Genomic DNA, 72,089 nt, shown 5'->3' with positions numbered 1-72,089 from the left:
AAGTAGTGGTAGGTTTGTAAACTATTGATTAATAAAGATACAGTACATGATAGTAAACAAGAGTGCTCTCATGAATAACTCATCTTCTACTCTGGCTTGTTCCAAAAATGAAATCACAATCAATTCCTGTTCAGGAATACTTGAGATCTTTTATCATTCAATTGTCAAATTGTCAGAAGAAAGGTTGAATTATGTAGAGCTTTCCTCACTATAAATAAAAATATTCACATCCAGCAATTTCAAGGAAGAAAGATTCTAGAAAACTATGCTTTTTAAATTATGATCTTTCCCCATTTTTGATGCACCTTTCTGTGGAAGTTTGTCTTTAATTAAGAGCTATTATAACATTTCAAGAAAGCCCTGTTGGAGATAAGATTATGTCCTAGAAGAAAACACGCACAAAAAAAAAGTGTGTGTGTGTGTGGGGGGGGGGGGGGGGGGGGGGGGGCTTCCTAATGCTTCTTTACCTTTTTGGTATTTTAATGTGGCTTCTTACTTGTTTTACCATTGCTAAAATATGCAGAAGAAAATGATTAATTACAACAAAGATGTATGGCGCCCTTTGGGTAAATGCATTATTGGGGCAGGAGATGTATATTGGCTTTTCCAAACAGAATTTTCCCCAAAATGCTTCAGAGCATGCATCCAGAAACACTGCAATAATTTTGTTCTATAATATTGTCTGGTTGTGGTGGAGACAACTAGGTGTTCATAGAGACTTCAGGTAATATGAAACTGATCTGACTGAGATGCCACAATAAACCTAGTCCAATATTACTAATTTTCTCATTTCCTAAGTATTTTTCCACTTTTTAAAATGATAATAACTGAACAACTAACTATCTATCTGCTCATTCATATTCAAGATTTCCATTAATTTTACTTTAACTATTGTTTTGCCTGGCTCTTATTTTGCAGCTGTAGAGACTCCTTGAATATAAAGCACCCTTTTTATTTTGTCCACCCAGTGAATTAAATGAAGTAAATTATGGCAAAATGTAATTTTCAGTGTGAGAAAAGGTGTCACAACTAGGCCAAAGACTTAGATCATCTTTTCATCTCCCTATCTCAGAAACCTCTATGCCCTCCCATCACCATAGTATTTGGATGCCTTACTATCTTTATTGTATTTATTTCTATAGCTTTTCTGGGAAGTAGAAAATTATATTATCCTGATTTTTACATATAGGAAACCAAAGTGCAGAGAAACTAAAGGCTAGATCCATAAAAGGACCAATGCATTGTAACGCTGAGCACTGTAGCTGTGCCTGGCCTCTTATTAGAATCTGCCATTTTGAGCTGCCATTGAAGAATGGGATTTACAGAAATCAAGCCTACCTAATAGGAAGACATCTAAGCTGTCCAATAGGAAATTCTTGGCATGTCTACACATGTGCTTTACGGTGCACTAGACAGATTTGCTGCTCAGTAAAGTGTCACTGTCTACATGTGTGCAGCAATTAAGCTGGCGTAGATTAATTTAGTGTGTTATTGGATAGTCCCATCAGACACACGTACTATCTGATGACGGAGTATATTACTGCCCTTAAACACATGTATAGACAGTGATGTCCAGATTAGTTTACTACAGCTCAAATTATGATGATTTATTCAGTTGCATTAATTACACATGTAGACGTTCCTCCTGAGGAGACAAGTGTGTCTTAATGGCCACTTCTACATGAGGTGCTGACTGTGCAGTAGCTCATTACTACCGTACTACAACACCCTCCTGCAGTTAAGCAAATTTGTCAGTGCTTTCTCACAAAACACGAAAGACAGAGGGACCCTCCACACACACGCACACAAATTGTTATTCAATAGTTATTAGAATATTCACTTGGAATGTGTTTGACCTGAAGTAAATCTCTTCTCCTTTCTGAGTGGATTCAAACCTGGTGAGCATGTTATACATGTGCTCTGGGAGTGTGTGTATTGCAGGGTGGGGGGCTATAGAGTGGCTTCAAGAGCAGTTCTAATTAAAGTGCCTGGAGCATCATATGTCTCAGTGTTCCCGCACTGAAAAATGGCAGTGGGGGCGCTTCAACCAAAGCTCATTGAATGAGCTTTAGCCAAAGTGCCCCCGCCGCCACCCCTCAGTGCGGGGACCCTGGTACACCTGACACTGGAGTCTGCTGGAGTATGATAATTACCATGCTCCAGGAAACTCAATTAATCAAGTCTGCTCCAGTGCGCTATAATTCCAGTGCATTGAAGCAACCTTGCTGCACATGTATAGGGGCCCAATGTTCCTACCTCCTAGGGAACCAAAACTGGATCACTCATAAATGACTGCAGTAATGAGTAAACTACTGGATAATGACCGATACATATCTCAGTACCTTCTGTGTTTAGTGCAAGGTATAGTTCATGTCCACTGAGAAGGCTAACTTAATCAGGCTTTCAGACAACATAGGATAACTCGTAGTCTATGTATGTTTAGGTAATAATGCTGTTCCATATTATTAGTGCTTAGACAGTTCTGGGCATACTGTGAAGCAGACATTTATGCATCTAAATATTTCAATGTAAGGGAATAAATGTTCCTGTGGACTTCAGGCAAAAACTGAGTGCAGGTTTTTAAGATCTAAATTTTGGATGTAAATGCATATAGAAGCATTTTGGTAGGATTTAGGGACCCATATGTTTATGTGTGGGTGTGTGTATGTGTTTGCGTGTAGCCTTAAATGATTTGCACAAGGTTATGTGTAAAATCTGTGGCAGAATCTTGATATCCCAAGTTCTAGGCTAGTAGTCAAAACATTAAATTTAAAGGAAAACAAAATTCCTCAGTTACATCACAGGCAGGTTGCAGTCCTTTAGGTAAAATATTTATGTTTTCTTAATAATTACCTTGGACACCTTATGCATTATTTAGAATCTTCAAGATAAAGGAAAAGCTACTGGAAGGTCAGCACTTTTGTTTGTCTTTGGAAGAAAAACATTTTTGATGAACAAAAATATGAAATATGATGGGCAGGTTATAAATGAGAAGTAAAATGGTTGATAAAACCTCAACAAATATTATCTTACATTAGCTAAGTCCATATTCATATTTTGAAGTAAGTACTTCCCCAAATATTGAATAGAATTAAAACTAAACTTCATTGAAGCTATATTGTAAAATACTGTGTATTGTGAAAAATGAAACTGTTGGTTCTCCACTTGATTTTCATACATACTCATCCACTGGAGAGGAATTCTGAGGTTAGTTGACTACTGACTGTCAAAAGGGTTACTTCCATATTGCAGGTGCAAAGAGTTCATTCAAAAACTCATAATGGCCCTCTCCAGACCTCTTCAGAGCTACAGAAAACTCATGTTGCTAACAGCTCCCCTGCTGATCCCTACCCTGGAATTCTTCCACGTGAAGGATGATGAATAAGTTTAGTTTCAGAGTTAGTTCTGACTTGCATAGGCTGCTTGGTAGGATACTAACATCACTGAGCAACATCTGCCTGGTCCTATCATGTTCATTCACAGATTTCTCCATCAGAAACTGGAGCACATGTAGAATGTCTAATTCATGATAGCAAAAATGGTATTGTGGAGACCTCTTATACAGGGTAGAATCATAGGGTTTTGCTCCACTCTTCTGTGAAAAGTAACAGGTAAAATAGATCCCTAAAGTATTTTCTCCAATGTTGCATATAATGAAATACATTGGTAGTTCCTCAATATGATGATAACAGTCTTTCAGCAAATGGGGAATCATCAGTGAGTCCACAGATGATTGAGGAGGCTGTTCTGAGATCCCCGTGTTCAACTGCAGATGTGACAAATAGTTCCAGGTTGAAGAAACAGATCCTAGTGATGACACTAGCACAACTATTTCCCTTTGTCTCCCTGATCTATCTGCCTTTATAGTTAGGCAAGTTTACTTGAAATGATAAATGCCTTGTATATCACACTGCCATAGGGATGATTTAGTGCTTGAGTCTCAAAGGTATTGATGTTAATATTACATTTCTTCAGATTGACCTTCTGAGTGTCTGAAACTCTTCTTTTGCCCATCTCAGTGTCAAAATTAAACAAGCCAGTGAAATTTCAGTGAAACCCCAAATTAAACAAGCCAGTGAAATTTGTGAAATTTCACAAGCTAGTGAATTTCTCAGCATCAAAATTAAACAGCCAGTGAAATTTCACACAGCCCTAGTGGCTACCCAGATAGGGGAAATGGCTTCATGTTCTTCAGGAATTGCCCACGAATTGTAATATGTGAAGGAACATCTGGTTTGTTTGGGGTGGTTTAGTAAACTATCTTACTTTTCATGATGTTGACAGAGAGTCCAAGTATGTCATATGTTCCACAGAAGCAATCAAGAGTGACCTGGGATTCTTCAACTGAGTGCATCGGTGCATCAGTAATGGAGGTGTTGATTATCTTTGGTTTAGAAGGTAAGAAGTTGATGTTAAAGAGATTCTCGTTGATGTGACAATGGGTGCTGACTCCAGAAAGAAGTCTATCAGCAATGAGGCATAACTGCTGCTATATAAATGGACAAGAATCTTGATGCAAACACACATCTTTGCTCTACTCCAATTCTAATAGTGAAGGGGTCTGTTTCTGAGCCATTATTTGGACAGTTGCTGTCATGTTGTCTTGAAGAAGTCTGATAATGGTAACAAATTTTGATGGCATGGAAATCTCATCAGGATTTCCCATAGGGCCCCACTGTTGCTTGAAGTCAGGCCAATGAAGGAACTCAGTAAAGATCTTGGTGTTACTTGTAGCACTTCTCCTGCAACTGTCTAGCAAAACAGTTCATATTGTATTCCTGAGTGAAGTGAAACCACATTGAGACTTAGGTTTCTTTCCTCACTAAGAAAATTCTACCCATCAGGAGTACAAAACTCCAGATGGCATCACTCCTGAGGTCACTGCTAGCACAAAACCTCCCTACCACATCAATTATGGGTGATGGAGCAACTGGGCTTTATTATATTGCAGAAACATGCATTTGTTATATTGATACATTTTTAATGCTAACTATTTACTCAATAGTTGCCATTTACTTTTTCAAATGATTTCCTACCATTATAGGGAATGAACCTCATTAGACTGCACATCTTGAAGTGTATATGTAGGCAATGAGAGTTAAACCTCTTGAGCCAAACAGCCTTCAAATGGCATGGTATATGATTAATGCTATAAAGATTCTGCACTCCAGAACAATTCAAGGAAGACTTCCATGAGTTAGTGTAGCCCCAGAGACACCAGTTTCTTAGGCTTCCTGTGCTATGCTTCATGGTACCAGGCCATGTGGATGGATTTTATCACAAACTTGGCATCACATTAGCCCTATGATTTCTGCACAGTAATGTAACTAAAGGAAGGTGACTGGAACAGCATCCCTGAGCACCACCTCTGCAGGGGGACATAAAAATAGCTAAGGCTGCTGCAGCAGCTGATCACATTGCTGAAATTTGCACAGCAGCAGCCTGCATTGTGTGTGTGTTGGCAGCTGCCCTAAGCACATAACTGCCCTGCTACGTCTCTGCTTCTTCATCAGAAGGATCTGGTGCTTCATTTTTAAGCTGATACCCATTTCTAGAGTACCTGAAGACCTGAGGTAAATTGCATTTCACAGTGGTATATACTTTTCCTTAATGCGGTGTGGCCTGCCATCTGAATGTGCAGGAAATTATGCACATAAATCTGCACACATTTGGAAGAAAATAGACCCCCTCTATTAGCAATTCACTGGTATTCAATTTTCATAGACAAAAGGGGAAATAGTATTAAAATCATGCTGCATGTGACACTTATATTGCTCTGAGGCAACTGCAAACCTACACATTCTTATCTGAAGCTTATATTACTTTGCTGAAAGGTTAGTGTTGGCATTTGCTAAAGTATTCTGTATGCTTAGCCAACTGTGGCTTCAAAAAAAGGGATTAAATCAAACCTGACATTTTGTCTACAAAACTAAGTCATAGAATGCATTATTTTGTTTCTGTACTTTATCACCCCAAAAAGCTACACTTAAGTAGCATTAAGGTTTTTTGTAGTTTGACTAAAGCATGAAAATCCAGAGCAAAGACTGACATGTCACACAATTTTTTTTTTCCTTAGTATGCCTAGGTGTTATAGTATGTGTACACAAAATCACAGGCTCATCTGTATTCCTCACAGTGCATGAACATTTAGGAAGGTAAAATAGAAGAGATTTGATATTCTAAACTATTGCTGTGTACTGAATGAATCTGTTTATGTAGCTCTGTAACTGGTGATGTAGCAGTGTATCTATGGACTTGCTGAAGGGCAGATTATTGACAGTGATGGTTGAAGAAGATGAAAGGATTTGTGTACCTTTTGAATTTAGATGGTTTGAATTCTCCACTGTGCCTGAGTTCTGCTTCTGCTTATTGTAGAATCAAACCCATTTGGGTTAAATTGGCTCTAGGGAGAAGGGAAGCTGACACAGATCTCACCATGATACCCTGATTGCCCACTACTCAGCACTGCATCTTTTCAATTGTCCCTTGTAGCTTTAATTTATGCCACTGACATGAACTGCTTGCTCATGGACTGCACACTACTGGAAAAAATCAGCTATTACTGAACTCTTCTCAGCCACTCCCCTATCCTTCCCTACTCCTGATGACGTCTTGCCTTTGCCTTATGTCAAAGTATCCCTACCTACTCTAATGTCACTTACTGGCTCATACAAAATCTGTTACATGGGATAGTCTGGGCCAAATGTGTTTTCTTTCACTTAAAATAGAATCCCAGTCTTCAGAAAGAATTGTATGAAACTGAAAACTAAAAAGCTACTTCACATTTTATCTTTAAGTCTGAGTCTATGATTTCTCCCCCTCCTTACATTGATACTATAAAATAACAGCATTTTCTGTTACTCTTTCAGCACATGTATATATATAACAAACCTTTCCCATACCCTACTAGGCCAGAAATTGGTTGGGGGCTATGTATAGAGCTATGCTTGTGGTATGAAGTTACACATCAGTGAACAGCCATCAATATGCATTAAAGCCCAAGGCTAAGGTATATTTGAGATGCCAAGAAATCAGAAGATGATATGTTTCACACCAGTTAATATGGCCAATTAAATATGGCTCTGACTGTGGCATCTGCATCTGTCGTTGGTTGTGGGGTGGAAGACTGGGAAGAAGTACAGTGTGGAAAAGGCATTAAGGGCATAGAAGATAAAAAAAGGGGTTGAGAAACTTCTTCCAACTCAACTGCTAGATGCTGTTCCTACCTATATGTCAGCTAGAAACTATAATGCCCTTAGCAGTTTTTGACTGTACTTATAGTCAACTGGCATTTTCATTTGTTTTGCCTGAGTTGTATGCAGTAACTAAGAAGCCCAGTCTTGGCAGCTGGTATACTCTATAATTCAATAGATTACTTACCCTATATAGGATATGTTTATTCCCCTGGAAAAATCTCAGGATGTATCGGAGATGGAGTTATTATGTTTGCATGTTTCTCTCTGGCAGCCCACAGGCACCGGCTTAAGAATAAAATTTTGGCTCTACACCTCATTGGTATCTGCAGAGGGTATTTCTGCTAGGCATGCATTAACTTCAATACATTACAGAATGTATGACTTACTCTCTGAATTCACCAAAATCTGTATGAGAGCAACTTGACATTCTGTACTACAATTCTAAGATGTCTTTTCCTGAAAATACTATTTTTCTTATATAAAAAGTATTTTTCCCCCTTGTGATGCAATGTTTTCTAAACAAGCAGTAAAGTAGTAGCTGCTACCTAACTTTTAGACCTACGATTGTTCAGAAATAAATTAAAGAAAACCTATTAAATTAAGGCTGAGCCAAAATTTACTTCATTTATATGTCAGAGCTATTAGTGGATGCAGGAGAAACAACATAATTAGGTTATGCTGCTTAAGGACCCAATCCAAATTCCACTCAAGTGAAAGGACAGGTTGTCATTGATTTTACTGGGAGTTGGATCTGGCCATTAATTGGCAAAGTGGAACATGGGTAAATTTGAAGTCTGCAATTTGATTTAAAAGGAGAATGAATATCTGTTGAGAATATAAGATAAAGTATTTACTGTGATACTGTGATACTGTATTGGGCTTGCTGTAAAAGAAAGCATACATTATCAATAAATTTGTCACCATTACAATTTTTAATTTATTGTTGGTTTAATAAACATATGATGAAATCTTTAATTATTTGTTAAAAATAAATGTAACCATTTAAACAGAGCAATGGATAAACTCTAAAAAGCGGTGAATGCATGGATTCAAAATGAAAACAAGAACAGAAAGGAAAAAAGGAGTTACATTTTAATTAACAAAGAAGTTAATGGATGAAAGATTAGATAATAATTTAAGATGTAAGATAATAAATTAGTGGAAAATAGAGAAGTTGGAAAAAGTGAAAAATGAGTAGGAAACTGGCAACAGATTTTAACGTTATATATACTTTCAGAATGAAAAAATTCTAGGTCATGTTATTTATTCACTTAATTCAGAAACAGTGTTTGGTACAAATTATGGGAGAATGCTATATGCATGTATGTGGGGAAACCTCACATTTTTAATTTTTTTTCTTGATTGTAGTATTTTAATTTTATCAGCCAACATAGTATCTAGATAACAATATGTTCTATGCCTGGGATATATTATTGTACATGCAGAGATTTCTCTGGTAAACTTTCAAACTGGGAAGAATTAAGGGATCTGCAGTACACTGACCCGTCACAGCAAGGAGGAAGAGCATTAGCTTACCCCATGTGCTGTCTGGACAGCCCTATCTTTTTACTTTGGATAAGATCGTAATACAGGGTTAGGTGGCAATGAATTCCCCTTGCACTCGGTAGCCATAAACTTCACCACATCTTACTGGGTTTCTATATGAGTATAGATAATATAGCTCTTTTTTTAGAGCTATATATGATCCCAGCTTCTACTCACTTTTACCAGTCAGCAAAAAACCCTCTAATCATGCTACAGACCCAGTCAACAGAGTCAGCAAAACAGAACTCATTACATATTATAAAGAATCCAGCAGTAAATAGCAAATACAATTCTTTGGTGAGGTACACAAAGGAGTTCGAGCTTGCAGTGACTTCTGAAAGTTTGGATCAGGATACAAACCTCATTTTGCTCTGTTCCTGGGTGGACAGGAATTACCATTTTAATAAGCCCACATTTCTATCACTTTGGCATTTTTACTATATTACAGAAGTTATACTGCAGAGCTAATTAAAACAATGAAAATCACATTAGCTCAAATTCTGCAGTCCATAAAAGTGCTAACTTAAAAAAAAATCATGTTGACTACATTTTGTACTGAATTATAGTTGGCAAAGAAATCCTCCTTCACCCCTTCTTTGGTGCAATTCTTTCAGGGGAGGGGAGGAAGAATGGAGGGGAATATAGCAATATGTGAGTGAACATATTTCCAATCAATCTGCTGTTTCACTGCCTTGTCTAACCTGCAGCCAGTCAGCAAGCATTACACAATCCAGCAGCTGATGAATTAGGCTGACCCCTACAAAACCGTATGCCTCTGTGAACCAGTTAGCCCCCAGGTTGCTACCCTGTCCTGCCTTTTGTCTGACAATCCAGTTAAAAATAAAACCAAACAAACCCAGATATGCCATGACAGAATCTTCCTAGTATTCAAAGATTCATGGATTCACAGTCTTCCACTTTGTCTCTCCTCAGTACCTGGCAAAGAGCAAAACTTCCCCCATTTCTTTTTGACACCCTTCTCCTTTCTGCACCTGTGTCCTCTACAATATCTCCCATGCCATATGGCTCATCCTACTCCTCCCTCCACCCATCCTTAGCCCCAAATTATGAAAATGACTCTTTTGTCTTGCTCACAGGCTACTCTCCAAAGAATTGAAGGAAAAGTTACTTGCACTTGCACAGATGGAAGACAGCCGGTCTCCTTGGTTGCTGTCCCTGCCTCTGCTATTTTAGCTTCAGATTCTCATAGGGATGAGAGCAGTTGAGGCAGAAGAGGGGACAGTCATGTAGATTAGAGTTAATTCCTAGCCATTTTAGATTATAAAACTAGCATTAAGGAGCTTCAGTATAAAAGAGAATCAGGCCCAGATTCCTTGTAAAACCCAAGCCATCTTGTGTAACTCAAGATTTAAAAATATATCTTATTAAGCATAAATTCTAAAGATATTGGTAATATTAGCTAAACCCAGTGCTATTGTTACATTGCCATTATTTTGAATATTCTGCTGCCTCTACTTTACTTGGCTTTACACAAAGAAAATATTTCACCTTGATAGATTACCTGCTGCAATGTTGTTTATATCACCTGAAAGATTTTAGCCTGAGCTATAAATCATTCTGCAAATTGTCAGGATGTTCACAGCTATAGTTGAGAAAGTAATCTTATTTTTTAAATTTTAAATTGAAATTTTAATATTTTGTATTTGTTTCATGTGAATGGCCACCTCCCACCAGACGGATGCAGATGATTGTTTCAGAATGCCAAAGATTAAATCCAGGTAAATAAATGGATCATTCCCCAAACCTGAATTTGCTCATTAAGTTTGGCAGGGAACCTCTTAAGTCTTCAAAAAGAAATAGTGTAAGAGTTTAAAAAAAAACAAACACTCCTCACCTTACAGAAAAATGGAAAGTTTAGTAAAGTTTGCATTGATAATAAAAAAAAAAATACAGTATGCATTATTTTCATACTGTACCACATTTTTCCTTCCCACCTGTTCTAAAAAGGTAGTAATTTTGTATTTTCCTCTGAAAAGACACTGTATTTCTAATGTAAAAACAACTTTTCTGAAGTTACTTAGAATTAGTATTTGTTTTAAAGACGTAACATATGGGCTCTTTAGTTGTATAATAATGTTCAGTTCAGTAAGCAGTCAGTATTATGACATGTTGTCATTATTGGAGACCTATAAATGTCAAACTTACAATGCACTATACTTTAACTTTGAATGGCAGGTTTCTTGAAAAATATGTGAAAAGTAAGCTTCAAATGTAAAGTAAATAAGATTATAAAAATGCTTTACTCTGGGTAAAGACCTCATTCTGTCGACTCTGCAAACTTCACAAAAGACAATTATGAGATAGAGGCAAAAGAAATGCTAAAAATAGTTTTGAACTGTTCAGTCCCATACATCATCATCCCAACTTTCTTTAGCATATACATTGCCAACCCTCATTCAATCTGTCTAAGGACAGGTGTTCAAGAAGCAAGAGGAGGAAGCCCTCTAACTTCAAGCTTTACTCTAAGTACCCAAGATTGGATTGGGAGCAAACAGAACAGACGTTACCCCTTGGGTGGGGTGGGGTGGGGTGGGGCTCAGAGCCTATCTGCACAGGCCAAGACCAGCAGGTAGTGGGGGCTCTTGCACACATCCCAGTTAGCCCCACAGGCTCCTTGGGCTGCCAAAGGTTCATGAATAAAGCCAAACAGCCAGACCACACTGATTCACTGCTTGGCAGGGGCCACCATGTCCCCAACCCCCTGCTGTCATAGATTTCATAGATGTTAGGGCTGGAAGGGACCTCGCAAGATCACTGGGTCCAGCCCCCTGCCCAAAGGCAAGCAGTCAGCAGGGGTCAAATGATCCCTGCAAGATAGGCATCCAAGTGTTTCTTAAAAAGAAATCCAGAGTAGATGCTTGCACAACTTCTGGGAGCAATCTATTCCAGGCCCTGGGGACTCTAACAGTAAAGAAGTTTTTCCTTATGTCCAGCCTAAATCAGTCTTCCAAGAGTTTGTGTCCTGGATGCATGGATTCTGTGTATAGGGGTGTAGGTGTGTGTACCAGATGCCTAGGTACTGTGTGTGTGGGAGGGGGTGGGAAGGGGTCCCAGATGCCTATGTTCTGTGTGTAGGGGTGGGTCCCAGATGTGTGTGTGTGCGTGTGCACGTACACACATGCTCACATCCCAGACACCTGGGTTCTGTATGTGTGCGTGTCCCATATGTTTGGGTTGTGTGTGTGTGTGTGTGTGTGTGTGTGCGCGCGTGCGCGCATTTCCAAGATGCGTGGGTTCTGTGTGTAGGGGTGTATGTGCATGTCCCAGATGCCTGGATTCTGTGTGTGTGTGTGTGTGTGTGTGTGTATGTGTATGTTTCTTAAGTGTCTTGGTTCTGTATGTAGGGGTATATATGTGTGTGCCCTGGATGCCTGAATTCTCGGTGTGCATCCTGGAAACATGGATTCTGTGTTTGTATATCTGTGTGTGCGCGTGTGTGTGTACTTGTGCGCGTGCGCATGTGCGTGTGGTGGGTCCCAGATACCTATGTTCTGTGTGCATATGCATGTAGTGTGGGTCCCAGATGCCTCTCTGTGTGTGTGCACGCGTGCGCACATCTGTGCGTGTGTCTATACGGTATAGATCCCGGCTACCAACGTTCTCTGTGTGTGAGTGAGTCCCAGATGCCTGTGTGTGTGCGCATATCCCAGCAATGTATTTGGTAACCAAGTTCACCTGAGATAAAAAGAAATGCAAAACTCTAGAACTCTTGGTTCAGTGATGATACCTTTTATTAGACCATTAAGAAATTGCAAAAAAAGATCTTTTTCTGCAAGCTTTTGGGCTCACGTGCCCTTCCTCAGGCTCAGGGACAATTAAAGATGGTAAAAAATGGGTTGTAGGCAGCCTGAGGATGGGCGTGCGAGCTCAAAAGCTTGCAGAAAACCTTTTTTTTTTTGGCAATTTCTTAGTTGGTCTATGTGACAGAGACAAGCTCAGGGCTGGATCACAATATCAGCCAGCCTGACTCTCTCTGGGTTAACCACCTACCTTCTTTTCCTGCCACATCTTGATGGTAATAATTAAAATGTCAATCAGGCGGGAGGCTACCCATTTACATGCCCTGGTGATAAGGATGTTACACAGGGCTCTGACCTTCCCTTGCTGTGTCCCATGCCTCACAAATGACAAGATAAGTTGATGATAGCCCCGGCCCATGGCTGGGCCAAACTTTGCCCCTTGTAAGGACTCTAACATTGAATGCACATACTCTGTATTTCACTGGGCCCCTTTCACACCACCCTCTCTCTCAGAGCCTCTTGCAGTCCACCCACTCTCACTGGTCTTCTCACATACTGCTCCTTCCTGAGCCACTCCCAACCTGCCTTACTCCGTGCAGCACTTTAGGTCCCCCTCAGGCCCTACTCTACGTGGGGCTTCAGAATTCCCTACTCACTTTTCAGCCAGGGTACATGCAGCACTTCAGGCTGTCCTCTCACAGACCCTACTTTACGTGACCAATGGCCTTATGCCTCACTCTGGACTGAACTCAGCCTCTGGTACCTCTCAGGCACAGCACTTCGGGTTCACTGTGCACCCTACTCTGTGTGGGCCTCCATGTATTTCTACTCCCCTCACTGGAGCCATTGGGGGTCTTTCACCCTATGGGGCTCAGATGCCTCTCCTATGCATGCCTGGCCCCCTTAGCACCTGGGTCTTTTACCCTATAGCTCAGGTTCTTCTCAGTAAGTGTGCCTTGCCCTATGTCCTCAGGATCTTTCATCCTACAGGCTCAGGTGCCTCTCTTTAGTTGTACCTGGCCCCATGCTTTTACCTACCTTGGGGCAACCCACCATGATGTGGGGGTTGGGGTTTTAAGGTGCCCCTACCTGCCTTTCATTGGGAAGACAACTAGCCTGGCATTTCTGGGGAACTACCCTGCCATGGGTAGTTCCACCAGGCCATCCTTCCCCAGCAAGGTGCAGTTTTCAGTCATATCCCATACTTCCTGCACTTACCTCCAAGATGTTCTGAGCAACAGCTCAGCTGGATGTAGTTATTCCAGCTGCCAGCAGCGGACTGCTACTCTAGCTCTGAGGACCTGGGTTAAAATGGAGCCTGCTCCACTTCCTCCTCCAATCTTGGAGCCCTCCTGGGGTCATGAGACTGCCTGATTAAGGCTAGCCCACACCTGCAGGCTGCCCTGCTGCCTGCTTTCAAACCTTAAAGTGGAAGGCACCAAAGGTACTCTGCCACAGTCTAATAAAGGTATCGTCTCTGAACCAAGAGTTCTAGAGTTGTGCACATCCCAGACACCTGGGTTCTGTATATGTGCATGTCCTGGATACCTGGGTTGTACATCTGTGCAGGTGTATGCATTTGTGCCCACATGTCCTGCATGCCTGGGTTGTGTGTGTATGCATCTCTGTACACACACTTCAATTCCACAAAGTAATATGCAGTAAGAAGGGTTATGAGCATAATTAAAATACTTTTTGAGAATGGAAATGAATTTTCAGCAACAGTATTTGATGAGCTCTCTTGTGTAACAAATTAAAACCACAAATATAGGAGCCCATTTGAAAAAAAAAATAATTGTGTTGTCTTTCTTGTAAATTGAGAGTAATATTTAACAACATTCTCTTTTGTAAACTTAGCTTGTCCACACAGCAGTTAATGCTCAAGAAGCATAACATGATAGTACATATATGGGTGGTTTTGCCATAATATTTAAGATGGCAGTCTCAGAGGAACCAAAAGTTACAAACAAGTCTATAATAATTTACTATTGAGGTATTTGCATTTCTTCTTCAGAACACATTTTCCAAGAATTAAGTATAAGCCATTGCGCACACACATGTGCGCACCCCGCCTCACCCCCTACCCCCCGCAACCAATCACTCAGTAATACAATATATGCATGTATAATTGTATACTACCCAAGTGGGCTTTCAAGCTATAAATAAATACTTTTATTTTGCAAACTGTTCAAATAAATGTGCTAGAGTAGAAATAAATCACATATTTCCACTGAAGCATTTATCACATTAGTAGAAAAAGACTAAAATCCTGTTGATCAAATGGGATATCAATCAGCAATAAAAGTTTTCCATCATGATAGGTTTCTTTACAGAATAAAAAGGAAGCTGTGCTTCAGCAAAAATCCTAGAAACTGAGAGATGATTTCTGGCATTATTAACTCTCTGTATAGGGAGCTTGATGCAAAGCATACTAGCATATTAAAATTCATGAAAGTTTTCCATTAACTTCAAAGAGCATTGAAAGCATTTCAAGGTTCCTAAAACAAAGGTTCCTAAAACAAAGAGAAGAATGCTCAGAAACAAATGTTCAGTGGTTGATCCATATCTCTCATTCTTTGTAGCAGGACAACTGTTTTTCACCCCCATAATGTAGAAGAGCATATGACAAAATGGCATTTAATAAAACACCTCCAATCCCTTTTGCAGATATTCCAACTGTATTGCTGTTAGGATGTAGATCCACTGTTCTACACTAATGTCATCAACAACATTAGGGTTTTTTTAGAGAGGAACCTAGAAGAATTGAATTATAAGATGTTATAGTTAGGGTTAGCATATGTCCGGGTTTTCCTGGACATGTCCTCTTTTTCGATCCTCTGATGTCTGTCCAGGTGGGATTTTTAAATCTAATCAAATATCTGGGATTTTGCTCAGATCAGCTGTCTGAGGGGAGTGGGTCCCTGCCAGCACTGGGAGAAGCTGTCCAGGCACCTGGGCTACAGCCAGGAAATGTGTGGCCACCTAGGGGCAGAGGAGATATTTGCAGGGTCCTAGTACCTAGCAAGTTCAGTTTAGTTTCTCTGCCTCAGCACAGAAGGCACTCCCACAATCCTAGATCCTGCATTTTTCTATCTATTTCTTTTGAAGCACCATCTAATCAATGTGGGGTGTGGGACTGCAACCTATGCAGGAGGGTGGGTTGTAGGCATCAGCCCACTATGTGAAAAAGGTTGCAGGGATGGGGCAACTGGGAGATATAAGGAGCAAGGGACTGTGGCTTAGAAGTGAGGGGCTTGGGACTGTACATCCAGAGGGTGGAGCAAGGGGCTGTGGGTCAGGAGTGAGGGGCACCAGCAAGGATGGGAGGAGCTGCAGATTGGGCATAAGGGGCACAAACATGCCCCAGGGGGGCAGGGTACTGCAGGTTGGGAGTAAGGGGAGCTGGCAGGGCTAGGGGTCCCTGAGTCAGGAGTGAGGGGCCACAGGCAGGGCTGAGGGACTGTGGCTTGGGAGTGAGGGGCAACAGAATGGGCAGGACCAGGCACCATCATATCACTTCCCCTCGTATATTCCCCCCTCCCACCCCTGCACGACAGGTGTCCTCTTTTATGGAACTGGAAATATGGTAACCCTAGCTATAGTTAGCACATACTAACTCTAAGGAATGGTAAGCATGAGTTAAAGTTAATAATATGAATGGTAGCACATTAAGGTTAATAACCTCTCTAATGTGCACAGCTGTGACCTGGCTAGGAGCTGCCAAATCTGCTCCGTGCCTGCTTGTCTCACCACTTTTCTAGCCATAGGATAGGCCAGAGGGCTAGGAGGGATCCCTGCCTACTCTTGGGATCCCTGCATCCTGTGCTTCCCCTGTGCACCTGGATCCAGCCCACACTGGAAGCTCACATGTAAGTACCCTTAATATGGTTTAATTGTAACAATACTCCACCATGCTTTTCTAGGTGCCTTTGTTAAAGGGAGAACAGAGCTGACTCTGCAATATGAATTCCAAGATGTTCAAGAGTATGTTTTGTCTACTGTGAAAAGAAGTCTCATGAACAAAGAAATAAAAAATAAGGATGAGACATCGATGGTAGCCAGGTTCCTAGAAGATATCATGAGAATCTCTTGAATCAGAGAGATTACACATAAAATTCCAAGTGTTATTTATTTCATTTTTTTTTTTTTCTGATCTTGTCTGATCTTGGTCCTCTTTCCTGCCAGGGGCAGGGGGTCGGACACGATGATGCATTGGGTCCCTTCCGACTCTATAATCTATGAAATCATGTCATTAGGCCATGTTAAAGGAGCATGGTCAGTGACCAAAACATATGTCCCCAGGAGGTAATAACAGAGGGTCTCAGCTGCCCACTTGCTAGACAGTCGTTCTCTATCACAACATATTTCTATTCCCAGAGGAGGAGCTTCCTGTTGAGATACAGGATGGGGTGTTTTCCATCTTCAAACTCCTGGGAGAGAACAGACCCCAAGCCTTGCTCCAAGGAATCTGTCTGTAATATAAACTCCTTTGTTAAGTCTGGGCTGAGCAGGACTGGCAAACTTCATAGAAGATGTTTTATTGGCCCAAATGCTGTTTCACACTTGTGTGACCACTGGATCCTTTGACGTGCTCCCTTATATAGCAATATGAACTCTTTTGTTAAGTTTGAGCTGAGCAGGACTGGTGCATTTCATAGCATTTGGGTCAGTAAAATATCTACTATGAAGTGTGCTGGTCCTGCTCAGTGCAGACTTAACATCTGCTGCCTATCCGAACAAGATAGTGATACATTGGGATTTAAGGAGACTAGATATCTAGGAAATATATATATTCATAGATTTATAGATGTTTGGGTTGAAAGGGACCTCAGTGATCATCAAGTCTGACCCCCTGCCCTGGGCAGGAAAGAGTGCTGGGGTTAGATAACCCCAAACAGGTACATGTCTAGCCTCCTCTTAAAGACCCCCAAGGTAGGGGAAAGCACCACCTCCCTTAGCCCATTCCAGATTCTGGCCACCCTTACCATAAAGAAGTTCTTCCTGATGTCTAACCTAAATCTGCTCTCCATCAGTTTGTGCCCATTGTTCCTAGTTACTCCAAGGGATGCCCTGGTAAACAAAGCATCTTATTCCTTGCTGCCACCCCTTGATGAATTTGTAGGTGGCCACAAAACCACCTCTCAGCCTTCTCTTGTGGAGGCTGAAGAGTTCCAGGTCCCTCAATATTTCCTCCTAGGACTTTGCTTGCAGGCCTCTAACCATTTGCGCGGGCCTCCTCTGAACCCTCTTGAGGTAATCCACATCCCTCTTGAACCATATATTGCATGTTATTTTATATGTACATATATATAAATCATTTCTAGATATTGAGTCTCCTTGCATTCCAAGTGACATTTAGCAGGGTTGGCTGTGAGGCCAGCTGCTTGTATTGACCATAGCACCACTCATCCACTGGAGGTATTCTGCCCACACGTTGACAACAATCACTACATTGTCCAGATAGGCAGCCACCTTTACCTCATCTGGGTGGAGAATTTTGTCCATTAGACATTGAAAGGGTGCAGCAGCCCCACAGAGACCAAGAGATAGAGTTCAGAAGTGGTGTTGGACATACTAAAAGATGGTGCAGTAACTCCCCATACTGCACCATGCGTAGTTATTTTTAGGCACTACATTACTGTACCAACACACCATAATGGGGGAGCACGTTGCTACAGTGACATAGCTGTGGTGGTCACAGTTTGTGACCAACAATGCTACATCACTGTAGTGCATTGTTATTGTAACCTGGCATCATGTGTAGATGATCAGAAAAGGTACAGTTTATGAACACAGTCAAGTATCATCCTTTGCATTTGAGTTGATGATCACATGTGATGGAGACCTGGGGACGTATATTTATATTCACTGCATATTTGAGAGATGTTCCTTTCTTAATGAAAGCTAAAGTTCTACTTTATCATCCAACCAAGTATATCAGGTTGGATGATTAACTATATATTGGAAGCTGGATTCAGCTGTATGTTTGAAACCAATAGATTAGTTCAGTAAGTACAATTCATTTTATTTGTATGTTTATATTATAAAGAATATAGGATATATTCTACCCTGTAGAGTCATTCTTAGTGAAGCCAAAGGAAGTATTTGGCTTTTATTATTTTGTACCGACAAACAGAATCAAGTAATTATCCAAATTGCAAGGTAAGAATGTGGGAGTAACTATATTAAAAATATATTAATAGAGATACGAAAGGAATTGGCCCAAATGCATGTATTATACACAGCCTCTAAAATCTAATTAAACAGAGGCAAGTTAGGTGTACAAATTAAACTGTGCACTCATGCAAGGCAGCATTTATGTACAGTATTTTTCTGGATTTACTCAGCTGTTGATTTCTCTGATAACTGAATGGGCAGTATTTAATTAAAATAATACTCATTAGCTTTTATAATTGTTGGTATTAAGAAATCCCACTTTCTAACAAAACTGCTCCATCTGCAGCATTTAAGAAGTATCAGCTGGAGACTCTTATCTTCATGAGTCATCTGTCATTTCCTTTTTTTATTTCTTCTTCTTCTCTCCTCCAGAATTTATTCAAAGAATGTTTCTGGAGAAGAGACTGCAACCTTTCTTCCTAATCTTGTCCTTAGCAAATGACTTAACAAGCATGGAGCAAATGAATCCACTTCTGGAAGGTATCTGCGAAATAGGAGTGTGACAGCTGCACAACTATAGCCTTTCACTATTGTCAATTAAGAGGAAACAGATCATCAAAACTTGAATGCTTCATTTTATAATGATGTTTCATATTGTGCTACTTTCGAAAGGCAAGTGCCTCTTAACAAAGTATAAAAAAAAAACATTCCGATGCTGGCAGCTGATGCAAACAAAAAGTTTTCTCCAAAGACAAGCCAACAAGTATAAGGCTCATTCTCAATTTTTTACTCTTCTAAGTTAATGCAGACAATGAGCACACAACATTAGTTTTGAAAAAAAAAAGTTTTGACACAATTTTTAGGGAAATCATGGAGTTTTACCCAAGAAATGCATGCCAAAAGTTTCACAAGCTCTATTAGGAGCTAGAAGGAAGCAGGGTGCCTACTGCTTCAGACTGAAGACAATGTGAAGTTGAAGAGCGCCTTCATGGCCACAGAAGTAAGAGCTCCAAATCAACCAGGCGTGCTTCTGAGATGCAGTAAATCCAAGCAACTGTGCATTTCTGTAAATGCTATATTTGCTCACAGAACTCGCATGGGGGCTGGACATACAGCACCCTCTCAGCTCATACATCACCAATAGTCTAACCACTGTATGACAATAGCAGTTGTGGTTCTCTGATGGATTGAATGAACACCATTCAGGGATTAGTTCCTTCATTCATTCACTTCATTCACTTAGGGACATACCCATTCATTCATTAGTCCCTTCATTCATTTAGGGACATACCATAAAGAAAATTATGGTTTGGCCAGCTGTTGTGAATCTGATTATCTCCCAACACATTGTAGATACTTCAAGGAAGTGTCAATCATTCACAGTGTCAGTGAGAGTTGTGGATGCTCAGTTTTTCTTGGTATAAAATACCATAATGATTGATGTTCCAGAACTACATAGACTAGAAAGAGATGAATGAATAAAGAGGGATATGCTCTGAGGAGTCTGTGCAAACTCACTTAGAGCCAGCCCATCCTTAAGTGCACCATTCATTATAACTCACTGTTCCCTGCTCTCATAAGATATTGATAAACTGTACAAAGCTGCAAGACACTATTATGACTCATTTTACAACATTACTGTAACAGAAGTCCTCCAGAGAAAAGACCCCAAAGCAAAGCAAAACAAACAGAATATATAAAGAATACCCAGCCCCAAATCCTAAGCAGTTTGTACATAAAGATTATGTATTTTTGTTGTATCTACCATCTCTCATGTGTTTCCCATCTCGGCTTCCTGTCATTTAGATTGCAAGATTTTTTTAAGGCATGTATTGTCATGGTTGTGTAGTGCAGCGAATTATGGAGCTTAACCTGGTTGAGGTTTTGAAACCTTATAAAAGATACCAATTAATAATAAAAGATAACACAGTGCCCAATCTTACCCTGATGACAGGTATTTGCAAATCTTCCTTTTGATGGTTTTCCTCAGTAAGGCTTGCACTCAAAAACAAGTACAAAAAGGGAATCCCTTGGATAATTAAAGTAATATGGATGCTCCCTAAAGCTAAAAGCAAACAAAGAGTCATGGAGCCACATACAGTATATTTTAAAATTAAGAGAGGCATTGTGCTCTGAACCTGTGTAACTCCACCAGTGTGGAGGAGAGGTTAGGCATTTATTACCTTTGAATAACCTTTTTTAAAGATTCAAGTTGCAAATAGGTACTGGGGAATGCAGCTTCTGCACTTGAGATGCACTTTCTTTAGAGCAAGTTGGCCAGGAATGGAAGAGAGTAAGTAAACCTTTGGCTTTACCTGAACTGGAACATGTAGCTCCATAGAAGAATAATACAAATTACAACGCAACCCCACTGTAACAGAGAAGCCTCGCTCCCTTACTCAGAACAGGGTATTAATGGCACAAATTAGACTTTGAAAATCTGATAATTGAAACTTTGCCAGCTCTTAGCTTTCACTCATTTTTGGACTACTGGAGATTGTGCAGAAACTGCAGCTGGTACAAGATGTGGTAGCCAGTGTCTGCAGATGCCAGGTTTTCTTTGGATAAAATACCATAATAAATCAAGGTTTGCACTGGCTCCCAATAGCTTTCTGGGTGAAATTCAAGGTGCCAGTTTTGACCTATAAAGCCCTAAATGATCTGGGCCCTACATACTTAAAGGACTAACTACTCCCTTATGTCCCATCACAATCCCTTGTGGAAGCAATCTCCTGCAAGTACCATCAATATACAACATCTGCTTGCTGAAAATTCAAGGGGAAGTCATTCTCAGCAGTCACCCTACAGCTCTGAAACTCTGACCCTCTTTCTTGAGGCCCACTAAAGCCTGAACATCTGTTACAAGAACTCTAAGACCTTCCTGTTTAGGCAGGCTTTGGCAAACAAAAATAGACTGGGATATTATTTTGGGGTTTCTGTTTTACATTTATACTCTAGTTGCCTTTTAAGTTGGTTTGTTCTCTTGATAAGTTAGTCTGTTCCTTTATTGTAAGTTGCCCTGAGTCTTTGTTGTGAAGGATGGCATATAAATTGAATAAACAAACAAACATTTTCATAATATTTTCAAAAATACATGAACAATTCCAGTAAGCTATAAAAACTTTAAAAAGAAAAAAAAATAACATGAAAAGAGGGCCTGAGATTTGTCGCCAAATGCAATACACAGGCAGATGAATGATAAATTAAAATCTGGATCAAACAAAATAGTTATGTGCATGTCTACTTATCAGACTTACGTGTCTCTTTTGATATCAATGGAGCCACTCATGTTTAAGTGCTTTGCTGTATTAAGGCCTAAAAGTGTAACAATTACATTAATAGCCATCAGGCCCTAATGAGATACCCTCCACTTTTCCATTAGTCTACTTAATTTTATTTTATTTGTTTCAGTTTTCTCAAAGAATGAAACCTGGGCTTCATAAATCTAATTATAAACTGAAAATCTGCAAGTCTGATAATCTAAGGCTGCATCTTGGAGCTTTCTTCCCCTTACCTTTAAATCCTGGGCTTCATTTGTTGCCCTTTCGGGTTAAACCAACTCTCAGGATCTCAATATTGCGCTGTTAGACAGGAGGGTGTGACACAATTGCACATATACAAACACACAAAACAATTAGGTGCATACACACAGAAACTACCAGCTCAGGCACATACACATCCAAACCAGCCTAGGCACATTCATACCTATCACCAATTCAAGCACATACACTATACACCCCAAAAGTTAGACACAGTTCACTAATTCGTATATCATGCACACAATGACATATATATATATACACTCACACACTCACCAGTTCACACACATACAACCCACCTACACACATACACAGCTAAGTTCCTAATTTGGATGGTATAGTGTGTATGTGTGTGCTTGGGGTACCTGGGGTAAGGTAGGGAGTGAAAGTTGCTGGGAGTGAAATAGAACCGGTAGACTAGAGGGGCCTGGGCTGAAAAACTGAGGGTCAGGGGTAACTTTAGGTTAATTGATCTTAATTGATTAAAAGACAACACCCAAAGCCTACAGAACAGGGAAGCATGCCAGCACAGAGGCTGGGACTGGAGCCAGAGCTACAGGGGAGCTGAAAAGGTAGGTGGGGAAAGGGAAAATGGGACTAAGGGAAAGTGTGGGTGTTAAAGAGGGGCTCTGGATGTGGGGAGCCAGAGGATGGCTCTGGGGAAGCTAGAGAAGCTTCAGGGAGTGGCAGTAGGTGCTGAGAGCTGGAGAAAAGCTCCAGCTGCTGGAGAAAACTGCAGGACAGCCACGAAGAGCTGGGAAGCTGCAGGGGAGGATGACTACAGAAGGTGCGGGAGAAGCCTGAAAACAGAGAGACAGACAGCAGAAAATCACAGGAAAAGCTGCAGGAGAAACTGAAAGGCAGCAGTGCAGCAGGAAAGCAGAAAAAGGCAGCAGAAAGTCACAGGGAAAAGGCAGTAGGAGCAGGGGGAGAGCAGAAAATCACAGGAAAAGTGGAAGGAGAGGCTGAAAGGCAGCAGTGAGACAGAAGCAGGAGAGGGAGAAATGAGACAGAAGTTAGAGGGGTGAGGGGCAGAGATTGGAGCAGACCCAAACCATAGTAAAGCAAAACCCAACTTAGGGGTCCAAATAACAGTTTTATTACACAGACAACACACTACACAGCCCCATGAAGTTATTGGTTCACATGGGCAGACAAGGTTCCTTGGGTGAATTTGATATCTTTTATTAGACCAACCCAAATGGTTGGAGAATGGATCACATGCACACACACAGACACGCACACACACATACACACAAAAGCACTCACAATGGCAGCAGGAGAAAGGGACTCAGTGGAAGGGCTGGAGTCCTGGTAGGGAAGAGAAGCAGAGACCAAGTCCTTAGTTGAAGAGGGGGGGGGTGGGGGGTGATAGCTACCTATCCAGGTTAGAAAGGGGTCCTTGTCCACTAGGTGTTGTCCAGAGGGGGGTCGCCAGCAGGGCCTCTGGGTGGATAGGTAGTGTAGCATAGTGCTGGTCCAGATGGAGAGGGCATCCCTCTGGGTCTGTCTTCACTGCCCCTTTTTTTTATAGGGGCAGACCTTGTGTGACCCTAGTGACAGGAGGCATGCCCAGGCAAGGGTCAGCCCCTGGTGTACTGAGCATGTGTGCTCCATGCAGGGATGTGCAGTTTCGGGTGTCTGTAATGGTGGGGTCCAATGGTAGAGTTGCTGGTTCTGCAGGGTTTTTGTCTTTCAAATGCTGGGTTCTTGTCTCTGTTCCTGGGTGAGGTCTGTGGTTCCTGGATGAATCAATTGCAAGGTGATGGCCCAGTTGTTACAGGCCATTCAGTAGAGGCTTGCTACCATTGTATTTCAATCATTCCCAATCACTGTCATTCATGTCCAGGAACCAATTTACATGGGAGGGGTACATGACTCATACAGGGGATGCCTGGGCAGAGGACACAAGATGGAGACTTGACATACAAAATGGAAACTTAACATTACTTTGGTTTACTTACAAACACAGGCGTAAACCATACAATATCCATATGAAACAATACAATCAATATGAAAATGATAATAATACAATATACAACAGTAAGAATCAATACAAACCTAATAATAATACAATATAAAATAGTGGATATCGAAAAACAAAAACTTGCTATCAAAATAAAAATGTTAAAGCTTATCCTAAGTCTGAGCTCACTTATACTTGTCTATAGGGAATAGAGAGAGAGAGAAAGAAAAGCCAGAAATAATTTGGGAAGGGAAGGGAATGCAAATCTATCATATAGATATTCATATAGATATATCTAGATATATCTAGATATCACTATATATATATATTAAAAAAAGAAAAACTGGGGGTTTTGCTACATATGCAAAGACTTACAAATAAGCATGTGATTTTGATAAATATTTTTGGACATACCAGACAGACCATTCAATTTAGACTATTTTCTTGTCCTTTTAGGTGACTTTCTGCTATATTTTAATACCTCCATCCTTCCCTCCCCCTCCCCTTGAAACCCATTTGGAAGATATGGAATAAAGGAAAGGGTAAGCCCTTAGTAGCTAAGCATGAGGGAGCTTTGTTTTCCTAAGAAATACTCCATTTGTATGAAAAAGTTATCAATTTCACTATTATTTTTTTAGGCCTGCTGCTCAAGTCTGGTTAGGATCCAGCATCTTGTGCACCTCCTCCACCTCAGCAGAGCTATATTTGTTATCCCCATTATATTGTACAAGCTTGATATGAGCTTTGCTTTTTTTCTCCATTAATATTTTGGTGATGTTCAAACTTGATCTTTACTCATTACCTCCTACTTATTTTCTTGAAAGCACATTTTTCTTTCCTTACGTTTTTATTGGCAATATCCCCTACTATTTAAGCTCTTGATGTTTTGAGCTTTTTTTTTTTTTCTTCTTTTTTTTAAGTTTTGGATTTTTGTGTCAGCTTCAGCTGGTAGGAGTTTAAGGCTGTGATCCTGTAAAACTTACTTTAATTTTAATCGAGTGGAACTGTATAGTCAAGAAGACTGTATACACTCATTTAAAATGTAGGTGTGCTAAGTTGGGTGACACCAGTCAGGTATCAACTCTAGTGCACTGAGACTGCAAGAAACCACTTAATAAATGTTGGCCAGAAAGCTCCACCAGTGTTTTTTTTTTTTTTATGATTAGGGCCCAAAACAGTTCTTCCAGAAATTCTGGTTGGCTGTGTGATATACTGGGGGAGGAGGATGTGTTATTGATCTCCATCAGTGCCCAACTAATAGAGGATACAAGTTAGTTACAGCTCTAATGAAACTGCCTTAGATTTCTATTTCAGGCTATACAGGCTGAAGATTCTTAGCTCTGGAAATCCTGATTCTAGTCTCTGTCATCTTGGCCAGGGTGGTAACCAATTTTATGTTGGGGGCTATAAAAAGCCCAAAAAACAACCCCCCAAAACAGAAATTGGGCCCCTCTTTGAAAAGAACCTTGTACACATACTCACCTCAGGACTGCTTACAAGTAGTGTATGTTATATGGGTTACTATAAGGATGATTCCCTGCTTTACCTGTGGCAGGTTAAGGGGTTGTGCCTGCCAGATGTGCAACAGGGTTGATCCAGCCCACTAACCACTATCCCATGCTCCTTATCCATGTGGGCACCAATGACATGGCTCAGAGCACTCCCAGACAGATCATAGGGCTCTACAGGGATTTGGGAGTGGGGCTAAAGAGTCTGGGGGCACAGGTGATGTTTTCTTTGATCCTCCCAGTCTCGGGCTATGGGCTGAGAAGGGAGAGGAGGATCCAGGTAGTGAACCAAAGACTGCGGTGCTGGTGTCATTGGAAAGATTTTGGCTTCCATGACCACAGTCTGCTCTTTGGTGAGTGAGGCAGCAAGCTGCTGGGAAGGGATGGCCTCCACCTTTCTCTGCTGGGGAGGAGTCTCTTTTCAGCCAGACTGGCTGACCTGCTCCACTGGACTTTAAACTAAACCCACCGGGCGATTGGGGGATTACAGCCACTAATGGCCCGCTGAGCAACTCTTGCAAAGCCAGTGGGTCTAGGCACTTAAGGGAGCCCACCCCTGTCCCAGCCCTGGATGGATCTGTGGGCAAGGCAAGGGCCCCCAAGGGGACACTTGCCTGCCTTTACATGAATGCCAAGAACTTGCGGAATAAGCAGAAGGAACTTGTTCTCCTGCTTAACACAAAGAAATACGATGTCATAGGGATAATGGAGACCTGGTGGGACTCCTGACATGACTGGACCATGGGTATAGATGGCTATACCCTGTACAGGAAAGATCGAGTAGACAAAAGGGGCATGGGTGTAGCTCTCTATGTCAAGGAGAGATACAAGTCCCTGCAAGCCCATATTGGTGACCAGGGTGGATGGCTGGAGACCCTCTGGGTTAAAATCCATGGAGAACACGGCACAGGGGACACAATGGTGGGAGTCTACTACAGACCTCCCACCCAAAGTCAAGAGCTTGACCAGGAGTTCGCCAGAGAATTGGCTGAGGCCACATGAATCCCAGTCCATGGTTGTCATGGGAAACTTCAACTACCCAGACATCTCATGGGAAGAGCACTCGGCTAAATATGAGTGGTTGCAAAGCTTCCTCTCGTACGTGGATGACCTCTATCTGACTCAAAAAGTCTCTGGGCCAACGAGAAGTAAAGCACTGCTCAACCTGGTACTTGCAACTGGGGACAACCTAATCAGTCAGTCTTTCATCAGTCTTTCATCAGTCCCATGGGACACCCATGCCCATTACGGGACAGGGAGGCCCAGGTGAGGGAGATTCCCTGCCCTCCATCAATGCTGACCTCATGAAAGAACACCTTGAAAGGCTGGATACCTTCAAGTCAGCCGGACCTGACAATCTACACAATCTGGCACAGATCTTCAAGAACTCCTGGAGCTCTGGTGAAGTGCCCGAAGATTGGAAGAAGGCCAATGTGGTACCTATCTTCAAGAAAGGGAGGAAAGTGGATCTGGCAAACTACAGACCCATCAGCCTGACCTCTATCCTGGGGAAGGTCTTGGAAAAGATTATCAAGAAGCCCATCCTTAACAGACTAGCTGATGGCAATATACTGAAGGATACCCAGCATGGGTTTGTTGCGGGTAGGACTTGCTTGTCCAATCTCATTTCCTTCTATGACCAGGTAACCTATCACCTGGGCAAGGGAGAAGAGATTGATGTCATATATCTTGACTTCAAAAAACCCTTCAATCTGGTATCCCATGGTCAGCTCTTGGCAAAACTGGCTAACCATGGCCTCGGGTCCACCACGATCTGCTGGCTGGGGAATTGGCTCCATGGTCAGACCCAAAGGGTGGTGGTCGATGGGAGCCAATCGTCTTGATGCGCTGTGACCAGTGGGGTCCTACAAGGCTATGTCCTAGGGCCTATACTATTTAACATTGTCATCAATTATGTGGACATTGGTGTCAGAAGCGGACTGGCCCAGTTTGCCAATGATACTAAATTCTAGGGTAAAGCATCCATACCTGAGGACAGGAGAGCAATCCAAGCTGACCTTGACAGGCTCAGGAAATGGGTGGATGAGAACCTGATGGTGTTTGATACTGAAAAATGCAAAGTTCTCCACCTTGGGAGGAAAAACCTGCAGCATCCTTATAGGCTTGGCAGTGCTTCGCTGACGAGCACTAGGGATCAAAAGGACTTGGGGGGTCATGAGTAACCACAAGATGAACATGAGTCATCAATGTGATGTTGCAGCTAGTAAAGCAAGCAAAAAGATGGCTTGCATCCATAGATGCTTCTCAAGTAAATCCTGGGGTGTCATTCTCCCATTGTACTCGGCCTTGGTGAGGCCGCAGCTGGAGTATTGAATCCAGTTTTGGGCTCCACAATTTGAAAAGGATGTGGAGAAGCTTGTGAGAGGCCAGAGAAGAGCCACACACATGATCAGAGGTGTGGAAAACAGACCTTATGATGAGAGGCTGAGAGCCATGGGACTCTTCAGCCTGGAAAAGAGCAGGCTCAGGGTGATCTGATGGCCACCTATAAGTTTATCAGGGGTGTTTACCAGGATCTGGGGGAACGATTGTTCACCAGAGCACTCCAAGGGATGATGTGGTTGAATGGTTATAAACTCCAGCAAGACCATTTCAGACCGGACATAAGGAAAAAATTATTTACTGTCTGAGCCCCCAAGGCCTGGAATAGCCTGCCATGGGAGGTGGTTCAAGCACCCACATTGAATGCCTTCAAGAGAAATTTGGATGCTTATCTTGCTGGGAACCTATGACCCCAGCTGACTTCCTTCCCCTTGGGCTGGGGGCTGGACTTGATGATCTTCTGAGGTCCCTTCCAGCCCTAATGTCTACAAAATCTATGAAATATAGTACTAATAATAGTTTAGGGACGTGTATGGGATGGTTTGGATAGGGAGGATTCTGCTTCAGGCAAAAGTCACTTCCTATCTACTTTTCTATGATTTTATGATTACACTTGGTTTTCTTGTCCATATTCTGGAAAAGCTGAAATCCAAAGCATTTGTTTTAGTCTTACTAGCCTGAGTCCGCTGAGGAGGAATACCGCAATTGCATTTACTCTTTAATGACATTAGAGCTTTTAGTTTGAACGTTTATCTCAGAAATGTTGTTATGCCTTCCAGGCATGCTTTGTGCTAGATGCCGAATAATGTGTGTCATAAATAAAGCAACAACCATCATCACAGTCACAAAAAACATAGCTTCCTTTAGTACCCCAGTGCAGCCTCTCTCTCCCTATCTCCTTTTGTCTGTATTCTACACACTCTGGTGTGTCTTAAGTATAGATAAAATGCTCTCTGGAGTCTAGTGAAGGGTGTAGAGGCAGTGCAACAGAACACCCTTTTGGGTGTCTGTCACGTTAAGGGCTGGAGCAGGGAGCTGCCAGGTGGCTGATGAGAGTGGCCATTTTCATAGATTTCATAGACATTTGGGCTGGAAGGGACCCCAGAGGACCATTGAGTCCAGTCCCCTGCCCCAGGGGCAGGAAGTCAGCAGGGATCATAGGATCCCAGCAAGATAAGCATCCAAATGTGTCTTGAAGGCATTCAAAGTGGGTGCTTGAACCGCCTCTGGTGGCAGTCTATTCCAAACCTTGGGGGCTCAGACAGTGAAGATGATCTTTCTTATGTGCACCCTGAATTGGTCACAGTGGAGTTTGTGCCCATTCAATCATGTCATCCCTTGGGGGGCTCTGGTCAACAGATGTTCCCCCAGATCCTGATGAGCACCCCCGATAAACTTATAGGTGGCCACGAGATCACCCCTGAGACTATGCTTTTCCAGGCTGAATAGCCCCATGGCTCTCAGCCTCTCATCATAAGGTCTGTTTTCCTGACCTCTGATCATGCACATGGCTCTCCCCTGAACCATCTCAAGCTTCTCCACATCCTTTTTGAATTGTGGAGCCCACAACTGGATGCAGTACTCCAGCTGTGGCCTCACCAAGGCCGAGTACAGCGGGAGAATGACATCCCAGGATTTACTTGAGAAGCATCTATGGATGCAAGCCAACGTTTTGCTCACTTTACTAGCCGCAGCATCACACTGAAGGCTCATGTTCATCTTGTGGTCAACCATGACCCGCAAGTCCCTTTCATCTGTAGTGCACCAGCGTAGCACTGCCGAGCCTATAAGCATGTTGCAGGTTTTTCCTCCCAAGGTGGAGAACATTGCATTTTTCGGTGTTGAACACCATTAGGTTCTTGTCTGCCCATTTCATGAGTCTGTCCAGATCCACCTGGATCACCCTCCTGTCCTCAGGTGTGGATGCTTTACCCCAGAGTTTGGTGTCGTCAGCGAACTGGGCCAGTCCGCTTCTGACACCAATGTCCACATCATTGATGAAGATGTTAAATAGTATAGGCCCTAGGACAGAGCCTTGTGGGACCCCACTGGTCACAGTGCACCTAGATGATTGGCTCCCATCGACCACCACCCTCTGGGTCCTACCATGGAGCCAGTTCCTCAGCCAGCGGATCATGTTGACGTCAAGGCCACAGTTACCCAGTTTTGCCAAGAGCTGATCATGGTATACCAGATCGAAGGCTTTTTTAAAGTCAAGGTATACAATGTCAATCTCTTCCTCCTTGTCCAGGTGATGTCACCTGTTCATAGAAGGAAATGAGATTGGTCAAGCAAGACCTACCCGCAACAAACCCGTGCATGGTATCCCTCAGGATATTGCCTTCAGCTAGTTTCTTAAGGATGGGCTCCTTGATAATCTTTTCCAAGACATTCCCCAGGATAGAGTTCAGGCTGATGGGCCTGTAATTTGCCAGCTCTACTTTCCTCCCTTTCTTGAAGATAGGCACGACATTGGCCCTCTTCTTTTGGAGATCTCTGCTATAAAAGCAGAGCAGTTTGCATTCAGCTGCTTGGGGAGTAACATCACCTTCCAGAGCCCCTGCTCCAGGAATATCTTGGAGGTAAGGGTGAGGCTATGGGGATGGAGGAGGCCTCATTGGTCCTGGGCATTACCTAAAACTGAACCCTCCTAGGATAGGGAGGCCTAGTGGGCCTGCCTGTGGTGGGGCAGACCCACCCAAATGCCAGGACTGAGAACCTGCCTGATGTAAGGTGAATTGGGGTGCCTAAACCCCTGCCCTGCCCTTTAGGTGGGTTACTAGTAGAGGTAGGGGTGGGGATCATGTAAGCTTATTGAGAAATGCCTGAGTCCCATGACCCTGTGCCCTGAGAGTTTCAGGGCAGAGTTGTGGGGGCCAGTTAAGCTTAGATAGTAGTGGCTGAGTCTGAAGGGGTGGAAGACCCCGGACCCTAGTGTATGAGGTAGAGTTGGGTCCTGAGAGAGGGGTGTAGTGGTCTGGTAAGGAGCCAGGGGAAAAGTAGTCCCATAGTTGAGTTCTGCAACTCAACTGCTCAGTGTCATTGAGATGAGGGCCCAAAGAACATGCCAGAGCTGACTGAGGAGTAAAGATAAAAGACTGAGGATCTCCTTGAGTAGGGCGGAATAAGTGTGGTCTGGATAGGCTGTATGCAAGAGACTGGGTGAGAACTGGTAGAGTGCAAGAGACCCTGGTGGGGTGGAGGGTGTGGCCCCAACGGAGGCAGTATGATAAAGATCCAACTGTGTGCCTAATTTGGCACAGCCTTGACCTGGAGTATCGTTGCACACTGTAACACCAGTGAGGCATGGGACATGTGTAGGGATGGTAGGAGCATGTACTGATTGCCCATGGTCATTTGTGTGCACAAAGGGCAGCCTTCTGCCTATCTGACATCCTAATCATTTATCGACAAGGTGTGGCAGGTGAGCACGTTTTGCTCAAAGATGAGGGTGAGGCCATAACAGTACCAGGCCTGGAAGGTGCCCTTGTCACAGGCAGGGACTGCCAGCACAGGAGACTGGGGGGGGGGGGGCACAGGGGGGCACATGCCCCCCCCCCCAAGATTGGCCCCCAACTCGGCACTGCTGAGGATGGGGCAGTTTTTTTGCCATGTGGGCTGGTGGCATGTTGGTGGTGGAGGGGACACTAAGCTGTAGCACAAAAGTATAGGAATGGATATGGGGCTTTTGACCCACCCCTGGGGCTGTCCACAAATTATGCTCCCCCAGACTCAGGAAGCACCAGTCACCCCTGATTGTCAGTATGACTTCCTCTTCCACCAATGTCCAAGATTTAGGCTGTAAGCTCAGCTCTGGTTCTGGAGCATTTTGCAGGATCAGGCCCTTGAGTTCACAGTTGTCCAGAAAGCACTTGCCATGTGTCTAGTTCCCTAAAATAGTAGCAATAAATAATATTATAATTACTTTGTCTCAGGTGAGAAACTAGCTTCCTATCGGTAATATTTTTCAGGTAAAAAGAATGGAGACAATTATTTTAAGGTCAATTTTACAAAATAAAGACATGTTTGACAAGGGTAACATTTGACTTCTTTTCTAAACCAGTGTACTGCTCTGCCTTTCACCATGAGGCACAGCTGTAATCCAGACTTCTTTTCCCCTTACATTGACATCTCAATTTGTAAATTGAGTAGGTTACATCTAATTGTCTCTGGACACGCATGGCAATCTCACACCACTATCAGGCTTTCCTCTTTAGACATTTGGTTTGAAAATATAGGTCTCAAAATGTGAGGCAAGATTGTTGTGACCTCTATCCTAAAATATGAATGACTAATTTGATATCCAATTTTCAACCCACTACAGTTGACACTGGGGCCTAGAGTTGGGGAGTACTTGTCCTGTCTTCTTACCTCTGGCCTCTCAGAATATCACCCTGATGTCCTGCTTGCCATGCTTTGATGGTGAAATTGGGGAGGCTGCCTTCAGAGGCCAATGTGAGCTTTCTGGAGACAGTTTCACTCTCTGTGGGGCTCTGATCCCCCTAGAACTCACTATATTGGGCCCTACCTCCATTTGTTCCTCAGCTACCTGTCTACTTGCAGACCTGCTCTTGTAACTTATTGCATGGCATCTTGCCTCATAGTTATCTGTAGCTCCTCTCTTACTCTTCCCCTGTGCTGCTTTCTTCTTTGCAGGTGGTCCTTGCTCAGTTTCCTAGGGCTTGTGTACATGAAACAGGGGCCCTAAATTGAAGCGGTGGGTTTTAAAAGAACACCGCTTCAATTTAGGGTCCTTTAAACCCCTGTGTTGTGCACACACCCTGCACTTACCTGCCTCTCCAGCAGCAGGGAGGCGAGGGTGAGCTGCTGGCGGCAGAACGGTCTCTGGGCTGCGAGGTGGGGGAGGGGTGGGGGGAGCTGGTGCTTCCCGGGGCAGAGGGGAAAAATCAGGCTCACTACTATTCTTGGGCATAGCCTGTCTTCCTGGGCTGCTGCCAGGCTGCCTGCAGGGCTTCTTGCAGAGCCCCTGAGCTGCACGGAGCCCAGTGCTTCACTCTGGAACTGTAGAGGAGAAAACAAACACTCCTCGGAAGAGGTTTTTTTGCTGCACCCCATGTCATTTAAGGCACATTATGCCGCCAAATTTCCTATAGCAGCTGGAATTAATGTGTAATAGGCCGCCGAGGTGTGCAAACACTGACACCATTAAAACAGTGCAAAATCATTTAGCACACTTTAAAGTGTTGTGCACATGCACCACTCATTTTGTCTATACACAGCCCTATACCACATCACAGCTCTCTAATGCTCTCCTATTCTCTAAATAGCAGGGGTTAGGGGATTCTGCTGCTACTGGCTCCAACCCTGAAAACATTTTTGAACAAACTTAATTTTAAGCATCTTGAAATCCATCTTAAAAGGAAACAAATGCATAAATACACACATAGTCATTTAAAGCAGTGGGGATCAAGCTTTGCGGTAGGCATGTCACAAATTAGTCATTCAGCTTCATCAAGTGCTACTATGATCCCCTTCCTCTCCCCAGGCTGATGCTCTGCTTTTTGTTCTTTATTCTGTGCTCCTTGCCCAATTTCCTCTCCTTCCTGTCCTGTGCTCCCTGACTAATATGATGCTCTGCTGTCTTCTTCCTGCCTTATCTGCAGCTTTGCTGCCTGTCCTTTCCCTGAACTGGTGCATGCCACACACAGAGGCTGCCTGTGCCACTTGTGACGCTCGTACCACAGGTTGGCCATCTTTGATGTAAAACATTGAAAGTTCTTCCATTCATTGCAAAATTTCCTCATGGGAATAGGGAATGTTAGTTTATTGCAAGATATTAACACTAAGCTTTCAGTTACAACCACTCTCCATGCTTTAATTAAAGAGTGAGAATTTCAGCTTTTTAAATAGCTGAAGCCAGAGCAATACTTAAATATACAGATGTGTATTTTTTTAAATTAGGCTTCTCATGTTAATAATAGTTTAATTTTCCATACACATAAATACAAACCATTAAACAGACATATAAAATGCTTATAATACCTCTAAATAAAGAAAAAAATTACACTGTAAGATTGGTTTTTCTTTTAAGTTACTGTACACTTCATCAAGAAAAAAGGAGAATTGGGGAGAACTAGCTTTGAAATCACCCTTGGGATACTCTCTTGACATTGGAAAATGCGAACAAGGAAGGACACTTACACAATGTTGACGGTAAGACACTGGATCATTTAAGTCAGTTTCATAAGGGAATAGGTCCTGAGGGTGTTTCTGTATTGTATTTTCAACTGACAGCAAACCTGACCTACAATGATGTGTTGATCTGGAAGCATAACAGCAAACAGAAGTATTCCCCAAGGAGCAAAGGATGCATTTTTGTTTGATAGAGGAGAAAAATCTCAGACTGACATGCAGGCATTTCACTTTCTTAATACAGACTGTGATAAGCTTGTTCATGGCAAGATGCAGAAATAACTAGAACTTTTTTCTCTTCTTGCTTCTCACATTAGTTTTTACAAAATTGGTGATGTAGAAAGAAAAAAAAATATATATTTTAAGCCAGTGGAAAAACCTCCAGTGAGGTCCATACAGAGTTGAAAAGTAACAGAAGACAGTGCTACAGTCATTGACAATGTGTTTATTATTCATAGGCTTTTGTTACATATTAACTTAAATATGTATTAATGACCCTTAAACAAGGAGTGCATGCTTTAGGGCAGGGGAATGGTTGCTAAAGGCCCTTTGAGCAGTTTAGAGATAATCCTCTTCCATCACGGTTTTAGTTAGCTTGTGTTGCAGCCGAATGTGACTGCTCCACAGGCCTAGAACCAGATGGGAATAGTCCTTCAGCATCCCAGGAGGCACTTCTTGGATGCTGGACAGTGCTTCTCTATCTTCCCCCACAGTGACAACACCTAAAGGCAAGAATCCTTCCTCCCTTCCCATTCTGGTCTCTTTTTGGCTCCAAGGACTCCCCCCTGCCCCTTGGGAATCCCCCTCTGGACCTGTTGCCTTGGCCCTCAGGACTGCCCTCTTTCCTCACTGTACCTTGGGGTCATGGCTGTCCCTTGTGGAAGAGGGGTGATTTGGGGTGATCGCCCCAGACCCCATGCTTTGGAGGAGCCCATGGAGCTGGGCAGCATGGGCCCAATCTTGGAGTGTGGGAGGAGTATGGGTGGTGTGGCAGGTTCAATTTGGGCTAGCAGAGAGAGGAAGAGTGGACAGTATATCAGGCCCAATCTGGTGTGGTTAGCAGGTTGGTGTGATCCTGGGGTGCAGGGAAAGCTGGCCTGAAACAGCAGTACAGGAGGGACAGACAGCATGGCAGGTAGCATGGCAGGCCTGATCAGGGAATCTGAGGGGTAAGGGCAGGTGGTGTGGCAGGACTGAACTAGGAGTACAGGTGGGGGCAGGCAGTGTGGAGGGCTCAATCTGGGGGTACAGAGGTTGGGGGTGGGCAGTGCAGCAGGCCTGATCCAGGGATGCAGGGGGTGGGGGGCAGGCAGCACAGCAAGCCCATTCTGGGTGATGGGGGGCACCACCCACCCCAAGCACACCAGTTGGAATCAGGTCAGCTATACTTCACCCCTTCCCTCCCCCTGCATAATCCTAGATTGGGTCCACACTGATCATCCCCCCTGCACCCTTGGGTTGGGCCCACCATGCAACCCACCCCTTTGCCTCTCTGGATTAGGCCCACCCCCCTGCACACTAGACCTCTGCTTACTGACAACCCAGCACCTCTTGGCTCATCTGCATATCCTGGCACTGTCCTGACTGAACAAGCAGGGAAAAGAAACCTGTCCACAACCAGTGCTGCTTCTCTCTGGCCCAGGAAGAGGCAGTGGTGGTGGTGATAAGGCAGGTGGGTTCTTCTTCCCTGCCTGCTCCCCTGGGACAGCACCAGCAGTGTTGGTGAGCTGGGGGAATTAGGGGTGTGCTGCAAGGGCTGGGGGGGGCAGAGGGGAAAACCCCAAGAGGCAAAGAGGGAGCCTCAGGGGTGGGGTGGGGGATGGGGAGACAGAAGCTGGCTCAATAAAGGAAGGCAGGGGTGGTGGGCTAGATCCAGGGGTTTTGGGGGCAGACAGAGCCTGGCAGACCTGATGCGACCCTGCTAGCCTCCAGCTGCCCACAGTCTGGCCCATCTACCTTGTCCCTGAGGGCAAGCAAAATGTGCTGGCAGCAGTGCTGTAGCAGCAAAGTTTGGCACCCAGGGTAAGCCCACCCTCACCCTGCACACAAATCCAGGGGGGCAGGGGGCACACTGCCCCCATGCTTGCCTGGGAGTGCACACAGCAGTGGGAGCTGCTCTTCCCCCATCCTCCCCCACCCAAACAAGCCACTCACAGCTCCATCCTGCACCCTGCCTCAGGTGGGCAGCGCCTGTTAGAGCCCTTTCACTTCGGTGCCTGGGGCTGTCACGCCGCTCATCCCTGCCCCCTTTCTATGGCACTGTCTGGCAGAGAGACCCTCCCCTGCTCAACAGCCCTCTAAGGACAGGTCAGAGTGGTGCATATTACAGGGAGTATTAATCTTTACATGTAACTGCTGAAAGCATGTGCTAAGTTTAACACTAACTAAAATTATCACATGCTAAGTGTAATGTGCAACAAGGCCTATAGATGAGAATGGCTATGACCATTACATATGTGTGTCATGTGAATTACCTTCAATTCATTATAAGGACTTTACTGTTAAAACAAATGATCTGTTTCTTATAGATGCTGAATAGGTTTATCACATCCAGAAAATTCCTGATAGTTTCTGCCTATGATGCGGAAGAACATAAAGTTGAGTAGCACATTAAAACATGGCTTGGTGTACCATTCACCTTTTAACTCTCAGCAAGTTTCCCTTTCCAGTCAGACAACCTCAGTCAATAGACTAAACAAATACTTGGTTCCAGTGTATTATGCCTGCTATCAACTGAAGGAACATTGAAATAACTATGTTTTTGAATATGTGTCACTTGAAGGTATCTATGATGACTTTTTTTGAGTCAGAAACAGAAACTTATAAAAATGAAAGAAGAGAATTCAATCTTAGTTCAATACAAGTTCATGCATCCCTGGTTCAGTCAGTCTTAGAGAGTGCATATATACATTTATATACATGTACATCGTATGGTTAAGGGCCTGCAAACCAAGCCCTACGAGGAGAGACTAGAGAAACTGGACCTTTTCAGCCTTCGCAACACAAGGTTGAGAGGCGACCTTGTGGCTGCCTATAAGTTCATCACGGGGGAACAGAAGGGAATTGGTGAGTTTTTATTCACCAAGGCACTCCTGGGGGTTACAAGAAATAATAGCCACAAGCTAGCAGAGAGCAGATTTAAATTGGACATTAGGAAGAAATTCTTCACAGTTAGAGTGGTCAAGGTCTAGAACGGGCTCCCAAGGGAGGTGGTGCTCTCCCCTACCCTGGGGGTCTTCAAAAGCAGGTTATATAAGCATCTAGCTGGGGTCATCTAGACCCAGCACTCTTTCCTGCCTATGCAGGGGGTCGGACTCGATGATCTATTGAGGTCCCTTCCAACCCTAACATCTGTGAATCTATGAATCTATGAATCTATTTGTTGCATCCTATCTGTGAACACGTGGCCTGCTTTAAGCCATGTGATTATAAACTAGGATCAATGTGTGCAGACATTCTCTGTTGATGGGTACCCCACTGGGAACCTGGTAAAAATAAGTTGGGGTGTGGGGAGCAGCGGGATTAGAGGAGGGGCTAGAGGGGGTGTGGGGGAGTAACATGTCTTGGCAATCTAGGAAGATTTTTTTCAGGATTGAGATGTATTGCTGAGTCTGAAGAGGTGGTGGGGGGGGAATGGTGGACTCACAATGGCAGGTGTTATCCATTTGGGACCAGGTCGTTTGGGGGGTTAAAAGTAATTTGGGATAAAGGGTGTAGGAAAAGCACAGGCCCAGGGCTAGGGTAAGAGGCTGTGGCTTCCCAGCCCTGGGGCTTCTCTCTGACCATATACAAATTTTAGCTAGATTGGGTTACCCATTTCCAATCTACTGAGATGAACTAACTTCTTTTAGGATTACCGTTTCTGGCCCTAGTTAGGTTGATCTACAAATGATTCATAGATTCATAGATTCATAGATGTTAGGGTCAGAAGGGACCTCAATAGATCATTGAGTCCGACCTCCTGCATAAGCAGGAAAGAGTGCTGGGTCTAGATGACCCCAGCTAGATGCTCATCTAACCTCCTCTTGAAGACCCCCAGGGTAAGGGAGAGCACCACCTCCCTTGGGAGCCCGTTCCAGACCCTGGCCACTCGAACTGTGAAGAATTTCTTCCTAATGTCCAATATAAATCTGCTCTCTGCTAGCTTGTGGCCATTATTTCTTGTAACCCCTGGGGGCACCTTGGTGAATAAATACTCACCAATTCCCTTCTGTGCCCCCGTGATGAACTTATAGGCAGCCACAAGGTCGCCTCTCAACCTTCTCTTGTGGAGGCTGAAAAGATCCAGTTTCTCTAGTCTCTCCTCGTACGGTTTGGTCTGCAGGCCCTTAACCATACGAGTGGCCCTTCTCTGGACCCTCTCCAGGTTATCCGCATCCTTCTTGAAGTGTGGCGCCCAGAATTGCACACAGTACTCCAACTGCGCTCTGACCAGCACCCGATAGAGGGGAAGTATCATCTCCTTGGACCTATTCGTCATGCATCTGCTGATGCACGATAAAGTGCCATTGGCTTTTTTGATGGCTTCGTCACACTGCCGACTCATGTTCATCTTGGAGTCCACTAGGACTCCAAGATCCCTTTCCACTTCCGTGCTACCCAGCAGGTCATTCCCTAGGCTGTAGGTGTGCTGGACATTTTTCCTCCCTAGGTGCAGCACTTTGCATTTCTCCTTGTTGAACTGCATTCTGTTGTTTTCTGCCCACTTGTCCAACCTATCCAGATCTGTTTGCAGCTGTTCCCTGCCCTCCGGCGTGTCCACATCTCCCCATAGCTTTGTGTCATCTGCAAACTTGGACAGAGTACATTTCACTCCCTCGTCCAAGTCACTGATGAAGACATTAAAGAGTATTGGTCCAAGGACCGAGCCCTGCGGGACCCCACTGCCCACACCCTTCCAGGTCAAAACCGACCCATCCACCATGACTCTCTGGGAGCGACCCTCCAGCCAATTCGCCACCCACCAGACTGTGTAGTCATCCAAGCCACAGTCTCTTAACTTGTTCACCAGTATGGGGTGGAATACCGTATCGAAGGCCTTCCTGAAGTCTAAATATGCGACATCCACCCCTCCTCCTGTGTCCAGGCGTTTCAGAACCTGGTCACAAAAAGAAACTAGATTGGCCGGGCATGATCTGCCTGCCACGAACCCATGCTGATTTCCCCTCAGCATAATTTGTCCTACCGGGCTCTCACAAATGTGAGCCTTGATAATTTTTTCAAAGACTTTGCCAAGGATGGAGGTGAGACTGACAGGTCTATAGTTGCCCGGGTCCTCCTTCCTCCCCTTTTTGAAAATGGGGACCACGTTGGCCCTTTTCCAGTCCTCCGGGACTTGGCCCGTGCGCCACGAGCTTTCAAATATTCCCGCCAGTGGCTCTGCAATGATGTCGGCCAGTGCCTTCAGCACCCTCGGATGGAGCTCATCCAGGCCTGCCAACTTAAAGGCATCCAGTTCTTCCAAATGACTCTGCACCATTTCAGGGTCTATGCATGGAAGTCTGGCGCCTTGCTGCTGCCTCTCTACACCCCCAGTGAGAGACTTGTCGTGCCCCTCACTTAGGAACACTGAGGCAAAGAACTCATTGAGGAGTTCAGCCTTGTCCCCCCTGTCTGTCACCAATTGTTTCTGCCCATTTAGCAGGGGTCCTATTCCTCCCTTGGCCTTCCTTTTACTCCCTATATATCTAAAAAACAATTTCTTGTTGTCTTTTACTTGGGTTGCCATCCTCAGCTCCATGGTAGCTTTGGCCCATCTAACTGCCTCCCGACAAGCACGAGCAGAGGATTTATATTCGTCTTTGGTGATCTCTCCCTGTTTCCACTTCTTATGTGCTCCCCTTTTGCCCCTTAGGCTGCTCTGGATTTCTCTGGTCAGCCAGGGAAGCCTCCTGGCCCCTTTCCCTCTTTTGCCTCTCTCGGGGATCATCTTGCTTTGTGCCCGAAGGATCGTTTCCTTAAGGCACAGCCACCCTTCTTGGGCTTCCATCTCTTCAAATCTCCTACTCTGCAGTGCGTCCTTGACTAATCGCCTGAGTTCATTGAAATCACCTTTACTAAAGTCTAGCACTTTCACCCTACTAGTTGCCTTACCAACTCGCCGTCTTATGGTGAATTCTATTATTAGGTGATCACTTTTCCCCAGATGGCTACCGATCTGGAGGTCCGCTACCATGTCATCTCCCGTTGCCAATACCAGATCCAGCATGGCATTGCCCCTAGTGGGACCGTGTACCTCCTGATTCAGGTTGACATCCTGTACACAGGTTAGAAACCTGCGTGAGCGGTGGGACTTTGCTGTCTGTGACTCCCAGCAGATGTCCGGGTAGTTTAGGTCCCCAATGACTACCGCCTCTTTACCTTGTCTTCTGCCTGATTTCAGAGTAATGTAGCTAACTACCTCTCTCAATCTTGGTTTACTAATTCAAACATTTATTTAATGAAATTAAACAAATCTTCAATGGCAATGTAGGCTTATAAATACAGTTGAACTTTAAAATAATTATGAATATGCAAATTTTTGGCATTGATGTTTTCAGAAATGTTTACTGAAAATGTCTTTTTGTTTGCTTTTATTCCACTTTCTCATGGGCAACCTTGTAATTGATATGCAGGGTATGATGCAAGATGGTAAAGTAATAGGGAAATGAATCACAAATATAATGCAAAATTTCTATTCAGAGATAATCGCAAAGGAAGTTGATGACTCATGTTTAACCATCATGTTAGTGGCTTCTGTATGGAAAAATGAGTACAAAGTTCATTAGCAGTATGAAGTCACTTATTGAAATATGAAAAGAAATCATAACCATACTGGCAGCATGCACTGCCCCATGGAATAAATTGCAGCTATTTTTACAGTGTATTAGTTCACATTTTGATTGCTTATTCTTTAAAATCCACAGTCACAATGAAAAGGGAGATGATACTGAAAATGTGTCCAGTCTTCATCCAGTTATAATGAACATAAATTATAGCATTTTTTTACCATTATTTCAAGTCTTCACTTTATGTCATGACTCTTTTTCTCATAAATGGGGTCTTAACTGGTAGAAAAATATTCTACAATGTGTGAGGTTGAGTATGGGATGAAGTTTATACCACATTTTGGTCAAATGCATCCATCTTCACAGCAAGAATCTATATTCATCCAGGTAACTATTATGATGAAAATTGGAAATATCATACTGGAACTTCAAAAATATTCTATTGAATGAAAAATAATCATACAATCCAAACATCTAAGAATCTACATGTTTTTGGTTCAATGTATATACCCCAAATGGTAAATATTTAGATCATTTCACTCACCATCTTAGGATTTTAAGATCTGAGGCTGTTGCACTGCAGAACTGCTATATATCTGCCCTGAGAAGTCCAATCACATGTGTAATGTGTATGAGTGATCCCACACATACAATGGATGACACAGAGACAATTTCTTAAGTGTTCAAAGATGAATTGCTGATAGGGTATACATGTTTTCTTGAAAAATGAAAGTACATTTTGTATTCTCTGGAAGTATCAGACATTTTGGTCATGTTTGAATTCTCTATCCTACATTCTACAGCTCTCAAATTTACCTTACAAATATGGTAACTGTCATCTTTTGACAATGGTGGTGGCACAGCAGTGACCATGTTGAACAGGTTTGGAAGACTATGATATTCCTTGTGCAGGATCCTGTGTTCTGTGTTGAGCAGAATTCATCCGACAACTTTCCTCAGAGGCTGATCTTCTTCTTCAGTGTCTGCCCACAGTGCAAGCAGGTTCCGTGTTTGGAGGAAGGTATACATGCTTTGAATCTTGAGGTAGGAGGGTTTTTTTTTTACAGTTTGTCCATCTTCTTACTGTTGCTTTTTCTTGTTTTGTATTTATTTATTTTGTTTGAGAGTCACTGATCTGATCATTCCCTTGCCTTCCAAAGTACTGAGGCTGTCAAGACTTTGGCATGTGGTTATATTCATGCATTGTGAAAAGTGCTATTTTAAGATCATGTTTAATACTTTGCAGGATCCGGGTGTTGTCTCTGTCTTTAGAGAACGGAGTGGCTAGTTGAGTACTGCTACAAATATATTTCTATGCCCATAAAAAAAACATGTCCAAAAATCTGTGGGACCAAAGCACCAGTTGTACGAATACTCACAAAGAAAAAAGTACAGAATCATAAAAAATGGGACTGGATCAAATGCTGAGTGTGATTTTTCTGAGATCCTTACACTCCAGCAGATACAGAGGGGGTACAGCTGCACCCCTCTTTAATTCCTGTTCCACCCAAACTCTACTTAAAACCGTAACGGTAATATTAACTCAGGTGTAGAAACGACTGACACTGAAGTATTGGAGGCACTGGCAAGCCACTTAAGGCTAGTATTGGTTTATGAACCTGAATAAAAAGTATGCATTTAATTGTGATAACTACAGGACTAATGACATAATATCATAGATTCATAGATGTTAGGGTCAGAAGGGACCTCAATAGATCATCGAGTCCAACCCCCTGCATAAGAAGGAAAGAGTGCTGGGTCTAGATGACCCCAGCTAGATGCCTATCTAACCTCCTCTTGAAGACCCCCAGGGTAGGGGAGAGCACCACCTCCCTTTGGGAGCCCGTTCCAGACCTTGGCCACTCTAACTGTGAAGAAGTTCTTCCTAATGCCTAATCTAAATCTGCTCTCTGCTAGCTTGTGGCTATTATTTCTTGTAACCCCTGGGGGCACCTTGGTGAATAAATTGCCACCAATTCCCTTCTGTGCCCCTGTGATGAACTTATAGGCAGCCACAAGGTCGCCTCTCAACCTTCTCTTGCGGAGGCTGAAAAGGTACAGGTTCTCTAGTCTCTCTTCATAGGGCTTGGTCTGCAAGCCCTTAACCATACTAGTGGCCCTTCTCTGGACCCTCTCCAGGTTATCCACATCCCTCTTGAGGTGCAGTGCCCAGAATTGCACGCAGTACTCCAACTGCGGTGACCAGCGCCCGATAGAGGGGAAGTATCACCTGCTTGGATCTATTCGTCCTGCATCTGCTGATGAATGATAAAGTGTCATTGGCTTTTCTGATGGCTTCGTCACGCTGCCGACTCATGTTCATCTTGGAGTCCACTAGGACTCCAAGATCCCTTTCCACTTCCGTGCCACCCAGCAGGTCATTTCCTAGGCTGTAGGAGTGCCGGACATTTTTCCTCCCTAAGTGCAGCACTTTGCATTTCTCCTTGTTGAATTGCATTCTGTTGTTTTCTGCCCACTTGTGCAACCTGTCCAGGTCTGCTTGCAGCTGTTCCCTGCCCTCCGGCGTGTCCACTTCTCCCCATAGCTTTGTGTCATCTGCAAACTTGGACAGAGTACATTTCACTGCCTCGTCCAAGTCACTGATGAAGACATTAAAGAGTATCGGTCCAAGGACCGAGCCCTGCGGGACCCCACTGCCCACACCCTTCCAGGTCAAAACCGAGCCATCCACCACGACTCTCTGGGTGCGACCCTTCAGCCAATTCGCCACCCACCGGACTGTGTAGTCATCCAAGTCACAGCCTCTTAACTTGTTCACCAGTATGGGGTGGAATACCATATCGAAGGCCTTCCTGAAGTCTAAGTACACAACTTCCACCCCTCCTCCTGTGTCCAGGCATTTTGTAACCTGGTCATAAAAAGAGACCAGATTAGTCAGGCACGATCTGCCTGCTACGAACCTGTGCTGGTTTCCCCTCAGCATAATTTGTCCTGCTGGGCTCTCGCAAATGTGAGCCTTGATAATTTTTTCAAAGATTTTGCCGAGGATGGAGGTGAGACTGACTCGCCTATAGTTGCCCGGGTCCTCCTTCCTCCCCTTCTTGAAAATGGGGACCAAATTGGCCCTTTTCCAGTCCTCCGGGACTTTGCCCGTGCGCCACGTGCATTCAAATATTCCCGCCAGTGCCTCTCCTATGATGTCGGCCAGTGCCTTCAGCACCCTCGGATGGAGCTCATCCAGGCCTGCCGACTTAAAGGCATCCAGTTCTTCCAAGTGACTGCACCATCTCAGAGTCTATGTATGGAAGTCTGGCGCCTTGCTGCTGCCTCTGTACAACCCCAGTGTGAGATTTGTCATGCCCTTCACTTAGGAACACTGAGGCAAAGAACTCATTGAGGAGTTCAGCCTTGTCCCCCCTGTCCATCACCAATTGTTTCTGCCCATTTAGCAGGGGTCCTATTCCTCCCTGGGCCTTCCTTTTACTCCCTATATATCTAAAAAACAATTTCTTGTTGTCCTTTACTTGGGATGGCACCCTCAGCTCCATGGTAACTTTGGCCTGTCTAACTGCCTCCCTACAAGCGCGAGCAGAGGAGGTATATTCGTCTTTGGTGATTTCTCCCTGTTTCCACTTTTTATGTGCTCCCCTTTTGGCCCTTAGGCTGCCCTGGATTTCTCTGGTCATCCAAGGAAGCCTCCTGGTCCCTTTCCCTCTTTTCCCTCGCATCGGGATCGTCTTGCTTTGTGCCTGAAGGATCATTTCTTTAAGGCACAGCCACCCTTCTTGGGCTCCCGTCACTTCAAACCTCCTACTCTGCAGTGTGTCTTTGACTAATCGTCTGAGTTCATTGAAATCAGCTTTCCTAAAGTCTAGCACTTTCACCCTACTAGTTACCTTACTCACTCAACATTTTATAAAGAATTCTATTATCAGGTGATCACTGTCCCCCAGATGGCTATCGATCTGTAGGTCCCCTACCATGTCATCCCACATTGCCAATACCAGATCCAGTATGGCATCCCCCTAGTGGGACTATGTACCTCCTGTGTCAGGTGGAGTTCTTGTACACAGGTTAGAAACCTGTGTGAACGGTGGGACTTTGCCATCTGCGTCTCCCAGCAGATGTCTGGGTAGTTTAGGCCCCCCATGACTACCACTTCTTTAGCTTTTATGGTCTCCAAGAGCTGCCTCAGGAGCCCCGAATCTATTTCTTCCTCTTGGTGTTATCTTTTGACTTCTTTTTGCCTAGTTGTGTTTTTTAAAACTTTATATATAAACTTAGCAAAAAAGTGCACATTCTAATAGTTATATTTGTTTTTGCTTTGATTTTAAACTAAAGAATCTTCCCCCTACCTTATTAATAAAGCATCTAGTTTCTCTTTAACTGCAGCAAAAATGTGTGTTGTGTTATATATGATGATGTGCCACACCATCCTCACCTCACTTTTCAAAATCTTAGATCTTTCCATGCTTATGCCTACTCTTCCCTGCAATTCACCCTACTGTCTATTATGTAAATCATATTTTACCATTAAATAACCAACTTTGGGTTGTGGATCATTGAAGTAATATATAACTTTACAGTTAGTACAGAGAAGGAAGATTTGATGTCCAAATTGGAGATAGAGTGGATGTTAATTAAGAAATAGTCTGAAAGCACTCAGGAAAAGCACTGAAAAACTAAGCCACCAAAAGAAAATAAAGGGGCATCTTGAGCTATTACCATCTTCCCAAAGCCTTTCTAAGTGAAGTTAAGACAACATAATAATTGCCTCAAAGAGGGAAGAACCTTTATCAGCCTAACTTTCAAATCTATAATGGGCTTTATGCAGGTGCAGAAGTTTGCATGCTGCATTGTGGTAAGACTGGGACCTGAAGAACCACTCTGGTATTACCCATGGAAAATAGCAGGCGTCAACCTAAGTGATCATAACGCATGTATTATTTTTGGGTCTGAGTATAGGAAATGCAGAAAATAGTGCCATAAAAAAATCTTAAATGCTGAACTATATGAGGGGGAAGACTATAGTGGAAGAAGTAGGTAACTGTTTGAACAATTAACAATAACGTGTAATTAACTAAAAAGGAACACTGGAAAAGCTATCTCTGTATTTAAACTAGCCTCTGTACATATAGTAGAGTTCCCATATGGCTTGAAACTTTGGCATGAGGCTTTCATTGATTAATTATTCAGGATGGAAGCCATATTCTTCTCATTTCCTCATTAGTCAATCTTGATCCAGCTTTGAATTTCCTTAGGGTTCATTGCTACTAATGATGCACTCCATTTAGCACAATGAAAGAATTGCTAAATCTTTGTAAATTGGGCCTTTCTTCTCTAGTGAATTAATGTTGCACTGGTATGGGCTTTAGTAAAATAGTAGTTTAATAGGTCTATTATCAGCAGAGCTGGTCAGATCTATATGCCAGCAGAATATGCAGCCCCGTTGGAAATTAAAACTTTCACAAAATTAGGACATTTTTTCTGGATTTTCATAGTGGGAGAAACCAGGGGAAAAATTGTTGAAACATCCCACTTTCAATTTCATTGAAATATTTTATTTTTTCATTTATAAATGACTTGTTATTTTTACTTTAAAAATATAGCATTACACTATACTAGAATTACCTTTTGATTTTAAGTTTTGTCAAAGTAAAGCATCAAACCAAAATTATTTGTAGTATAAAAAATGATTACGCCTTCTGGCAAAGTTGGAAATATTGGAGTTAAGTGAGGTTTTGAAATCTAGAAATCATTCACAAGTGAAATTTCCATCCTATGCATGGTTTTGGTCATCATTTCAAGAAATATTAATATAGTTTGATATCTTCATAGCTAGATGGCTCTAAAGCTAGATACTCTATATGCCTTTTATGATAACCAGGTAGACAATTGCAATGCAGAGCAAACATATAGGGAAAACTGTTTATTTCCTAAAAATATAGGAAAAGACATTTAAATATTGACAATTGTCTGAAGGTGCAGGGAAAGGTGAGCTATAGCAAAAGGGGGGAAGGGACAGACTAATCTACTATTATTATACACCAAGATCACTGGTCATCTCAGACTTTCAGGAAAAATGGGGAAAAGACCTGAGTAGCAACAGCTACCAGTAATAAATCCAAAGTGCCCTGAGTATCTGTCCTGAATTCTGGACTACGGGTACTCTGCTCAAGTTTTTATACATGGCTATCTTTAAGGTTTCTTAGTATCTGTAACCATAATACAGACACCCTAAAATACAATGCTCTTCCTCAGACCTTGGGGAGTCAGTGAAGGAAGAAGCCCCTGTGGAGGTTAAGGAAAAGTATTCATATAAAAGCCTAAAGAGCTCTATCAATTTTCTTATCCACTAACCTTCTTGTCTCAGAACAGCCCAAGAGGAAACCATTTTTCTTTTTGATACACAGCTCAGGATCAGTTTTTCACACAGTAAATTTCTAAATTAATCTCAGTAGCATAATTTTTGTTTTACTCGTCTTCATTTACCTGCTTTTCTTATGTTGGAGGCCCTCAAATATATTCTCCACAGCTTTCAACATATAAAACAATAGAAATGGTCTCACACTATTATCTGAGGAAATATTTGTAGCTATTTACATTTCTGTAAATTTGATTAATGTACATGATCTACTTTACTGAAATTTTCCTTATAAATTTCCAGAATCTGGCACCAAGGAACAAAAAATACTGATTGCAGATGCAGGAATATGTGCTTTTGGTGGCTCTTCACTTATTACTTCTGACACTGCATATATGTAGAAACCATGGCATGCTTATAAATCAGTAATTAATTGATGTTAAATGCTTTCTTAATGTAGGTTCTGGAGAACTGTAAGGTTAAATAAATGTGACTTAAGGTTTTGTTGTGTTTTTTTGTTTGTTTATTTTTTACAGAATATTTGTGGATCATTCTCCAAAAATGTATTTAGTACATTAGTACTTTGTGGGTTTTTTTAATGACAGGCCATATTCTTAATAAGAAGTGTGTTTTCAGCTCACCATAATTATTGACTCTTTTTTCCCTCATTATGTTTAAAGTGGAGTAACAAAAGTAGCCATTTTGGTCTTAGAGAACAGAATAAACACATAGCCAAGAAGAGCATCAAAGGAAACAAGACCAGATTCTGTGTTGAATTAGAATGAGGACAATGAAATAGACAAGGAGCAGATGGGGAAAGAAGTTGTATCTGCAACTCAGGTGTGCTGCAAAGCTATTGCAGTTACTGAAAAATATGCCAGCTGGATAAGGCTTTTGGAACATAGGCAGGTAACTATACTATTTTAGTGTTAAAAAAATCTAAATTTCATAGTTCATCTAAAATAATTGTTTCATTTTATATAAAAAAAAAAACTATATAGCCCATTTTATATAAAAGCCATATGGGAGCACTTAATTCCTCATCATTTTCTGTCCTAAAATGAATTTGATTATTTAGTTCAGAAAATTTGTTTATTGTTCATGCTTTCTTGGTATAGTTTTGGTGCACTACATTTAATGTGTCCAAGTTTAATATTTTATTTTGTAATAAAACTAAGACCTTAATATTGACATTAACTCAGAACCAAGCCATTATTGAACTGAAAGGTAGGGCATGAAAGAATGGCAATTTGCCAGTTAGCGGATTCAGCACCCTAGATATGTTTTTTAGTAAAAACAATATAACTCGCCACTTTAAATCATTCAGTTGTCTTTAAAAAAAAACAACTTGATTAATATAGACCCATTTAGACCCATTTTCATAGTATATATGCTACACTGCTTATTATCTGAGAAATGTGTTGGTTATTTAAGTGTCGTACATATTTCTTTGTACAGGAATTTGTCCATCAAAGAGGAAGACAAAAATAAGTTATGAATTCCTATTGCTAAGAGAACCTTCAAAGTTATCCTCTCCCTATCATATAAAATGTAATCATTGTGAGCATAAGCCAAGAGGACCTCAAAATATTCCCATTAATAGTTGATTTAAGAGAAATGAAAGGATACTGGTGACACTTTTGACAGACAGAAAATCACTTTGGCAAGTAATTCTCTGGATCCCTGGATCCTTAGTGAACTATTTGTATGACCTGATGAAATGAGAGACTTAGATCCCACTTGACCTCTGGACATAAGTATAAATATAATTTACCTGTGGTTCTTTATAAGTCAATGCAAATATTTATTATTGTGACAAAGTCAGCCCAGGGACTGCTTGCTTTGGACTACTGTGGTATTGCCTGGTCTCCGAGAGTATCCCCTGAAGCCAGCTCAAGTTTGGCTTCTAAAGCAGGGGAGGAGCTCGGGCTCCTTCCCACTCTGGTTATCTGTCACCCTGACACAAGTTGCTAGGTTCCAGTTCATCTCCTGAGAGAGGGACTATATTCTTGTTGGGAAGAACTAGTGCAACCTCAAATTTCAAGCAGCAAAATAGACAGTTCCTCTTTAACAAAAACATTTATTGGGGCAAAAGCCACAGAGTAAAAAGACCCTACCTTTTCCAAAGGGCTAAACAGTTCCTCTGTCCCCAATCCAACTTGCACAGCTGTCCTTACTTAAGACCATCTCATCAGGAGATGACAGACTTATCATCCAGCAGCAAAAATTCGGGTCTGTGTCTGTGTCAGTGAGGCCATGTCGTCTGGTCCAGTGTTAAGTAGGTCACCATGCGAACTCCAGATAACTGTACCCTGTTAAGGATGATGTAAGGCATCTCGGAAGTGTGTTGGGTGCAGATATTGAGATGTGTGCAGAGCATGGGTAAGAGCCGTGTGCACACCTCAGATAAAGGGGGGGGTGTGGGTGGAGTTTGGTGTGTGTCTCGGGTGTGTTCAGTGTGTCAGTGGATTGACAGAGTGTTGTGGCTGGGATTGAGGGTTGAGAGAGAGTTGAGAGAGAGAAAGAACTAGTGAGAAGGTGTGTGAGGTCATGGCCCCAGACACTTGGATTGGTTGGAGTGAGAGAGAAAGAGATTAAGCAGTAGAGGGTTGGAGTGGGCAGTGATCCATGGAGGTGTGCTGCCTGGAACACGCCAGTGACTTGAGGGTCTCCAGCATTCACTCCCCATCCTGCAGGAGTGGAGGCAAATAGGGTTGGCTCCTTGGAACCTATCTCCCTCCGGGTGCATGTCTCTGACACCTGCAGCAGCCCTTTTGCCTTTCCTTGTGTAAGTATTACCCAGCCAGTCCTACACTCTCTCTCTCTCTTTCTCCTCTGGCATCAGTGGAAGGTAAGCCACTGCCAGAGTGGCTCTGAGGCAGGCAGCCAGTTGAGGACTAACGGCAGCGGCCAGAGTACATTCAAATACTCCCAGTTCTCCCCTTAATAAAGTTCAACCCACCTGTCCTTGTTGGTTTATTGGTAGTAGTGTGTTTATTAATATTTAGGACAGTTATAGGATCCAGGGTAGTAATTAGTCCCTTAAGGACACTGGTCAGAGATTGAAGTGGTATACTTGTTACTTGTTACTGTTACGTACCTGTTGTTCATTAATTAATAAACCATTGATTCATGTCGGTAACATCTTGGTGTGAGTCCTAATTAATCAAATCATAACTAATTACCAGGTGGATTGGGTGGTGATAGATACACCCTGGTCCATCTGTTAACTATTGGGGCCAAAGACCAACTCCTCATTTGCTGCCGGACTGTAGGGGGAAGCCGCCCATTGAGCGACCCTAATTAATTAGATGCTAATTAAGTCTGTGTGCAATAACTCTGCCCATTATTTCCCCCAGCTTCCCTGGAATCTCCTGAATGTTGCAGAGCAGCTCATATTTGTTGATGTGTCAGCAAAACTATCCAAATCTTGTTCATGCTGAAACTCTATCTTGTCCCACAAGTAAGCAACTCTGACTTTACCGTCTCTTTAACCCATTCTTGTTTCCCTGTGAATAAGTTAGTCAGGGGAAACTGAGGCACACAACATTATTACAACACAAGCACAGTTAACACAGAAATACTACAGTAGAAAATATTCCATCACAAGCAAAAAACAAAACTGAGGTAGAAGCCAGTAACTCTGTATTGAAAATGAAGCGAGAATACATTACCCAATTTCAATACAAAATTCTTTTCTCCACTCATCATGGGGAAAATGAAGCCTCATCTTAGAATTGAGGGCTTTCAGGCAGTGCTTGGCCTTGCACTGCTTCCTAGCTTCATACCAATTCCCTCGCCGCTCTCTGACTCTCTGCTGAGAGCAAGGAAATCAGCCTGGAACCATAGAGCCGCACCGAACACAGCATTGATTCCCTTGACACTCTCTGGCTGCATGCTAGTCCCTGCACTGTTCACTGGCTTCCTGCTGAGCCAAGGAGTGGCAAGGGAATCAGCCTGGAGACAGAGACCAACATGGGATTCACCACTGTTTTCCTTGCCTCCCCCCTTTAGCTCTAGGCTGATTCCCTCATAGCTCCCTGGATCATCATCCTGGGACTCCATGATGATTGCCTTGCTGTTCCCTGGCTCTGTGCTGATCCTCTTGCCACTCTCCAGCTACACACTGGGTCCTTCTTGGGCCCCTGTGTGGGCCCTTCTTGGCTCCCTGCTAAATCAGGGGCCAATGGCAAGATCAGTGCAGAGACAGGGAGTAACACAGGACCCTGTGCACAGTCAGAGAGCCCTGAGAGACCTCGCGTGAAGCCACCTGGGAGCACAGAACATAATGGTGAGGGAGGTAGGCCATGACGAGTAGAAGGGGGGCAGGGGCAGGCAGGAGGTGGGGGCATGTGTGTGTGGGGGCATACACAAGAGGTAAAGGCACAAAGGGCAATGTTGGGGGGGGAGGGGGCTGGCAAAGAAGGGGGAACAAGTGGCCAGGGGCCAAGGGTCCATGATAAGGCTGCTTGCCTCCCTGACATTTGTCTCCCAATAGCTTACCTCCCTGCCACAGTGGTGATGGGGAAGGGGTCAGATTGAAGAAGATGCATGAATAATTAGATTTTATAAATGGAAAATTATATAAACATGTTAATTTTCCATGGGTAGAACCTATTTTGAGGTGGAGGGGTATCTTAAATTCAGTCATCTTGGATTTGGATAAATATGATAATTCCATGATAGACTATCACTATTGCTTTAATAAAAAGCCATTAAAGCATATGTATTCTAATATAACACTGCATTTCATGCAAATAGGCTGGAAATGTTATAACCCCTTGAAGGATAATTGTCATCTTTTAAATTCTAAAATTTCTGCAATATAAAAACTGATAAGGAAGCAATTTTAGCCCATCCAAAAATACTGGCAATAGTGCATAGCTTTAACAATCAATGAGGTACAAATTTTGTATTTAACTATTAAGAGAAGAACAAACTGAACTGAACATACATGACCTTTTTCTAAGAACTTCAGCATCTCTATTTTATCCAATTCTTGTACTGACACATACTGCATTGGTCAATGCATGGTAACAAAGCTAGTTTATTATAAAAAAGAGAAACAGTAAATGTCTGCCCTATTTTCTTTACATTCATTGGACCATCTCACCTTTTAAAAGTTGTTTAACATGGCCCTTCAATTGCAGTTTTCTTGCAATCAGGAAAATTAATACATGAACTACATTGAAAGAACTTCCTTTCTTTCCTTTCCCAGGAAAATCTGCAGTTGACTTGTTTTTTTAAGTCTTTTTATCTGTAACAATATGACAAAGATGAACTGAAAAATAAGTTTTGTTCTTGTCTTCAACACTTCAGTGTAACTATGACTTGTAGCCATATTTTTCCTACTTCTAGATCCGTCCTGTTAAATGTCAGCTGGGTTGCAGCTTTATATATGAAGATAAAATTTGGACCTCTACAATTATAATTACAGTTGGTTAGGGAAGGGGAATGGTATATACATATACATAATTGAAAAATGTGTGTGTGTGTGTGTGTGTGTGTGTATACACACACACACACACACACACACATATATATATATATATATATATATAAAACCATTATTCTTAAAATATGAAATATCACATCAGAAACCAATTTTGAAAACTGAAAATTTTCAACCCGCTCTATTAGTTAAATGGTATCTAGATCATTTCAACCAGCTTAATTCTGTTGGTGATATAGAACAGTGGGGCTCAATTTTCATGCCCTGCAGGTGGATGGGCAGTGCCTGGTCCAACCTAGGGTGAAGTCCATTTAGTGGTACTAATCTGGAATGGATGGAGGGAGGCAGGGAACTACCTGGCAGTGATCCAATTGCACAGAGGGAGGGGGTATGGCCCAGCCATGATCAGCCACAGTGGAGAAGGGGGCATACCCCAGCCCAGATCCAGTTGTGCAGGAAGGAAGGGGCATGGCCCAGCCCTGATCTGGCTGCATAGAGCTGTGACATTGGGCAGTGAGAGAGGGGTGGCTAATGGCTATATTAATTGCCACTGCACCCCTGCCACCACATTTCCTGATCTACGGGAAACTCCACAGGCTAGATGCCATGGCTCCATTGGTTGGATTTGGCCAACAGACTCAGGGTGGAGCATCTCTGATGTAGAATATGGGAAAGAAAACATTTAACTCTTCCACTATAGTAATGGATTTCAGTGCTAAAAGAAATATAGAGTAAGAAAATCCTCTTACTTCAACCAGTGTTAACAAAAACTATTTAAATGATCTGAACTTCATTAATTTGTAGGGAGATTCTGTATATTTTTGACCACACATTAGGTATTGTGGTTGAGTTATTCTGCACATGGAATATTCATCAATATTAGGCCTTGTTACACATTAATTTTAGGTGTCTCCTGGAGTTCTTAGCTCCTAGATTGTCCAAACATTAACACCTGGAACTAGTTTTAAGTACACTTTAGGTGGCTTAAAATTCTGTCACTCCACGGCAGGTTTATATCTGATCTTTGTTGCACAGCTTGTATTCCATTTAACTCTGGCCACTCGCCAGAGATAGCCACCCAAGTTGCAGTCCTCCAGCACCCCAGGATGCAGTTTCCCCTCCCCTTCCCTTCCCTCCTGTTCTATGTAGACATACTTTCCAACCCCTGAACTCTACTGCTCCGGAGGAGCGGGGGGAGAAGGAGGGCATTCTGGCACCAAGTTAACTTCCCATTCTGGCCCCCAAGGTTGTGACTTTCTCACCCTCACGGGTGTAACCTCATGGAAATGACCTGCTGGCATGTGTTCTTAAAGCTAGGTCACAGGGCACAGATGGGTGGGTTGAGGAGTGGGGTCTAGCGGGAGGTGGTAGGGGAACAAAGTAGGGAGCTGGATTGGGTCCCCATGAGCTGATGAGCTATGGCTTCCTTCTCAGGGCAGGGGCAATAGCTCCTTCAAAAGCACCTTCCCTCACCACTCTCACCTCCCAGCCACCCCAGGAAGCATGACCAGTACTCACTGCACCCCAATCCCAATGTATTAAAACATGAGACCTTCTTTAATTTATTTTTTCTCTTTATTTATTTTTAAGTCTTTTTCTTTTTTTTTTTCTTTTTTCACTTTTTATTTTATCCTTCAGTGGCTGACATCATTTCACCACCCTTCCCCCTCCCCATTTCCTTTTCACCACCCATTTCATTTCTCAATTCTGTCCCATTAATTATTTGCATGCCAGCTTCATGCCCCACCCCACTCCACCTCTCCCTACCTAGAACAGAAATAGAAGTCTGATCTGGCTCACCAGCTCTCTAGGAGCAAGACAAGGTTTTTAGCCTTAAGGTATGACTGCTGTATTACAAACTTAAGCTAGCACTAACTCTGATCAACATTTGAGCAGTTCAAAGTACACTATGTAACAAGTCCCTTATACTCGGATCAAGATCAGTGTACAAATAATTATCATTTGAACATGTTTTTCATTTTTCCTTGCCTTTTAAAATTGTTTCAAGACCTTACAACAACGTTGCAAAGAAAATCACAGCCATTAGTTTTTTACTCTCCAAATAAGAAATCAGCTTAGGATTTTTTCCATATCTGTTTCTATAAACTGTTTGTAAAATCCTTGGCATTTGAAAGAAGATCTTTCTCAAGCATTAAATCTTTAGATTTTAAAGACTTTAGCACATTGGGGGTTTGAAACTTGTTCTTGCTACAAAGTATGTCATGTTAATCTGAAGCTTTTCACTCTGAAGAAGTCCATGTTGATCTTGTACATCTTTTTTCTGACTTCTTCCAACCTTTCACATTTTCTGGCAATTTTTCTGAGACAAGAGAGAGTACAGGGCTTGGGGAGTTGAAGGGAGGACAGACTAGAAGACAAGTCAGATAAAAGGTTTATTGTGACTGAACTTCCTCTGAAAAGCATTGTAAATAGACACTACGCATGGGTTTCAAATGAGACCTTTTTCCTTTCAGATATACTTTTGGTAATATGCTGTGATAGCACTTCCAGAATCAGTTCCCTTGCTATATTCCTTGCTTTTTCCTTTGAAAAAAAGTTGCAGTCATGCAACGTCTCTGATATTTTGGTATCTCAAAAGCTATTTGTTTTCCAAACTGCATCTGTACTTCTATATGCAAAGGTCTCAGACAGAATGAATAAGAGTAAGCATGGGAAGATTCAAAGGAGCCCTGGTGATTTATTTCACCCATGAATCCTTTAAATGTAATATCAGGGTATTTACCTGAATCCAAGATGACTTTGAATTTAAGATGATATCCTCCAAATTAGATTCTATACATGGAAAATTATAAATGTGTTATAATTTTTCATGTATAGAATATAATTAGTGAAGGAGTGAGAAATTATTTCAGATGGAGAGCTGCTTAATGAGTTTTGGTGAGCTGTCAAGGGCCGTGTGGGTAGTCCCACCCCTTGACAGTTGCTGTGCCCCCGGTCACCATCATCGGGATGGATGTCCCAACCCTAACCGTTGACCTTTGCCACTGGAAGTCCTTCCTCTTGCCCCCCAGAAATACTCCTTTTCAGAGGGGTGGTTGCCATCCTAGAACCAGGAAAAAACCAAATCATACACTAAAAATCAAACATATACTATAACATATTTTAATTTTATTACAAAAATAGTTTTGTCATGATTTGAGTTTTCATAGTGTAGATAGAGGTGATTGCATAATAATTCAAAAATAAATTCTTAGTTTTGTATTTTGTTGGGGGTGTGCATGTGGGGGGGTGGGGAAAGTGTGAGGGGGTGTCATAAGGTATGTTGGCGGGTTATATATATGGGGGTGTTGTGGGGAAAGGGTGTGGGTGTGTGGCTTCTGTGGGGTTTGAGGGAGGGTTGGGGGTTGCGGAGCCCCTTCCCTGCACTCTATCCATGGTCCAATAGCAACAGCAGGTGGGGGCACTCAGGACTCTCATTCTTGAGGGGACACAGCTCTGGCCAGCACTGCACATCGTGGCAAGGGGTGCAACCTCTGCTGGGCAGTCTCCATTGCTGGCACTCCCTACCACACAGCACAGCCCCTCCACTCTCATGGCATGGGAGGGAAACCCCACATGCTAAAGCCAGCTGGAACAGAGTACTAGAATGGGGATGATAGAAGAGATACTTGCAAGGTAGGTAAATGAGGGTAAAATTTTCTAATATGAGGGGAAGATACATTTTATACACTTAAGATTTGGACAAATGGTAATAGTCCGATGCAAAATGTAATGTACCCACTTCCCTTCAATAATAAAAAGTAATTAGATAGTGCCATCTGAACTGCACTGAATTGATATGATTATGTGATGCCTATCTAAGGTCCCTGGTAGACGTTATACTTAAAACATGTTTAACCAGTTATTCCTGCCTTAAGCAGTAACCTGCCCACGCTTTCATGTAGTCGATATTGTGGTAAAACAGGAAATAAACCACAAAGTTATTACACAAAATATGTATAATAACTTTGCAGCAGGTTCCCATTGTGCCTTAAATTGAACATGTGGCCAAGTCAGTGAATTGATCACAGCTTCCAGCCTCAGCACCTCATCAGAGCTCTTGACTCTGATACACTCCCAAGGCTGAAAGTGCTGATCATCTTGGAGAGAGTCCAGTGGAGGGCAATGAAAATGGTTAGGAGGCTGGGGGACATGACTTCTGAGGAGAGGCTGAAGGAACTGGGCTTATTTAGTTTGGAGAGGAGAAGATTGAGATGAGATTTAATAGCACCCTTCAAGTACCTGAACAGTGGTTCCAAAGAGGATGGAGTAAGACCATTCTCAGTGGTAGCAGATGACAGAGCAAGGAGCAATGGTCTCAAGTTGCAGCAAGGGAAGTTTAGGTTAGCTGTTAGGAGAAACACTCACTAGCAGGGTAGTAAAGCAGTGGAACAGGCTACCCAGAGAGATTTTGGATTCTTCATCCTTGGAGGTTTTTTAAGACCTGGCTAGACAAAGCTGTGGCTGGGATGATCTAGTTGGGGATGGTCCTGCTTTGATCAGGGGGTTGAACTAGATGACCTCCTTAGGTCCCTTCCAACCCTAATTTTCTATGATTCTATGATTCTATCTGCCAGGGGCCTAATTTTTAGGGTGCACATACTTAGTCCTGCTGAATTATACATAGATGAGTGGGAAAAAAATGTTCCTGTCCTGAAAATAATTTCAACGTTTCAATTTTTTCTATTGAATATTGCAACAGGGTGAAGAAGGAAACCCTGTTACTTGGTGACTGAAGTGGGTCACAGAAAGGGCAAAGCAACTCATTTACCTGAGGGGAGAAAGGGGTTAGAGAAAGGGCAAGGTTGATAGCTGACTCGACCCAGCTGACAAACAACAGTACACCGGGAGAAAGTAAAAAGGATTAAAGCAAATGCAACTGCCGACCACATTAAAAAGCAGGCACCCAGAGAAAGAGCTTTGCCCTCAGGGCACCAGCAGAGAGGAGGAGAGCATAGAGGATGACGAGATGAGGCAGGACCACGTAAGCACCAGGGAACCACAAATCCCCTGCCTACTGGTGACAAGTGGGGATCCTTACCCAAGGGGTCAGAGGCAGCAAGGACTGCCAAAGACAGGTCCAGGAAACCTATAAGGAAACTGGAAAGAGATTAGAAGTGTTGATAGGCATGAGGAAACGTTGGCAACCTACTTGAACAGTGAAGAAACCATGTATTGGCTAGGGGTTTGCAAGCTTAGTTCCTTACCACTTGTAATCATTACTCAATAAACAAAATATTCTGTTAACATCTAGCCAGGTGGCCAACAATTGTGTACCTCACTTAGGGAATAATTCTTATTCTTTCTCCCATCTCGAGTTATGGCACAGGAGCTCTGAGTGAGGCCAGAGAGTCCTATCTTCCCTCCCACAAATATCATAATGAACCTTTCAAAAAGTTTTATGAAAAATAAGAGCCCCCCTCACCTTACCCTGGGAAAGTCAACATCCTGGCACTGAGAGCACGCACAGGGGTTGCGGGAAACTCAAGATTAACTCTCTTCTCCAAGCACAGGGATTTCAGCCATGGTCACCCAGATCCCAAGCAATAGTTCTAACCCAGTGGGGGCCAACTTTTTTGGCAGGTGTGCCACAAGTTGGTGCTACACTCTCCCAAAGTGCCAGTCCAATTCCTGTCCCCTACTTGATCTGCTGCAGTGTGCTCTGCTTCTTTTTCTATATTTCCTGCCCAATTTGCTTTCTGCTTCTTTTTCTATCTGTCATTATGCTGCCTATCCCCTTTTCAATCAGAGGCTGCCTGTGCCACTTGTGGCACCCATGTTGGCCACCTCTGTTCTAACCAATGAGCTTTTGACTATCCTGGGATGGGGCTTCTTGATAAACTCTTCTAGGTTGGCATGTTTTCCCCTAAAGAAAATTGGTTTAAATGAGCTGACACTTAAAAAAAAAAAAAGGCAGGTCATTCTTAACTACCTAAGAAGAAGAATTTTATGATTCTTAGACTAATACCCCAGATCTGTAACTCATCTCTTACACAGGCAAACTCCAGTTATAGTCGATGGAAATTCCCTGTGTAAAGACTGAACGAAATCTGGAAAACATTATCTGAATTGGCTCCATACTCAATTCCATTTATTGCCACTTTTTTTTGTTGGGGTCAAACCTGAGGTTCTTCCTAAATCTTTGTATGGATTTACAGTAGAATAACTAAGAATGGGCCAGCAGGGTACCAGCCCCAGCTGTCCACTTGAAGGAGATGCTGCTGCCCAGAATCCAAAATTGTTATTCCTCTGTACTCTTGTATTTGAAATATTTTCTCTAGAACCCATTTGGGTGCTTATAAACTGGTCATTCATGTACTCACTTAATAGAGTCTGCTACATGTTCTAATTAGAATGCTCCAGCAGCGTCTCACTGTCACATGCATTAAGCTACCATGCATCTCAAAATGCCTGCGGGAGTGCTTTATCTAAACCTCATTGAATGAGCTTTAGATAAAGCATCCCACAGCCATTTTGAAATACACAGGGTCTTAATATATGTGACAACGAGCCATTTAGAGTGGCTGTCTGGGAACTGCTCCAATTAAAATGTGCCACCCCACCTCACCCCCAGCCATCCCCAAGCACATGTATAGGCAGTCATTAGTTTTTTCTGATTAAGATTTGAGAAAGGAATGACCTCAAGACTTGGGTCTTATTACAGATCTCCAGTCAATGTACTTGGTAACAGGTTACTGCCCAGGTTACTGTCTCACTAAAACCATATACCAAGGCAGATTAGTGACATTCAGGAATCATAGTACCATTCTAATTCTTGTCAGATTTACTGCAAGAACTTATGCTACCTATAAACTCCTCTAATTCACTTGAATAAAAATGGAGTTATTACACAATATCATGGTACACTGAATCACACAATCTCCCATCAGAATTCCCATGATGACCATAAAAAAACCTAGCAATAACAATGGGATTAATTGTTTTTTAACCACTTTAAAGTACTTCATTTGTCTTTTGATCTGACATCTAACTGGCTTCATTGTGTGCAGGAAAAGTCAAAGCACTGACATGAAAAGCTGCAAGCATTTACATGAAAGGGGTATATTTATAGCAAAAAGAGACACAAAAGGAAAGCCAGTATGGCAAAAGGCAGTCGCTTCAATGCATATATACACATACAGGAAATATAAGGAACAAGCAGGATAAGGTGGAAATCATAGTATGCAAAGAAAACTATGACTTAATTAGTATTACAGAAACTTAATGGTATAGGTCCCATGCCTGAGAATATCAACACTGAGTCCATGTACATAAGACCTTTACTGCAGAGTAGACTAATTAGTTCCTCAGTAAAAATCTCACGTCAACATGTGAGGCCCCATTAGGCTGCAGGAAACTAATTAACTTTGCAGCAGGACAGTACTTGTGAATACAAGTACTATCCTACTGTGAAGTTTTTTACTCTGCAACACCACATGTGTAGACTCTGATGCAGCTGGCTGGGGTGCAAGGGTGCTTCAATGCAAGGGCTTCCTGCTGACTAGCCCCACACTGGAGCACCTCCTGCCCCAGCCAGCTCCTCCACAGCATGTTGAGCCAGGTTGGAGCAGCTTCAGGCTGGCAGGCTGACTCTCCAAATCTGGCTCAAAATGCTGCAGAGGGGCTGGCTGGGGTAGGAGATGCTCCAGTATGGGGCTAGATGTCCACACTGAAGCACCCTCATGCCCCAGCCAGCTGTATCAGTGTCTATACATTTAGTGCTGCAGAGTAAATGACTCTGCAGCAGGATAATACTTGTAGCATTACAAAAAAGAATCTGAGGGTTTTGGTGGATAATTATGCATCAGCTGGAGTACTGTGTGCAGTTCTGGGTTCTGCATTTTAAGAAGGATGTGATTCTGTGAATGAATTAAACTCAGTGATTTTTAAGTTATATCATATTATGCTCTAGCTGGCTGAGTAGTTACTTGCTAAATCCCAAATATCTGAAGTAGAAAGTATTGGGCACATCTACATGTTCATTAATGCACCATAAGTATGGAGCATTACGTTTAGTACCTTTAATAACAGGTACTAACTTAATGCACAGTAATTGGCACTACTGCGCAGTAGCACTCTCACACATCTTTTATGTGACACTAATGCTCAGTAGACTAATTCTACTGTGCATTAGTGTATTAGCACGCCTTTTTCCATGATGCACTAATGTGTAGTAGAATTAATCTATTGCACTTCTAGCATTTCATGTAGATGCACCCGCTCTGTACTATTCAGGGACTATTTAATGTATTGTCTGGACTCCAAGTAATGGTTTTCCTTTTGGATTAAAAGTAAAGCTCCTTCTCCAATTAAATTCTGTGAATTTTGTGACTACTTGTGAATCAAAGGTACAGCAGTAATATTTTAATAATTCAAATTAAAAAGCAAAGAACATTTCTGCGAATTTAATTGAAAATTTCTTATAAATAATACTTAAAACTCCTCCACATCCTGTTCTTTGCACACACATTTGCATAGGGGTTGCTTCCTTGTCTCCTATGAAAAAGTTAGAATCTTCAGAGATTTTTTTTTTTGCTAGCCCTGCATAGATTAATATGCAACATATAACTGGGCAAGCAAAACTCACTGTTACCCTCTTAAAATCTGTTCAGATGCTTATTTTTTATTTACTATATACTCATTTGTGTTCTTTTCTTATGGTTAAAGATCTTTGCAACAGCTGTAGATGTTCCTTGGGCATATACCAGTTAGAACTCATACACCATATGCCAGATCAGAATGATTATGTAGTGTGTAAATACATGCCAAGCCATCTGCACTAAACTGTCAATTAAAGATATATATATATATATTATATACAAGGCAAATTGGCATTATTGCTTTAATTTAATTATATCTTCAAGAAAACTTTGCATAACATGCCTATAGCATACAGATCAGTTTTGAAAAGTGGTCAGTTACATGCATTTACCCAATAAAAATAACTGATTTGAGGGAAATGTGTTCCATTGTAAAAATGGTGGTTTAAGGATTTGCATCTTATCAAAATCAATCTCATCAACTAGTTAATAGACCACATTTCAACACTAATGCAGATTGTCTTTGAGGTTGAAACTACTGTCTTTTAAATCCACAGCATGCTTAATTTGCTGGCAATTCTCATAGGATAGCATGTCCCACAAGATTATCATAATAGAGTCCCACCCTGTTTACTGATTACTTAAGGTACTAGATCTTAAACCTGCAGCTTTTGGTATTCCATTCAATGCCTAGTTTGGTAAGTACTGTAGCATCTCAATTGAGACCTGAGTATTGTAGTCAGTAAAGCTTAGTTTTGCTTGGATCAAGTAATCACACTAGAAAAGAAATACAGTTCAGCTCTCTCTCGGATTTGGTCAGTTTGCAGGTCAGTCCAGAAATTTGTAGTACAATCATTGTGATGAAAAGCCATATCTGGCTTACACAAGTTCAGAAGTGCATACTTTTAATCAAGCACAAGCTATATTTCTTCACAGAAAGTTCTGGCTATTACACATTGGTAAAGGAATTCCTGACATTTTACCAATAGCATTGATAATTAAGTGCCTACTAGGGTGTACACAGCATACTATGAAAGCCTAGATACAAAATGCTCACAGTGAAATATTGGGTATTTTGTTGCCAAATAGAAATAAGATAACTCAAGCAATTCTCAAACATGCAACTTCCAATTTACATCGGAAAGAAAGCATACCAGGGAGCACAGGTTCAGATACAGATAAAAATCACAGGAGCATCCGCACGAGCGCGCACATACATCTTACAACGTCTCAAAGCCCTTTGAGACACTGCAAGAGGTACATGTGGGAATGAAAAAATGTTCCCTGCAGGGGCAAAATTAGACCTTGGATATCCAGGGGTCAAAAAAATAAAAAAATGCTCCACAGAACAGCATGGCAAGGCACAGTACCAGACCATGCCTGGAGGCAACCCAGGAGTCGGTCCTCCAGGAGAGACTCTCTGGTTTCTGGCCAAAGCATCTCTGTGGTGCTCGTACTGCCCCCGATGCTGTCAAGGGTAAGTTAGGGATGTGGGGTGGGGGGAGTTTATGGGTGTGGGTGGGTGTGAGGAGTGGCAGGGGGTGTTGGGAGTGGAGGGGTTGTTGGGGGCTATGGGGAGTGGAGAGGGATGTCAGGGAGTGTCAGGAGTGGACTGGGATGTCAGGGGGATGTCAGGAGTGGAGGGGGTTGTCAGGGGCTAAGGGGAGGGGAGGGGGATATTGGGGGGTGTAGGGAGTGGCGGGGTGGTGGAATGCCTTAGTGGGTGGGTACATGGAGGGGCTCGAGCAGGGGCTACAACTCACCTGCCCCCTCACCCAGCCCCCATGGTGTAGGCAGCAGCAGGCAGTGTGGCTGTGGCTGTGGCTGTGCTACAGGCACACTGGGCAGTGACATGGTGCTGTGTGACCCGAGCTCCATAGATGCTGAATGGACCCAGCCATTCCTGCTAGTGCACTCTTGCCTGCTGCCACCAGCACCATGGCCACTGGATGGGGGAGCAGACGTGGCAGACCCAGAGCCATCCCTAGGGGTATGCAGGGTCTGGGGCATATCAGACCCTATGAGGTGGGGGGGTGGCAAGTGGGGTGGGGGGTAAGTGGCCAGAATGCATAACTGGCAGTGCGTGGCAGCCACAGTGGAGCTGGAAATGCATGGTGGCCATTGCAGAACCAGCTGTGCATGGCAGGACTCATCCCAATTCAACCCGGCACAGCTCGCTAGTCCGGCTTTGTACCAGAGTGGAACACCTCATGGAAAACACTCCCTGCTGACCTGACCTGACCTGATCTGGCCCAGGCTGCACAGCTACTGTGCGTTTGCACAGGAGCTGCACCTCCCAGAGCTGCACATCCCACTCCAGTGCAAAGCTGGGCTAGCGAGCCACACCAGACTGGGTCCCACTGCCATGGAACCAGCTGAGCCTGGTGGTGTGAGCAGCGCAAGTGCAGCAGGACCCAGCTTAGCATGGCATGCGGTCCCTGTGAGTGTTGACAATGAGCAGCACAGTCAGCTCTGGCTTTGAGCCACTTGGGATTGCTCTGCACCATAGTCGGGGCTCGCAGCAGTGGGCTCTGAGCACCCCACTCCTGCTGCTGCTGCAGGGGGTAAGTTGTGGGCCTTGCGCAGGAGCGGGGTGGAACCCTGTGGGGGGAGGGTTGTGGCCCCGCAGGGTGGCTGGGATCCTGTGGTGGATAGGGGTTGTGGCCCTCCAGGAGGTATCTGGAGCCCTGGGGGGAAGCAGGGGGAAGTCCATGTGCTGTGTGGGGGGGCTGCACCCTGTGGGGGCCAGGGGACTCATCCCTCCTAAACAGCTCCCACACAAGGTCCCCCCACACCCACAGTCCTCCCACAATCACCCCACACCTACCCACACCCGAACCCACATCCCCCCACATCCCTCCTCATACACCCACATATCTACCTGCCTTCCCCCACACCCCTTCCCACCCCCTTCCTGCAAACCCCACATCCCTCCACCACAAACCCATCATGTGATAAGGATACCAAAAGCACACATCAACACATATAGATATTTAGAATTTATTTTATCATGATGATAGAGACACTGCTAGGCTTCCAAGTGCTTTAACATTGTAAAAATATCAATAAAGCATTGCCCAATTGATCAATCCCTCTCTCTCTTTCTCTTTATATATATATATATATATATATGTGTGTGTGTGTGTGTGTGTGCGCGCGCGCGCGTGCGCGTATGTGTGTAGAGTGGTATTTTGTTCTAATTGTTGAAGAACATGAATTTTGGGGTATTTTAAAAAACGGATTTGGGATGCTGCTGCAGCAGTCCAGCTGGCCCTAGGGGTAGTGTCCCCAGATACCAATTGGCCAGGCTCCAGGCCCCAGAAGCTCCTGCCTATTTGTATCTTCCAGAGATCATGGGCCTCAAGGCCCACCTAGTTAACTAATAGCCCCACTGTGTGGGGCCAAAATTTGAAAGATACAACTGATATATATATATATATATATATATATATATATATATATATATATATTCACACACACACACACACAACTGATATATATATATATATATATTTTATTTTTTTGGGGGGGTGGGAAAACTGAGGAAGAACAGGGTACAAGTGATGGGGGGGTCAAAGGTTAAAAATTTGAAAAGAAGTTCTCCAGAAGGGGACACCAAGCAGAGCCCTCCAGGCCGCACCCATCAGTCCTCAAAGGCATCCAAGGAGCTGGTGGATGCTGCTCACTGGTGCTCCACCTGGAAACATGCATGGACAAGTGAGAGGAAAGTGGCCCCACAGTCTTCAGGCACCTTCCCAGTCAGAGCCTTCTGCCTGGTCCACTCGAGGGTCATGCACCAGCGTCTCCCTCTGCCTGCAGAAGGGGCAGGAGACTGGGGTGTCTGTGAAGCTCACCACATACACATCCGTGGTGACAGCTCCATGGAGAAGCTGCCAGCTGAGGTCTCCAGTGGCTCGAGGGATGAGGGGTGGCAGGGGGTGGCACATCTCCACCTGGAGATGTGCACGGACAAGTTAGAGGAAAGTGGCCCCACAGACTCTGGGCATCTTCCTCATCAGAGCCTCCTTCCTGGTCAAATACAGGGCCCACTTGGCCAGGGCCAGGAGGAGGTTGACCAGGAGGTCCCAGGACTTAATGAGGCCACAGATGGGGTGACCAAAAACACAAAGGTGGGGTTTGAAATTCAACCAGAACCTCAAGAGGAGGCTCTGGAGGTGGAGGTGGAGGGGCTGCAGCCTGGTGCACTTGAGGGTTATGTGTGCCAGGGTATCCCTCTGCCCACAGAAGGGGCAGGAGCCCGGTGTGTCCATGAAGCTTGCCACATACATGCCCATGGTGACAGCTCCATGGAGGAGCCACCAGATGAGGTGCCCAGTGGGTTGTAGGATGAAGGTGGAGTACGGACTCAGCCACTAGGGTGCCCCAGCCACGCCCTGGCCGAGCAGCCCCAGAAGCTCCTGAGAGCAAGTAGCCCTGAGCTGCTTGCTAGGGCAAGTTTTTATATTGCTGGAGCCAGCACCTGTTCTGGGCCCAGGCTCTAGCTCCCCCTGGCCACAGATCCATGAGGAGCCAAGTAGGGTTATTTTGCCCCAAGTGGCACAATTTGCCCCACACCAAAGTGCATGTCCAGGTACGTGCGCTGAGGCAAAAAGCCCCGACTCAAATTTGCACCACTTCTATTTGAGCTGCTACAAGTGCATGTGCTTGCATATGTGGATGCGCCCCACTTGGTGATAATGCTTGAAAAACAATTTGCAACATAGTCTCAAACGCAAGCAGGTTTTAGAGTATGTGCTTTAAGTTATAGTTACTAGTGATTTTTCCAGGGACATTGACTTTGCCATTGTAAATTGGCTTGAAATAAAAGTAATCAGTCCATGAGCCCTTGTGTTTAAAAGACAGAGATGTTTACTTTACTTTAATGAGGAAATGAGAAGTTGATGTAAATATTTGGTAGGAATAATTGCATAAGACCAAGTATTTTTTCACTTTATTGCTTGGTATCATACACAAAAGCAATTACAGCCCACTGATAGGTTGCCCACAATTCACATCATAGACATAGATTGAAGATGCTAGTTAAAACTGAAAAAACCCTAACAACAATTATACTACATTCTTTCAGATAAGTAGTCATGCTCCTTCAAAAACTAGACAACATATTTAATTATCAGACTATCTCAGAGCAATCCTTTCCTTACATATCATCTCAGGGCTTCCAAAGAAATAACTAGCTTCAGTCTATTGTTTTGTCCATCTCAGAGCAACTTTCTTCCTAGTGGCTGATAATTGTCCACCTGTGCCTCTCTCGATTAATTCCAGCTGGAGCTGGCTACACCCAGTGACAGCTAGTTGCAGAAGGTGGGTATCTATGTATTCTGACTATCTTTAAATTATTCTGAAGGGGGGGGGGGAAGGTGATAATTCTTTTTAGAATGATCTGATATCCTGCTGTTAGTGAAAGGTTCAAATGAAAATAAAGAACAGCAACAACAAAAAGGGATTATATTCTCTTTATTCTGTGAGAAAGCATGCAAAACAAACTATGGTCTGAAAGAGAAAGACAGGTAAGCCTCATCTGTATTTTGACTATTGCTAATCCTGCAAGTTTGTTCATGTTAGAAAAAAGATGCTTAAGAAAAAGAGAAACAGTGTGACTCAGATTCCATAGAGATGTGGAACCTTTAAAATCTAGATAAACAAACACATCTTAAACAGAAAGACTTCCTCCTATTTTTAAAACTGATTTTATTCCTATTATGTAAAACAAATAAACAAACAAAAAAGAAAATAGTGAGAAATCCCTTCAATGCCATGTTGTATCCTTATAGCTATGAATAAAAAATAAGGAGATGGAGGAGACTGAATGTTATCCTGTTGCATGTAAGTTTAGAGAATATATGATGGAGGAAATGCAGTTAAGTCAAAGTCATTATTAACAGTAAAAAAAATAGAAGGAAAAAAGTAAAATAAGAACCCTATAAAACACTTTCCATCTGTCAATAATGCCATAAACAATCATAACTAATCTAACTAGAATGTATCAATCTAAAATGTTTGTATTTTCTGTCATTTAAACCAATGCATGTAAATACGTTACTGAAATGTAAACAAAATGGAAGCATACAAACCTCTAAATTGTTACAGAGATTAATTTTTAACTCCTACATCAACACCTCTAATAAACAAATGGCAATGCATAATTTGTGAGACCTGAAATGAATTCTGTAAAGCAATTTTTTTCCTCAAAATTTTATTAGCATTCTTTATTAGCCAACGTGTGTGTTAATCTTGAAGCAATATACCTTTAGGAATTCTGTGTGAAAGTAGAATACCAGCCTGATTTCTAAAAATGTCAAAATGTGCTTTATTTTAATTATTAATAATTATATTGGCTATAATTTTATTACTGTTTTTAAAATATAAATCATTTGATCTTATGCAACTCAACAAGCTGCAGGCCAGTCACATAATAATAAAGCCTTAATTTAATGTACAGAAGTAACCCAGTTAAACTCAATGGGACTATACCTCTCTATAAAGTTACTCCCTTCTCACTCCAGAGAAGAACATTTTTGTCATTATTCAAAATTATTTAGAATTATTCAAAACTTTTGTTCTTATTGAAGAAAAGTTTCCTTTTATCCTTTATCACTTTTCTTGCACATTGTAGTAAAGTATTAAAGTCTTAATGGATTTTATTCTCAGGAATTCTGGAACATAAACATGTCCATAAACTTTTTTGAGTGCCCCATGCAACCAAAGCTTTGGATGAGTTTTTGCCTTGTTCCCATGGGATCTGGCCTTCTTGACGTTTTTGAGAACTTTTGTGTATTTTATGATATAGGAGTGGCATAATTAGATCTTATTTTTCAGAAGAGGATTCCTTTTTTGGTGATCTCTCAAAATATAACTTTTACAATTTGTTTCCCTTGATGTTTTGACCAACTGGTGATGTTTCCCCACTGTTTATGAAACTAAGTCCAGTAAGTCCTTTCACTACCCTACTTTTATAATCCAGAAAACCCTTCTTTAAAAAGTTAGATGTCGTTTTATGATACTAATGGTAGTAACCCCAAATTACACTTGTGAGGAAGTGGCCTGAAGTAATTTATATTAGGGGTGGATTCTTAAAATCACAAATAAATAAATGATGGGAAGTCTGTTGATATTGTTAACTTCCTAATGCAAACCCCTTAAACACTGAATATGTATTTCCTTATAGACATTATACCACCCTAAATAAAAATTGTACACATTGCTTTATTTACTATCAACACTCTACTGTAATATGTGAAAATCTTCCTTTCAGGGAGTTAGTACTCATGCTTTTTTTTTTTTTTCTTCTGAATTACTTCCACTGATTTGGTGTCTCCACTATGGAGCATGCTAAGAATTAGTGTAAGTGGTACAGTACCTGTGGATATCCTTTAGGAAACATCTGATATTTTAAATTGAATATGTACTTCTATGGGCTACCTCTTAAGTTTTCATGACATTATCATAGACATTCCAGAAAAAAGCAAGTATGCAGCTCATCCTAACAAAAATATGTTGGGTCTAAGAATAAACTACACAATATAATTTTAAGCCTGCAGATATATATACAAATTATCTGAAATGTTGTGTTTTAGACCTATTGTATGTTGGGTTTTAACACTTTAGTGCTAAAGAAGGTCAAAAAGTATAATTTTGTAAATACGGTTATTGTTTTTCCACAAACGTGCAGAACAATTTTCCCCTTCCCTAAACCTAATTATGCCATGTTATACCAATTTATATCACTAGTATTCCTGAGATTGGCAGTTTCCCTGATCCCAAATCCACTTGTACCATATTGTGCTAAGTATAGTATTTCCTTGCAAATTTTCATGACAGTTATAGCAAATGTTGCCACAATTAATTCTGCAACACTTTCATAAATACGTTTCCTTAAAGCACTAACTTATTATCTAAATGGAGGGGCAAGGTTGTAATTTTAGATCTAACTTGCCTCACTGGTCACATTTGGAATTGGAAGCTCTTCCTACAGAAAGGCATGATTGTTATTTAAGACCTAGCTTGCCTCACTGGTCACATTTGGAAGCTGCTTCTCTCTGTACTGACTCTTTTGCCTGCCTGGTAAATAATGCTCTGGTCCCCCTGAAATTGCTTCAGCTCTTCTTCATTCTCGATGGAGTCCTCTGGAATTAAACTAGGCCCTTGCTTTCTTTTTGGTTTTAATTAAAACACTGAACCATAGAGTGACTTTTTTTTTTCCAGTTCAGCTGCCTTCTTTGACTGCTTATTTAGATTACTTGAAAAGTTAAAACAGTCCTTTATAGCAGAAGCAGGGTAAGGCATATGATAAAGAGTAACTAAGCAAAGTGACATTCTAACTCTATTTTGCCTTCAGTGTGAGAAAGAAGTCATGATGATTTTCACCTATAGATGCAGAAGAACATCCAACTGCCTACAAAGCAGGGCATGCTAGGGCATACAAATACGAATCGATAATATCTGTCATTGGGCTTTATCTGCTGTAACAGAAAAGGTTTCCGTATATTTTATTAACCATAAACAAAAACAGTGTTACAGAGGCACTGGCATATTGCTAGAGTTAAGAAACTGTATGAATTATTTTATTATCCTCTTTGTTTTTGTTGGCTAACAATAGTAACATTTTGCTTAGGGCTAAATTGCCCCAGGTGGGGTAGGGGAGGTTGGGACTAGCATCCCCAGGTCTCAGAAGTCTTACCTGGGGTTCTGGGGCTTTTCAGGGCAATCAGGCAGCAAGGAGCTGGGCCAGCAGGAGACTATGACTCCAGCTAGTGAGGCTCCTGTTCAGGGAGGCACACACTGCCACCATGTGCTCTGGCCTGCTTTCTTCTAGCATGTTTTTTTTTGCCATCCCCAATCTCCTAGTGTCAACGCCTTCACACACACACATTGGTGGTGCATAGGGGGTGCACGTGGGTGCACATACACCCCCTGAGCTTGGCAGTGTGCCCCCTGTGAAAAGGCACCACTAACACTGCCAGCAGCGCCTGTGGGTGGTCACCACTCACCCCCCCCCCCACTGCCAACACTGCCGGTGGCATCTGCAGGTGGTTGCCAACCACTGGCCGGTGCTCGCCACTGCCCCCCGCCCCACCCCAGGCCACCAACAGCGCCGTGGCCACCTTGCAGGAGCTCACCGCTTGCTGCCACAACGCTCCCAAAACTGCTGCTGCTGCCACCTGCGGGAGCTTGCCATGCTCCCCAGCCTCTGGGAGCATGCAGCATTCATGCACCCACACACACACACACACACACTCCCCATGCTGCAAATTAGGAGTGTGAGGAATGCCTGCATGTGTGCCATGTGCAGTGTGTGGCACCACAGATGGGTCTGCAGCACCACTTACCGCATTTACACACTTGTCTGGATGTGCCCTAAAAGATTCACTGCACGGGGTACTTCTGGCATGATTTACAGAGCTCCCTGCTCATTATAAGCATTTTAATTTAATTTGCTACCAGTACTCTATCTTTTTTAAAAACTTTAGAAATTGTATCATGGTAGACTACACTATTAAAAAGAGTGATTGGGCTTTTTTTTGTTTGTTTGTTTTCTTTGGGTCCCATCCTTTTGCCCCCTGAACATTAGCCATTCATACTCTTTTGAACTACAAATGTGCACTATAGGGGTGCTACTTGAGAGCTGCATGCATATCCCTTATTCAGTGACTACAGTGAGGGACAAACCTTCATATAGACAGGTTAAAAAGAACACTTTGCCCTCCCTCCCCAAACATACCACAAGTAAAAGATTTCAGTACCCTCAGAATATGCTTCACTTTTAATTGCTGCTGATGCACGGACTAGAAATAGGCTTTGCACCCGAGTGAAGTACATCAAATGGATGTTTTTAACATATTCAAACCATGAATGATTATAATGACAAATCCCTTGCCTTTTGTGATGCTATTACTACCTTTTCCCTGTTAAGAAGCCTGTCTGGAAAAGTACCTTTTCTAAAATATAGAGTATCTTTACAAACTTGCAGGAATACAAAATGTAATTTTAAAATTAATGAAGCAATTGGAAAGAACTAGGAAGGAGAAAAATCACATAAAACCTACGTTTTAAATTCCCAATAGTTGATTAAAGGATTTGTCAGTTTGTGCCTTCGACTGTCTTTTGTTCTGACACACTGGTTTGGGGGGTTTTGTGCATCATATTTTAATTTATGACCTGATTGCACATTAAGGTAGCATAAAATAAATGCCTTAAAAAAAATGAGTTATGTTAGAAATAAATATTCCGCTCTTCAACTCTGAAGGCCTTGGTTGCCATGACACTAACCAGGTGGTCTGGCTCTGACCCACTTCCCAAAGAAGTGAGGAGGTGGAATAGCCTGCAGCTAGTTTCAAAGGCTCCAATATTATAATGTCATGATTTGTCTAAAGCAAAAACAGAATGAATATTTGAAGGCATATTACATTTCATGAACAGTGCCTAGTGATGTGTATAGCATCTCTAAGTGCCATGGCTGGGCAGTCTACTATTTCGGCTCTTGCACTTCCTGGCTGTAAAATGGGCTCTGGCTTTACCCCAGCAGCTTCTTGCTCCCTTGTAGGGAGCTCTTTCAGAAAATCCAGTTGCAACTCCAAACACAGCTCTGTTTCATTTAGATAAGCTACTGCTGGTTAAAAGAAAATTCTTTCTTCTACTTTTCTGGGCAGCAGACAGTTGTTGGTGTTATAATGTGAACTCCCTGTCTTTTGAGATGAAAGCTGGAGAAGAAGCTACAGGGCATGGGTGACACAACAACTTGGACAAATGATAACTAATTCATGAATTCCAGAATGGTAAAGTTGTCTGGGTCTGGCTACAAGAGTCCTAAAGCATAACTGGTATCTGCTTTTTATTATGGGGTAGTTGCTTAAGTCTTC

General features: G+C 42.8%; 1 long non-coding RNA gene across 3 annotated transcripts; it reads left to right on the top strand.

The window, feature by feature from the left end:
- Nucleotides 1-22,600: 22,600 nt before the first annotated feature.
- LOC132249072 (uncharacterized) lies at nucleotides 22,601-50,342 on the top strand. Of its 3 annotated transcripts, none has more exons than XR_009460463.1 (5): nucleotides 22,601-22,730; nucleotides 34,028-34,149; nucleotides 41,699-41,939; nucleotides 47,933-48,129; nucleotides 48,679-50,342. It is a non-coding gene; the product is annotated as an uncharacterized LOC132249072 (long non-coding RNA). The 3 variants fall into 3 exon arrangements; XR_009460462.1 differs by having other exon boundaries at nucleotides 47,901-48,129; XR_009460464.1 differs by lacking the exons at nucleotides 47,933-48,129; nucleotides 48,679-50,342 and adding an exon at nucleotides 47,524-47,689.
- Nucleotides 50,343-72,089: the final 21,747 nt, after the last annotated feature.

This window comes from Alligator mississippiensis, chromosome 3 (assembly GCF_030867095.1).
Source record: "Alligator mississippiensis isolate rAllMis1 chromosome 3, rAllMis1, whole genome shotgun sequence".
Lineage (NCBI taxonomy): Eukaryota > Metazoa > Chordata > Crocodylia > Alligatoridae > Alligator > Alligator mississippiensis.
The sequence above is the reverse complement of the archived record's forward strand: the minus strand, read 5'-3'. Positions and strand labels throughout refer to the sequence as shown.